We start from the raw sequence: 72,089 nt of genomic DNA on the forward strand, positions 1-72,089 counted from the left end.
TAACTTTGCCTTTACATGTTTAAACAGCATAAGCATAAGTCTAATATATTTAGCTGCAATATTCTTATGAGAACAGTTTTATAACTCAATAATCCTAAAATATGTATCTCAGTGAGAACCACTTTATAGTGGCAAGTTTGGATCACATTAGCATGTACTTTGAGAGGAAAAAAGAGTGTACTTTATTGACAATTAAATTTAGCTAACCAAGAAGACTCATTAGGGCTGAACCCAAATCTCACAAGAGTGTACCAACGTGAATAATATGACAAGCGTAAAGAACTGACAATAAGCAAAAACTGGTATTATGAATAACATTCCATGATGGTACTGAGAAATATCTAAAATGTTGTTGAATCACATTGATGGATTTTTCAAACTCATTAATCTCTTTAGTCATCTAATAATTCTCTACTCAAGAATGCTTCAGGTCTCCTGTCTTGGAAGAATGCTAGAGGATTTAAGTAGGGCAAAGAAACTCTAGCTTCAGGTTCAAGGTGCATGACCGAGCCAGTATTAAAGAATGGGAACCCTTTTGCAATGTGGAATTCATAAACACACATCTCCAGCTCTGTTTGGCTGTTGAGATAGAGGTGCTTCCTTCACAGGCATACCATTGTCTACCTTCTGAGTAAGTCCGTGAATTTGGACCCATCCCCTCACCATCATGTGATTCTCATCATGCTTACAAAACTCAGCCCAGAGCTCTAATGTGTTCCCACCAATACTGTAGTCCTCAGTTGCTTCAGCCATAATGGCCCAGAACATGTGTTTTTTGCCTAAAGTCCAGCTGAGATTCAAGATCGGCCCATTTAGCAGGAGCCCTGACAACTTCTAGTCTTTTCTAACCTTTCTTCCCAGGGGCAAGAAGATGCTCCCAGGTACTACCAACCCCAATTCTTATGTGCCTGCCTCATGCTGTGGTGTCTCGCCCACTAAATTCAATCCCTTCAAGACCAACATCAACATAAATTAAAGTTTAATTGACTGTATCTCTTTGGACATTATTATATTTCTGACTAGTTACCTCAGGACTAACCCTACAATCTGAAAGAAATAGCCTTTCTCAGTATCAAATCTTTGTACAGATATGTACACACATATATAGACAAATGAGTGAAGCATGCCATCTTCTGGTGATGTATGTTATTAATTTTTAGAGAATGTTGTTTTAATGCTCTTGAAGATTTAAAGCATTCAATAACAGTGCACCATTTAACACAATTATATTATGGATACCCAAATACAATCAAGCATGTAAAGCAGCAGATAAGAGTATTTTTTTAAGAAAGAGTAGGGAATGTGAAGAAAGTGAAAAAGTTGAAAATTTCATTATACTTATTTCTCTGTATAATCCAAAGAAAGCCAATAATTAATTTACCCTAGCTTTTTTTTAAAAAAAAAATGCATTCTGAAGAAAAATTGAGAAACATCCATACTGATAATTCACATGTATATATTTTGTATATTTTGTGATACAGATGAAGGTCCACAGGTGTGCTTCTCATAGCATTGGAATACTAGAGATTTGAGTTATGTGTTACTAATAAATGGTCAAGAGATGATATCAGCAAGATGGCAGAGTAGAAAGTTTTGGACCATCTTTCTCCCACAAACTCATGAACACAACAAAAATTCATGGGCAAGTTCCCTTTATTAGAAATCCAGGAACTAAGAGCTCCTACACTATAGGTGACCAGAGTGAAACCAGACTCACTGAAGCTGTCAAGGAGATACGGAACACTCTCTGACTAGAGTCTCTGCTTCCAGTGCAACACTGTATAATCATAAAGAGACTCCCTAACTCTTGGCTCCTCCCAGGAGAGTAAAGGGGTTGGTTCACAGGTCCAGTGACTAACTTTTCCAAGAGATCTCAGAGGACTAATCACTGTCTTGTCAGTCTTAGAGTTGGATTGATCCACCACAGCTTAACAGCCTGAAGGAGAACAGAGATGGCAGCTTGGGAAACACCATAGCATCCCTGTTTGCCCAGTAAAGAGAAAACAGGTGAAAAAGCAGAGATTTTGAGAAAGGTCCCACATCCCATACAGCAGCAGGGCCATATAGGGTCTAGCTGTAAAAAACTATCTAGCCTCTGCATGAGGGACACAATGTGGAGACCCACTTGTTCTAGGCAAATGGTCAGGTGGGCAGGCATAGGCCCTGGCCACACTGGCCTGAGGGACATGAGTACCTAAGACTAAGTACAGGGTTGCAAACTGCACATACACATATTCTGCAACTCTCAGGATCTCGGGAGCCCATGTTCCCATCCTTGTTTTGGGGCTGTATAGGCAGAGACTGGGTCGTGTGTGCATGTATCTGGGGTCTACAGCACTTTACCAGGGTCCAGAGCACTCCAAAATGAAGGAGCCTATTTCCTTGAAGTCAGATCTTGTGGAATCCCAGAAGCTACGCCATGTCCAGCTGTACTGGGGAGTCTGTAAATGAAAGACTTGGGACTCCTGATTACAAGAGAGAGTCTGCATCCCATATGGACAGCAGGACCATATTAAAAGAAAAAGTCCAGGTCTCAGCTTTCCCTTGGAAATGAAAAGAGTAGAGCTGCTTGTATAGCACCCCAACTTCTCCAACAAGACTCTACAGATAACTGATATTGGTCTTGCAAATCTTGGAACTTTGATGGGTCTACCACATACTAGCAGCCTGGGGAAGAATAGAGACTGCAGATTGGGCTGGCACTCATGGTAGCTACACCTCCTGGCTCACCACAGAGTAAACTGACAAAAAACAAAAACAAAAACAAAACAGCTGACTACTACTCCCTGAGAAAGTAAAAAGTTGGTAGAGGTCCTTAAATCTGTGGCAAAGCTGATTTGTGGGCAGTCATGTCCTGTATAAGGCCAGTCTGTTTAGACCAGGAGAGGTGTCTGATTTATCTAAAGCACAGACATAACACAGGGAGTCAAGGAAAATTAAGAATTAGATAAAGATGTTCCAAACAAAGAAACAAGATGAAATTTCTAGAAACTGATCCTAATTAAATGGAGTTATAAGATTTACCTTATTGTGAATTCATAATAGCTGTCAAAAAGATGCTCATTGAGGTCAAGAGAACAATGCATGAATGAAGTGAGAATTTCAAGAGATAGAAAATATTTAAAAATATCAAACAGATATTAAGGAGCTGAATAATGCAGGAATTAAACTATACAATACACAAGAGGAGTTCAACAACAGCTATTCCAAGCAGAAGAACATATCAGCAAACTTTAAAACAGGTCTTTGGAAATTAGTCAGAGGAACAAAAAGAAAAAAAAAAAGAAGAGTGAGGGACTTATGGGATACCATCAAGTAAACTCTCTGCTCCCTTCTCCTTACCCCCTCCCCCCAAAAAAAACACTATAGGAGTCCCGGAGAGAAGAAAGAATGAGAGTGAGAGGGAGCAAGAGAGAGTTAGAAAGCTAGAGAGTGAGAGTGAGAGAGAGAGTACCAGAAAGCTAATTAGAAGAAACAATGGGGGTTTCCAGTCAAGATATCTGAGTAGGAAAAAGCTTTGCTTGCCTCTTCTCACTACCACATCAGAATTACAATTAAATGACAGAAAACCAACACTGAAAAATCACCTAAAGTTATAAGACTAAAGATATACAGAAAAAACCATACTGAGACTAGAAGGAGAGGTAGAGACACAGGGGCTAGTCCCACACCCTCGTATCGTTGTTAAAAATTAAGAAGGGTATTTCAGCTGCGGAAATTCACTATGAGAAGTGAGGGGTCATAGTCCCATACCAGGCTCCCCAGCCCCCGGTTCCAGTGCTGGGAAGAGAAGTCCTCATGACAGCGGGCTGTGAAAGATATCAGAGATTGTGGTTGAGTGAGATAGAGGGCAGCTGGAAACCCAGGCACTCTTCTTAAAGGGACCATGCACGAACTTGCTCACTGATGAACTTACTTGCTCTGAGCTCCAGTGCTGGGGCTGTAGCTTAAAAGGTGCCAGGAACATAAGGAGAGGAACTGAATTGTCTGACTTCAAGGTGAGGGCTAGAGGGCAAGCTCTCTCCCAGATAGAAGTACTGGCAGAAGCCATTATTCCTTTGTCGAGCCTTCCCCTCACCCAGTGTGCAGACCCTGGCTGATTTTCCATCAATCTAACAGTATTCACCCTGCCCTGGTGGTTTCCTGAGACCCTGTCCCACCTAACTTGCGGGTCCACCCAAGCCACTTCCAGTGGCTTTTCCATACAAATGGCCTGCCATGATTCATGGTGTGGACTTTCCTAAAATCTCTCAAAGTTTCACAAAACCCAAACAAACAGCATCTGGCCTCAGCATGCCATGTATCTCTTGCTAAGAAGCCCCAAGCCTGGCATTAGCGACAGCCAGCTTCAGTTCACAGCTTAGCCTCTCCCAGGCACCTCCAAGCCCAGCACAAGTGGCAACCATCTACAGACCACTTTGTAGCTCATACAACGTGGCTTCAGGCAGGGCACAGGCAGCAGCTGACCTTGGCCTGCAATAGAGCCCTATCTAAAGGCTCCAGAACCAACACACCTGGTGGTCAGCTTCAGACATCAGAGCTCCACTCAACCACCACCAGAAAAGACACAGCCAAAAGATAGAATGGGCAGGCACCAGAGCCCTGCTAAAGTGAATCTTGTTTCATAGGGACAGTCCCTGCACAGCAGCTCCTTCACTGTAGTCACGCACAGTCCTCACAACCAAATCAGCCTGAAGATCAATCTCTCCCACTAATGTTCAAACAGCAATCAAGGCTCAACTCCAGCAGGAGGGCACACACCACCCACACAAAAGATAGACCTGGAGTACCTGGCTCTGGTGACCAGGGAGACTGTGACACTGGGCCCCTAGGACACCTACTACATAAGGTCACTCTATTAAGACAAATCGGCTCTACATAATACATAGAACAAATAAAGAAAGACAGCCAAAATGAAGAGTCAAAGAAACATGTCCAAAATGACAGAACAGAGCAAAGCTCCAGAAAAGAACTAAACAACATAGAGACAAACAATCTACCAGATGCAGAGTTCAAAACACTATAATAAGGATGCTCAATGATCTCAGTGAGAATATCAACAAAGAGATAAGTTAACATTAAAAAGAACAAGTCATAAATGAAGAATACAATAACTGAAATGAAAAATACAACAGATGGAATAAAAATTAATTAGATAAAGCAAAAGACTGAATCAGTGATTTGGAAAATTAGGTAGCAGAAAACACCCAATCACAACAGCAACAATAAAAAAAGAATCCCCCAAAATGAACATAGTTTAGGAACCTCTAGGACAACATCAAGTGTACCAATATTCACATCATAGGGATTTCAGAAGGAGAAGACAGAGAGCTAGAAATTGAAAACCTATTTGAAAAAGAATGACTGAAAATTTCCTTAACCTGGTGAAGGAAATAAGACATGCGAGCAGGGAGTCCCAAATAAGATGAACGCAAACAGGCCCATACCAAGACTCATCATAATTAAAGTTACAAAGGTTAAAGACAAAGAGAGAATTTTAAAAGCAGCAAGAGAAAAAAAGTTAGTTACCCACAAAGGAGCTCCCATAAGACTATCAGCTGATTTCTCGACAGAAACTTTGCAGGCCAGAAAGGATTGGAAGGAAATATTCAAAGTGATGAAAAACAAAGCCCTACAACCAAGATTACTTTACCCAGCAATGCTATCATTTAGACTTGAAGGACAGATAAAAAGCTTCCCAGACAAGAAAAAGCTAAAGGAGTTTATCAACACCAAGCCAGTATTATAAGAAATGTTAAAGGAGAAGAAGAAAAAAAAATAAGATAAAACATATAAATAATAAAATGGCAATAACTGCAAACCTATCAATAATTTACTTTAAATGTATTCAAATATTCCAATCAAAGACATAGGGTGGTCGAATAGATATGAAAACAAAACTCATACATATGTTGCCTATAGGAGACCCACTTTAGATTGAAAGACAGACTAAAGTAAAGGGACAGAAAAAGATATTTCATGCAAATAGAAACAAACAAACAAAAAAGCTGGGGTAGCAATATTTATATCAGACAAAATGAACTTTAAAACAAAGGTTATAACAAGAGACAATGAAGGACCCAGCAATTCCATTTCTGGACATTTTTGGAAAGAAACTCAAAAAACGAATTCAAAAAGACATATATATATCCTTTGTTCATTCTATACTGTTTACAACAGCCATAATATGGAAGCAACCTAAGTGTCCATCAATAAATGAATGGACACAGAAGAAGTGGTACATATGTACAATGGAATATTACTCAACCATAAAAAAGGATGAAAGAATGAAATCTTACCATTTGCAACAATGTAGGTGGACCCAGAGGGTATTATGCTGAGTGAAATAAGTCAGACAGAGAAAGACAAATACCATATGGTTTTGCTTATACGTGGAGTCTAAAAAAACAAAATAAATGGAACAAAACAGAAACAAACTATAGATACAGGGAACATTTTGATGGCTTTTAGATGGGAGGGCATTTGGGAGAAGGATATAAAAGGGCATAGATTAAGGTATGTAAATTGCCAGTTACAAAAACAGTCATGGGAGTGTAAAGTACAGCAAAGGGAATATAGTTAATAATATTGTAATAATTATGTATAGAGTCAGATAGATACTAGACTTATTGGGGTGATCCCTAAGTTCTATTAATGTCTAATTGCCATGTTGTACACTTGAAATTAATATATTGTATGTATGTCAACTGTATTTGAAAAAAATTTTTAAATTATTTAAAAAAAGATATGCAAATGTTAACCAATAAAGGGCAGAAATGGCTATATTTTTATCCACCACGAAGATATAACCATTATAAATATATATGAAGCCCACATCAGAGCACTAAAATATAAAGCATACATTGACAGAATCGAAAGGAGAAATAAATAACAATAAAATAATAGATTACAATACTTTATTTTCAATATTGGATAGAACATAATGTATATTATTCAGGTATCCCGCTCTGGTCATATATCCAAAAGAATTAAAATCAGGATCTTGAAGAGATATTAACATTCCTATGTTCATTGCAAAACTAATCACAAAGCTAAAATGTGGAAACAACTTAAACGTCTATTGACAGATGAATGGATAAAGAAAATGTAGTATATACATGTAATAGAATACCATCCATCCTTAAAAAGAAGGAAATTATGCAATATGTGACAACATGGATGGACCTTGATGATACTATGTTAATTGAAATAATCCCAACACAAAACAAGTAGTGCAAGATTCCACTTATATAAGGTATTTAAAAATAGTCAAATTCATAAAATCAAAGACTGGAATGGTGGTTACCAGGGGTTAGAAAGAGGGGTCAATGGGGAATATTAATCACATAAAAACAAAGTTTCAGTTAAATGAGATAAATAAGCCCTTGAGATCTGCTATACATTGTACCTATAGTCAACAATAATGTATTGTACACTTAAGAGGATCTCATGGTCAGTGTTCTTAACACAATAAAATAAAAATATACTAAATGATCTAAATTTGTGAATATCTTTATGAACATTTGAGTTTAGAAATTAAGTTAATCATACCAGCACATCACTCTCATTCATTTGCATTCCAATATGTTCTCTTGAGTGGAACAAGAAGAAGGGATGTCACAGCCAATATGCTGGAAGTCACATATAACCTTGGCTAAAATCTTGAGTGTATTACTGTATTAAACATCATTTAAATTGCATTCTGAGAAGGGGGAAACTCTAAAAGCAGTAAAAACTTTGACTTATTACCATTTCTAGAGAGATTTGCATGGCATATGGCTTGCACTGTCCCATAGTTAGATTGCAAATTATGTAAATTGATATGTCACCTTTTCAGAGTTTTCTGCTGGAGTGCTTAGAGTCAAATTTTTGGCCAAGCTCTAAATACACATTAGGGCCTTGCAGTATGCTTTTTATATATAGCTCCACTCCTGCCTTCATTGGATCTATCCTACACTCTTATCCTTTGTATTCCATGTTCCTCTTCAATTATTTTGTTGAATCTTGTATGCATTTATATAAGCCACCTTATATCCTCTTTGAAACATAGGATAAAAATAAAAATTCAGATTTGAGGATTTTATTTTTATTGTTATTATGCATAGCCACGTTTTTTGTTTGTTTTTTCTTAATTTAGGTGAGTTTTTGACTTGAAGTAACATTGAGTTTCCCTCCAAAGAATATCTTTCATATTATTTCTCCCAGGAAGCTGTGTCATGAGGTTATATGTGAACTTATATGCATTACATTATCAAAGTTCTAGGAAAAGAAAGAATACACTTAAGATGCATAACAAAGCTATATGCTAACTTTAAAGCAGTTATGAGTTTCCATCTTGCACACAAATCCCTTGTGTATGGTATAACTACAAAACTTGGAAGATCGTTTCTTTTCTTTATTTAAATATTGCCTAATTCAGCAAATAAGCAATCAACAATGATTTACAACCCAATAATTTAATGAACAAACTCTTCTGACAGGGTTAAAAAATATTAACTTGTAACCACAGTTTTCTATCTAATCCTTTCAAGGATTCAGAATTACTGGGTAAGCCAAAAGTGAGAAAGAGAACTGAAAGTTGCTGAGAAAGACAACAAGACTGACTGTACAGCTATGTGCTGAATGATGGAGAGGCTAAAGCAGGTAGGAGAGGGGAATGGAGTGGGGAAGCAGCTGCAGGGCCCAGGGGGACTCTGAGGACAGAGATGTCCAATGAAGGAATTTGTTGTTACATTTTTGTTTGAAAAAAAAAAATTCCTTTATTTGCTATTTGTTCAAGAAGCTATTAAAGGCTTACTTTTGAGGATTTTGATATCAGGATGACATTTTCTTTTAATTGTCTCTAAGACAGGATTAATTTTGTATCATTTCAAGAGGAATTTTGGAGAACTCTGTTATGACGGATTTTTGTACTTCCCTGAGAAAATTTCTTCCTTATATGATTTTTTTAAAAATTAAGTTTATTGGGGTAACATTTGTTAATATAATTACATAATTTTCAGGTGTACATTATAATTCGACATCTGTATATTCTATTGTGTTTACCACCGAAAGTCCAGTTTCCTTCAGCTACCATATATTTGATCCCCTTTACCCACTTCACCCTCCCCCATCTCCCTTTATTTGACTTCTTTTACCTCGTCTACCTTCCCCCACATCCTCAACCATGTTTATGAGTCTCTGTTTGTTTGTCTTGTTCATTCGTTGCTTTTAGGTTTATATCCCACGTATAAGTGATATTATGTGATTTTCAACTTTTTCTGTCTGGCTAATTTTGCTTAGCATGATTATCTCGAAGTCTATCCTTATATGATTTTTTTTTACTATGTTTATTATGGAAAAAATATAAATGGTAATAATAATATATAATAAAATATATAAAAATATAAGTTAAAATTTTCAACATTTTAAGTGTATAAATAAGTGATATTAATTACATTCACATTGTTTGCAACCATCGACACAATCTATGTCCATAACTTTTCATCACCCTAAACAGAAACTCTGTACCCATTAAGCAATAACTCCCAACTTCTCCCTCCCCCAACCCTATTAACCTCTACAACTTTCTATTACTATGAAATTGCCTATTATAGGTACCTCTCATCAATGGAACCATATTTTGTTCTTTTTCATCTGACTTATTTCATTTAACATAATGTCGTCAAAGTTCATTTTGCAGCATGTATCAATACTTCATTCTTTCTCATGGTTAAATAATATTTCATTGTATGTTTATACCATATTTGTTCATATTCTTCTGTTGATGGTCACTTGAGTGTCTCTATAAGTATATGTTTGCATACTTGTTTTCAATTATCTTGGGTACTTACATAGGAGTGAAATTGCTGGATTAAATGTTATTCTATATTAAAAATTTTGAGAAACTGCCACACTATTTTCCATAGCAGGTGCCCCATTTTATATTCCCACAAGCAGCATACAAATGTACTATTTCTCCACATTCTTACCAACATTTATTATATTCCTTTTTTTGTTATAGCCATCCTTGTTATGTGTGAAGTGGCCTCTCGGCGTGATTTAGATTTGCATTTTTCTAATGACGAATTGTACTGAGGATTTTTTCTGTGCTTGCTAGCCATTTGTCCTCTTTGGAGATAAGTCTATTCATGTCCTTGCCTATTTCTGATATTAAATCCTTATTGGATACGTGATTTGAAAATATTTCTCCATTATCTTTTCATTCTCTTAACAGTTTCCTTTGCTGCACCAACTTTTTAATTTTGATTAAATCCAATTTATTTTTCTTTTGTTGCCTATGCTTTTGGTGTCATGTTTAAGAAATCACTGCCTAATCCAAGGTCCTGTAGATTTTCCCCTGTTATCTTCTAAGAGTTTCATTGTTTTGGCTCTTCAATTTAGGTCTTTGATCCATTTTAATTACTTTTTTAATTTAGTGTAAGGTAATGGTCTAACTTCACTATTTTAAATGTGGATAACAAGTTTTTATAGTACTATTGAAGAGACTATTCTATTCTCATTGAACAATCTTAGCACCCTTGTCAAATATTAACTGATAATGGATGTAAAGGTTAATTTATAGGCTCTCAATTCTATTCAATTAGTCCATAAGTCTATCTTTATGCCACTACCTCACTGTTTTGACTATTGTCACTTTGTAATTTATTTTGAAATCAAGAAATGGAAGTAACTCCATCTTTGTTCTTTTTCAACAATGTTTTAGCTATCCTGAGTCCCTTGAAATTTCATATGAATTTTAAGATCAATTTTTACATTTCTGCAAAAAATACCATTTAGATTTTTATAGGGATTGCATTGAATCTGAAGATCACTTTGGGTAGCACTGTCATCTTAACAATATTAAGTTTCATGAATACAGGATGCCTATTTACCTATTTGGGTCTTCTTTAGGATTTTTTTAGCATTATTTTATATTTTTCAGAATAAAAGTCTTACCCTTGCATACTGACTGAATTTATTCTTAAGTATGCTACTCTTTTTGACGCTATGGTAAATTGAATTATTTATTTAATTTATTTTTTGGATTTTTCACTGCTAGTGTATAAAAACATAAATAATTTTTGTGTGCTGATTTTGTATCCTACATCTTTGTTGAATTAGATCTAACATTTTTGTGTGTGTGATTCTTTAGAGTTTACTAGATATAAGATCATGTTATCTGCTAATGAAGATAGTTTATTTTCTTTCCAATTTTGGTGTTTTTATTTCTTTTGTTTAACATTTTATTTTATTGTATTATTAATTTCAAGTGCACAGTACATTGATTAGACATTTATATAGTTTATGAAATGATCCTCCCAATTAATCTATTACCTCTCTGACTCTACACATAGCCATTACATGCTGACTGCAATCCCTATGCCGTGATCCCCATACCCTTGATCATCTATCAACTGCTAATTTGTACTTCTTTAACCCTTCACCCCTTCCTCCTAAACCTGCAACCACCCTCCCCTCTGGCCATCTCAAGATTGTCCTCTACATTTGCGAGTCTATTTTTAATTAGTTTGTTCTATTTGTTCTGCATATAAGTAAAACCATATGGTGTTCATCTTTCTCTGTCTGACTTATTTCGCTCAGCATAATAAACTCTAGTTCCATCCGTGTTGTTGTAAATGGTAAGATTTCATTATTTTTATGGCTGAGCAATACTCCATTGTATATATGAACTATAACATCCTTATCCAATCATCTGTTGGTGGGCATTTAGGTTTCTCCCATATTTTGTTTATTGTGAATAGTACTGTCATGAACATAGGATGTATAGATATTTATGAATTATTGTTTTCATTTTATTTGGAATAATACCCAGAAGTGAAATAGCTGGGTCAAAAAGCAGATCAATTTTTAACTTTTTGAGGAATCTCCAGACTGTTTTCCATAGTGGCTGTACCAATTTGCAATCTCACAAACACTTGTGAGGGTTCTCTTTTATCCATATCCTCCTCAACACTTGTTTTTTAATTTATTGATGATAGCCATTCTGACATGTGTGAGGTGATATCTCATGGTGGTTTTAATTACCATTTCTCTGATGATTAGTGACCTTGAGTGTCTTTTTAGATGTCTATTGGCCAACTGTATTTCCTCTTTGGAGAAGTATCTATTCAGGTCTTCTGCCGATTTTTAAATTGGATTGTTTGTTTTAGGAGTGTTGAGTTGTATGAGTTCTTTGAATATTTTGGATATTAACCCCGTATCAGATGTGTCATAAGCGAGTACTTCTCCCATTTAGTAAGTTGTCTTTTCATTTTGTTGATGTTTTTCTTTGCTGTGAAAAAACTTTTAGTTTGATGTAGTCTCATTTGTTTGTCTTTTTCCCTTGCCTGAGAAAATATATCTGAAAAGAAATTACGAGTAGCAATGTCAGAGGGTTTACTGCCTATGTTTTCTTCTAGAAGTTTTATGGTTTTGGGTCTTACATTTAAGTCTTTAATCCATTTTGAGTCTATTCTTATATATGATGTAAGAAGGGCAGCCATCCAGTTACTAGCTGCTCTGGGAAACCTGTGGGTTTAGTAGGGTGGGCAAACTCCCTGGGCTAATGCAGCTTCAGAATTGGCCATGCAGCAGGAAGTTCAGCAGACTTATAGTCTACTTGGTCTGTAGACTTCCCCTTAGGGGGTGCCGACTAAGGCACAATGGCAGCTGCCTCTCCAGCCCTTGCTCCAGCGTCACATAATGCAGTTTTTCCTCATGTGACTCTTTCCTGAGCCTCTGTCCTTCTGCCAGCACCCAGGGTATCTGTCTGCAGGCAAGAGAGCCTGTGTGTGAGCCCTTCTCAGAGGCTTCTGAGATTTCAGTCTCCTTCCATCTCACCCAGATAGCCAGAATTCCAACTGATTTTTACAGTCAGATATTTTGGGGAACTCATTTTCCCTGGGCTGGGGAACCTCCATATGGGGCTAAGCTCTCTTGGGCTCTCTCTCCTGGTCCTCCACCACCACCTGCCGGTGCAGGTCCAACCTGATTCGTGTCTTTGTCCCTCCTACAGGCTTCGATATGGCTCCTTCTTTATATCATCAGATGTATGTGTTATGATCAGCTGGACTTTAGATGATTCTCCATGTTGATTATTTTATAATTTGGTTGTAATTTTAATGCAGTCCTAAGAGAAGGTGAACACCACTTTTACCTAGTCTGCTGTCTTGACTGGAATCCCTTTGCTTCTTTATATTGCCTAATTGTTCTGGCTAGAATTTCCAAAACTATGTTAAACACAAGTGGCAAAAGTGAGGATCCTTGTCTTTATCCTAATATTAGAAGAAAAGCTTACCGTCTTTCACCACTGAATATGATAGTATCTGTGGTTTTCTCATATATGGTCTTTATCATGTTGAGGAAGTTCTTTCTATTCCTAGTGTATTGAGTGTTTATTTTTTTTATCATGAAATGGTGTTAGATTTTGTCAAATCTTTTTCTGTATTGAGATTATATCTGTTTTTCTTTCATTCTACTAATGTGATTTATTACATTCATTGATTTTTATATGTTGCTATGCTTGTATTTCTGGGATAAATCACATAACCATGGTGTAGAATCCTTTTAAGATGCTTGCTGCTAAATTCAGCTTGCTAGTATTTAAGATGCTTGCTGCTAAATTCAGTTTGCTAGCATTGATATTCATAAGGCATATCGTTCTGTAGTTAGTCTTTTCTTGTAGCCCTATTTTGTCTGGCTCTTGTATTAGGGTAATGCTGGCATTATAGAAATGAGTTAAGAAGTGTTTCCTCCTTTTCAATTATTTTGAGGAGCTTAAGAATTGGTTTTTAATTCTTAATTAAATATTTGATAGAATGCTCCAAGGAAGCCATCTGATCCTGGAATTTTCTTTGTTGGGAGGTTTTTAATTACTGATTCAATCTCTTTACTTGTTATAAATATGAACCTATTCAGATTTTCTATTTCATTTCGATTTAGTTTTGGTAGTTTGTGTCTTCTCAGAAATTTGTGCATTTCATCTAACTTATCTAATTTATTGGCATACAGTTTATAATATTGTCTTATAATCCTTTTTATTTCTGTAAATGGGGTAATAATGTCCCTTCTTTCACTTCTAATTTTAGTATTTGCATCTTCTCTCCCTCTCTCTTTCTTTCTCAAGTTTTTGTTTTGGTTTGGTTTGCTTTTTGTTTTGTTTTGTTTCTGTTTTGTCAATCTAGCTAAAGGTTTGTCAAGTTTTTTGATCTTTTTAAAGAACAATTTCCGGTTTTGCTCACTTTCATTACTGATTTTATCTGTTCTATTTCATTTACCCTCACTCTAATCTTTTTTATTTACTTATTTCTGCTAAATTTGGATTGAATTTTTCTTATCCTAGTTTCTTATGGCACAAATTTAGTTTATTGATTTGAGATTGTTCTTTTTAACGTAATAATTACAGCACTAAATTTCCCTCCTGGCACTGTTTCTGCTGCATCCCATAAGTTTTGGTATGATGTGTTTTTGTTTTCATTCATTTTGAGGTATTTTCTTCTATGGCTCATTGGTTCTATAATCGTACTGTTTAATTTCCACATATTTATGATCTTTCCAGTTTTCCTTCTGTTATTGATTTCTGGTATAATTCTATTGTAGTCAGAAAATATTCTTCACAGAATTTCATTCTTTTTAAAAAAATATGTCAGACTTTTTAGTGGCCTAAGATATGGTTTATTTTAGAGAACATGTCATGTGCACTTGGGAAGAATGTGTATTCTACTGTTGATTGGTAGAATATTCTGTATATATCTTCTAGATTTAATTGGACTATATATTGTTCAAGTCTCCAATTTCTTTATTGATCTTTTGTCTTGTTCTATCTATTATTGAAAGAAGGCTATTGAAGTCTCCAATATTATTGTAGAACTGTTTATTTCTCTTTAATTCTGTTAAAGTTTTCCTTATATATTTGGGGGCTCTGTTGTTATGTGTGTATATGTTCACAATTTTTATATTTTGTAGATGAATTAAATATTTTTCAATATATAACGTTCTTTTCTTATCTCAGAAGATTTTTAAATATAAATATATATTTTCCTGATAATAATATAGCCCTTCTTGTTATTATTTGCATGAAATATATTTTTCCATCTTTTTACTTTTAAGCTCTTTGTGTCTTTGGATCTTAAGTGAATCTCTTGTAGACAGCATATACAGGCCTACTTTGGAGATATTGCAGATTTGGTTCCAGACCAACACAAACAGTAAATATCACTATAAGTAAATAATACAAACTTTTTGGTTTCACAGTGCATATAAAAGTTACATTTACACTATACTATATTCTATTGAGTGTAATAGCATGTTGTCTAAAAAAAGAACCACATATATATCAATTTAAAAAACTTTATTGCTAAAAAAAATTCTAACCATTATCTGAAGCTTCAGCAAGTTGTAATCTCTTTTGCTGGTGGAGGGTCTTGCCTTCATATTGTAAAAAACACAGTATGTGCAAAGCACAATGAAACTAGGTATGTCTGTGTGGATCACATGTTTTAACCCATCCTGCCAATCTCTGCCCTTAAATAAGAAAATTTACTCCATTTAAAGTAATTAATGACTAGGAAAGACTTACTCATGCCATTTAGCTATTTGTTTTCTGTATGTCATATATGTTTTTGTTCCTCAGTTCTTCCATTACTGGCTTTTTGTTTTTGGTTTATTTTTGTGTGTGTGTGTAGTGTACCACTTGATTCTTTTTTTTCTGTAATTAAAAAATTATATGTAGTTGTTACCTTGGGAGTTACAATTAACATCTTAAACTTATAACAACCCAATTAAATAATACGAATGTAGTTTTAATAGTATACAAACTTCTATAAATCTGTCTCTTTCTCTTTTATATTATTATTGTCACAGACTCCATATTTATACATTGTGTGCCAATTAACATGTGTCTATAATCATTTTTAATTATTTGCATTTTTTATAGCATAGGAAAAAAAGAAGATAAACCAAAAGTACAATAATACTGGCTTTAATATTTACCTATATACTCTACCAGTGTTCTTTGTTTTTTTATATGGCTTTGAGTTATGGTCCAGTATCCTTTAATTTCAGTTTGAAATACTTCCTTTAGCATTTCTTATAGAGCAGGCCTATTAGTAGCAAACTCCTTTATTTTTGTTAACTTGGGATTCTTGATGGATACTTTTGCTAGATATAGAATTCTTGGTTGAGGTTTTTTCTTTCATAACTTTAAATGTGTTATCTCACTGCTTTCTTGCCTCTCTGGTGTCTGATAAGAAGTCAGCTGTTATTGAGATTCCATGTATATAATAAATTGCTTTTCATGTACTGCCCTTAAGATTCTCTTTGTCTTTAGCTTTTGACAAATTGACTATAATGTGTCTCACTGTAAATCTCTTTGAGTTTATCCTGCTTAGAGTTTATTTAGCTCCTTGGATGTGTGAATTTAGGCATTCCATTATATTTGAAAAGTTTTCAGTCATTATTTCTTCAAATATTCTTTCTGCTCCTTTCTCCCACTCCTTTTCTTCTAGGAATCCCATAATGTATATGCTGGTCTGCTTGATAGTCTCCTATAGATCCTTTAGGCTATGTCCACTTTTCTTCTTCTTCTTTTTTGTTTTTATTTCTGCTCCTCAGACTGGATAATTCCCACTGTCCTATCTTACAGTTCACTGATTCTTTCTTCTGCCTACTCAAATTTGTTTTGAACACTCTAGTGAATTTTTTAATTCAGTTACTGCACTTTCTTCAGCTCCAGAATTCCTGTTTGGTTTACTTTTAAAATTTCTCTTTTGATATTCTCATTTTGTTCCTACATCATTTTCTCTATTTCTTTTATCCATGGATTCCTGAACTCCATGATTACATTAAGACAATTGATTTAAACTCTTCACTTAGAAAGTCCAATCACTGGGCTTCATCAGAAATGGTTTCTGTCAATTTTTTTTTCCTGTGAATAGGCCATAATTTCTTATTTCTTTGTATGTTCTGTGATTTTTTTAAGTGAAAACTGGACGTTCAACTATTATAATGTGGTAACTCTGGAAATCAGATTTTACCTGTTCCCAGGCTCTGCTCTTCTTGATTGGTGAAGACTTAGTTTGTGTTCAGCCAGCCGTTTTGAATAAAATTTCCCTGACATCCAGGAGTTCAAAAATAATAGCAGCAGCAGCAGCAGCAGCAGCAGCTATAACAATAAACAACCTAATCGAATCTTTCTGGATTGGCTCTATGCTACAGAAATTCTTTAAAGCTTAACCATGCCATTTACAATTCTGCTCACTTTTTATTTTCTGCTTGCACTGAGCCTACAGATCACCAATGGTGAAAACTTCAGGTTTCTCAGCTCTTTTCTGAACATGTATCTTGTTCAACATGCATTGCCTTTTACATTCCCCAGTATGTGCCAGTGTTTCTGAATGCCCTAATTTCCCAAAGAAACTCTCCCCTCAGCTATTCCTCCCTGGCTTTAGGTAATCCGTTGTATATCTCATCTATAATCTTTAGCCTCAGGAAGCTATGAGGGAGTTTTTCTCAATATGCAATGTTTTCAAGTAATGCCCATTACTTTTCCTCCCTGAGTGCTGTCTGGGTAAAACAGAGATGAATGTCTCGTGTCATCCTTCAGGTAATGTCCAGACAGGGTAGAACAGAAAACAAACAAACAAACAATAATTTGTTAATAATATTTGTGTTATTCTCTCTGGAACCAGAGACTGAAGTTATATGGTGAGAACACAGGCTGCAGTCTTCAAAGCTGTCACCATGCTGGGAAGTGATAGGGAAAGGGCAAATTAAAATGTCACAAAGCTTTCATATCATTTTTAAGTTGGTTACTGTAAACTTTTGATTATTTTCCAGAGCTCTGACAAAATTTGTCTGATAATTTCTGCTTGTTTTTTCAATGTTCCTATGGAGGGATGGGAGCTTATAGCTGCCTACTCTATCATTTTGCTGAAGTCATTCCAATGGGGCCTTCTTGACTCTACTACACTGAGGGCCTGACTTACTTTCAACATGACTGAAACAGAACTCATAGTATTTCCTTCTAACATATTTCTCTTTTCTGTGCTTCCTATCTAGGAATGGTTAGATCATTTCTTCAGTTACTCAAGCCAGGAATCTTTATATTTTCCCATTTATTTGGTAGACTGGTAGTTAGTCATCAAGTTCTGTGGATGCAGTGTAGCCTTCTAAGAATTCTCTGATTATTCCACTTATCACCAATTCATCATTTCTACATTAGTTCAGGTTGCTATCATCTTCCACTTTGATTGTTTAAATTCCTCCTGTCCAGATGGCTTACATCTCATTTTCCTTCTCCATTTCCTATATGCATCTGCTCAAAACACTCTGTGCTTACCCCTAAGAACCTTAGGACATATGTTAATATTTTATCTCTTGCTTTTAGAGTCCTAATCTCCTTTAAGATGAGGACTGTGTGTATTCAGCCCTGCAACAGTGTCCAGTATACAGCAAGATCAAATCACATATTCTTGAATATCTGAAACAGATTCACAATACTAACCCTCAGAATAATATGATATAGTACATAGTAGGCATAGTAACAGGAACCAGCAAAATGTTTTTATATATAAGCATACATGTACACACTCACGCACACACACACACACACACATAGTTTAGAAATTTTTAAAACTGAATTTTCTTTCTTGCTTCCTTACCTCTGATTTTGAAAATCCTACTGTTCATTCAATATATTTTAATCCTTACCTTCTCTAGCTCCTACTTATCAAATACACACCTGTCAATTCAGCACTAAATTATATACTAATTAAAAATCCTTGATATAATTCATAATGCTCCTTTCATCAAAAAAGAGAGGGATATGCAAATGTTGGGGTTAATATATACCATGTTGCTAATAGATGCTATAAACAGAATGTAGCTCCACTTACCACCCCAGCCCCAGTTATTCGCCACTGACATGCTTAATAATGTACTGTCTTATAGTGATTATAATTAGATATAATTTCTGTGAGTTTTGTCTACCCATTAGATCTGCATTTCCCTGAAGGTAACAACCTTCATTTAACTAGTTTTCTATTAACCAAGAACTCAGAGTTCAAGCAGATATACAATACATATTTTCCCAACATAAATGTTTATGAATCGTAATTGAGTAAGACTTATGGGATGAGCTGTACTATGCCAGAATTTACTTTTATTTTTGCATCTAACGTTTTGATACAACTGTCTTATACCTGGATAAATCATAGCCTAAATGACAATATTAGGGCACAATATACTCTTCTCCCCCTGAAGAAACTGGATGGGTGTGGAGAGGTTTTTCCATTTCATATTGCTTTCTCATTATGCCCAGGAGACAGATTATCTATTTTTCTCATCCAGCTGGGGACAACAGTCCACATGTGAAGAGTCTCTATGGTCATATTCAAGTCAGCATCCAGAGCCATGCATATATGTACATTTGTGAACCTGCTCTTTGAAAATAAAGAAGGAAAGTTGGTGTGGTGGGAAAAGTCATCTATCTTACACTCTATCTCCCACATTGCCCAAGATAGAAAAATTTTCAAGTTTTAGATCAACAACTAAGTAGACTTAATCCACATACATATTACATGGCTACCTTTCCCCCAATAAGAATCTCTTTGCCAAGGAATAGAAATGATTGCCTTTTGCTCTGTAATTTCTAATATTCTATTATATTATCATATATCACGCATAGATAGTCAGTAGGTTCCAAGTTTCTAAATACTTAGTGGATAGAGTTGAGGTTGATGAATGAGACCTTGGCATTTCAAAGTGGAGACATGGAGGATGGTCAAGAAGAGACTTCATGAGACTGTCATGGCAGATAGCATAAACAGCTTGAGACCAAGGTTTGCAAACCCAAGGGTATCTTGCTTGCCCCACTCTCTCCTAGGTCCCTGGCACATACAAGGCTTGGCTTTGAGGCTTCAGGGCTGCTATGGAAGAGCATAGTGTGTCTGGCAGGAAAAAAAGTTTAATTCAGGGATATGAATAAAGTTCTGGTCTTTCCAGAACAACTTTGTCCTAGACCCAGCCACTTTAACAACAGAAGAAAGAGAAATAATAATTAAATAGGTATGGTACTTTAGTTTTGCTCAGGATTCTCAGGAACAGCCTCTTCAAACATTTTATTAATGGTCTCCATTGCCTCATGGACAGTAGATGATCCATGAACAGCATTTCTCAAAACACTTTTTCCATATTTGGCCCGGATAGAGTCTGGGGACAATAGTTTTCCTTCATCTGGGTCTACAGGACCTATCAGTCGTCTCCAGTCTGCAATAGCATTCCACTTGGTCAGAACCATGACCAAAGATGGACCCCTGCAAATAACAAAGGTTTCAGAAGATTTGGGCTATTTACAACTGTACAGGAAGGAAGGAAGGAAGGAAAGAAGGAAGGAAAGAAGGAAGGAAGGAAGAAGGAAGGGATAAGTGAAGAAGGAAGGAAGCGAAGGGAAGGAAGGAAGGAAGGAAGGAAGGAAGGAAAGAAGGAGAGAAGGAAGGAAGGAAGGAAGGAAGGAAGGAAGGAAGGAAGGAAGGAAGGAAGGAAGGAAGGAAGGAAAGAGGGATGGAAGAAGGGAGTGAGGGAGGAAGGAGAGAAAGCTAGAGAAGAAAGAAAGGAAATAAAAATGAACTCCAAATATTAACAGGGTGCCTTTTTATAAATGAGATTATATGAAATGTTTCGATTAATTTTTATCTTTTCCGAAGTTTCTATAATGAACATTTACTACTTCATAATGCAAAGAAATATATATCAGAAACTTACTCAGATAATATTTCTAATACATCTTTATAAAAGTCTTTTTTTTTAATTTTAAAATAAATTTTATCTGCTTGGTCTTCAGTTAGCAGCATTTCCTTCATCTGTGTTATCTCAAATCCAGCTTCTTTAATAAGGTCAAAGATCTCCTCTAGAGAAAACAAACAGTTGCTAATCATACAGATTGCCTTTACTTTTGCTCCTTATCCAAGTAGATTGAAATAAGTAAAGGGAGTAATAGTTTTACTTGCATACTGTGGTTTAAAAACCAAAACTATGCTAAACTAAATTGAACTTAAAAAGCACCAGATTGACATTCAGAAGAACTTTAAGTGTTAATGTAGATGTTCAATATCTGTGATCCATCTTTCCAGAAAATACCCGAAACATCTAGTGGACTATAAAAGTGGGAGAGGAGGTGATCTTCTCTTTTGCTAAAAGTGAAGACATGTTTTCATCTCCATACTACAGATGCCAAGGAACTTCTTGCTAGATGTTGATTGAAGAGGAGTGCCAATCTGAGCTCTTCTCCCTGAAGCAGCAAGGCACCATTGAGGAAATCAAAGTAAATTTTGTCATAATCTCATCAAAGTCTAAACTTTGAGGGCTACTTTCTGGAGATGAAGGTATTCACTGCATTATTCTTTCAACTTTTCTGTAGTTTGAAAATTTTCACTAATTTAGGGAAAATGTATATGCTGGCTTTTATTTTTAAATATTTACCTCTTTGTTCTTGTGTCACATGAGGTTTAATCAGTCCTAAAGTGTTTTGAGGAGGAAAGAAATACTGTATTTCCCTTTCAGCAGCTTCTAAGGAAACACTTCCATACAACTGGTTGATAGGTAAACTTTCCATTGCAAATTGTACACATAAACTTTGGGAAAGAAATCAAGTGAAAAACTGTTATAATGTAACATAATATAATATAACACAATACAATGTAACACTATTTATATAAATTATTCAAAAGTTAAAAAAGCAATAGCAACTCACTTCTGATCTAGGCATTGTGCAAAAGGAAGTAATTACAGAATGGCTTAGGGCATGCTACTTCCTTAGATGGAGGTAATAGCCCTTAGGAAGATAGGGCATGAACATTTAAATAATTGGTAATGGATGTTGACAGATAACCGTGAATGAAGCAATGGATGTCCTGGTGCAGTGACAAAGCAGACTATAGAATCCTGACTGCACCACTTGCTAGCTATATGATATTTAGCAATTACTTAACTTCTCTGTGCTTTAGTTGTCTAGAATATAAATATGATAATAAAACCTGTTTTGGAAGGTGATTGTGAGGATGTAATTAGATGATGTATTTGAAATATATGGTGCATATTAAGCTCTCATAAATATTCTTTTCCCTTCTTTTACTACTAAATATCATTAAGCACTAGAGATAGCATTTGACTCTACACCAAAGATACCAAACTATAAACATTAAATCCAGGAGACACTATAGTAGAACCCTTCCAGTAAGCAAGAGCAGCAACAAAAGAGGAGCCTAAGGGATAGCCCACAGACAGTAAAGAGGCAGAAATGATGTTGATGGTCCTAGATAATCCATGCCAGGTTACACAATTTGTTCTGGTTCTGTTTCTACATGATATATGAATATATATTTCCTAAATCAATTGTTCCTTGCTAATTTTTTCATTTCTTTTTTTCTGTCTATCTATGTATATTTTAATAGAGGAAATTATTACTGCTCATTGCATTTTCTACCTTTTACACATAATCTTGAGCAGCCAAACCCCCAAATCCAGCCATGGTAAATAATGCCCCTTCATGTTAATAGAGTGACATCACTGGAAACTTGATTTTCTGTCTTGAGCTTCAGGAGCTTCTTGCCTCTCAGGTTTCAGTGACCTATTTATATTTCCTTTTTGCTTTATCCTACTTGACCTTCCTACTCGGGCCTTGGCTGTTCTCCCACCTCTGATTTGGAGATACCTGTAGCCTAAGATCCTTGGAAACTGTGATTGCCAGAGATGGGGATTTGTACAATGAATGATGAAAATAGCCTAAACCACCACTAGCACTTACTTTATTCATTGCAGAGAACTACATCTAGCCCCTTGGTTATGCTGTTAAACATGATTATTAGGAGAAAAGTGTGTGTGTGTGTGCAGTATTGATGATGATATTATTGATATTGATGATATTATTGATGATGTGTGTAAGGATAAAATAGAGGGGCTGCTATATTTATCTTTTGTGCAAGTGCCCATATTTCAGATTAAGCAATGCAGAGTGCAGAATTTAATACCAAAGTTCAGAAAAAGGACAGAGCTCCATTGAAAGAGTTATTTCTAAAACAATCTGAAGGACCTGAGTTGAGCCAAGGAAATTGGAAAAGTGGGGACCAATAAAAAATAAGGGTCAGGATTAGTTGTAAACTTGTAGCAACAGAGAGATCTTAAGGGCTCGGGATGGGAATCCTCATTACAATAGTGGGATGGAGAAGGGTAGCCACTCAGTGCCTTCACCTGGAGAAAATGTCTCTGTGTAGGTACACTACCTCTATTCTTGGAATCACAATTTCTAGAAGAGTGTGTCTACAGGTATCGGCCTTGTGTTGGTAGGAGTTCTTCTCTCTGATGCTATGCTTTGCATTCTATGCTACATTTCATTAAGAGGTTCTATGGCACTCTGCTCACAAACCATTTATGGAGTGTCCACACCACATTATCCTTGACAGTTATTTTCTGACACAAGAGCAAAGACATAAGAGAGTAGGGCTAAAAAAGAGAAATAATATATCCATTTGGAACAAGTCAGATTCAAGATATCCTGCCCAAAAGAAACCAATTAACTTTTATATGTGATGTTTCGTAAGTACTGCTATTTATTGTGTAAACATATGTCAAATTTACTTGTGCCTGATAGAGCATCTCTATTCTTGTTCACATGAAGGAAAGGCCTTTCTTCCCCTGAATTAATCCTACCCTGCAATCGGCACAAAGAATTCGAGTGAATTACAATTCAGTTAGTTTCCATTAGCTATATCACGAGAATGATGCATGAGATTCTATCCCCATCCTCCAGATGATAACAAGCCTGACAGCTAAGATCAAAAGATATTTACAGAGTGCCCCTTATGTGCCAGGTAACATGCCATGTTTTGAATTGATTACAAAGTTTAAATGTTATCTAAGATTCATCAGTAAACTAACTTAGAAATGGTTCTCCTCAAATTATAGACAACATATTAAGTTATCATTGTCTTAAAATGCTTATGGCAAACTAAAGAATCTACAGCTGCCATTATACCCTTCTCAAAAGAATTTCTCCTAAATAATAAGTGGGGTAGGTAGATGGAGTTTTTTTGCTGGGTATCCATCACTTACTTTCTAGCTCCAAACCAAGCAATCCACAACCTTCTTTTGCAAATCTTTGGCCATATTCAGGCTGGCACTGAGCAGTCTACTCCTGACCAAGGAGAACCATCTATCCTGAGAACTTCCCTTGGACTAGAGCTGTATTTCCTGTGCCTCATATCCAAAAAGAAATTATAATGGCTCCCAAGAAAACAGTTTGGGACCCATGATATGAATCTGACCTCTCTGGAAGATATTCTTTTGCTTCTTCAACAGTGTTTGGGCCAATTAACTTTTTCCAGTGTTGTAAACCATTGTCTCTTAATAAAACAAGGGCTAAAGATGTACCACTGTTAGAAAAGAAAAAAAAAAAACAAAGTTAATAGAAGTATGGCTCAGTAGCTAATTATACATAGGTAATACAAGTGTATATGTTAAATAGACTACAAAAAGTCAAAATAATCCTTTTATCAAGAGTCTGAAATTAAGATTCTTAAGAACATATTTATAAAAATACGGAAGCAGCGATTTGAAGTAAAAAAGAAGGGCCTTAATTCTGATAGAGTGGTTCCTATATTGTTCCCATGATCCTGCAGATTTATATTCCCTTGCTGGATTTCTTCCCAAGTTGCTATTTTACTTACTCTTCTAGAAATCTGATAGATTTCTAGCATTTCATTCCTCTCTTAGAACTAGTAATCCTTAGGATTATCAAAGCCTTTGAGAGTCAGTCAATCCTCTGCTTGGACTTGTTGCACACTCTGATGTCTGCCACTCAACTGAACTGGACTCTAGTAACTTCACCTGAACCTTTCCATTTTTCTAATAATATTCCAAGAGTACTAGAGAAGACCGATATTTGAGCAGAGACGACATAGGAGGAAGACTGGAAAAGAAGCAGACTCAGCACATGTTTACAGAATTGAGAGAACTGGCAACTTGACAGAAATAAAAGTTAAGAGAAGATTTAAATGATTCAAAAGTAAATCAAACTGTGCTTTCTACACCTAAATTCTACCTTACCTGGTCATGTTTTCTATAAGATTTTCAAAATAATCTTCATTTTTATATTCCTTGCACAGTGTTTGTGCTTCTTCTTCTGATAATACTATTTGTCTTTGCATCAGTATTTTAAAGCCTTCATCTTGAATAATATTCAAAACATCCTCTAAATAAAAGTCACATGAGTTTTAAACTGCTAGATTATTGCTTATACACATAATATAGAATATATTTATCATAAGGGCATATAATGCATTTTATTCTAATATGAAATTTTAAAATTTGCAAAACAAATAGCCCATTAGATTTTAATTTAAGGGGAGCAATACTCTTATATCAGATTATGGTTCTATTTCCAATTTTTCATGACATGGGAATCATACAGATATATGTACACACACACTCATGGAAGTATCTCATTAGCAAACATTTTCTAAACTATATGCTTTGTCTCTAAGACTGGAATCAATGCAAGGCTATCCTCTCTCACTATTTCTATTCAATATCATACTAGAAAACCTAGGTAGTGAAATAACACAAGAAAAGGAAAGACAGGATATACAGATTGGGAAGGAAGGAATAAAATGGTCTTTGTTCACAGATGAAATGATTGTCTATATAGAAAATCCCCTCAAAACAACGAAACTCCTGGAACTAATAAGAGACTATTATAGCAAGTTTGCAGGTTACAATTAATATGCAGAAGTCAATAACTTTCCTATATACCAACAATGAATATTGGAATTTGAAATTTAAAATAATATCATTTACATTAGCATACAGAAAATGAAATTCATGAATAGAAATCTCACAAAATATGTACAAAACCTAAATGAGGAATACTGCAAAACTCTGATGAAAGGAATCAAAGATCTAAATAAATGGGGGCATATTCATTGTTCATAAATAGTAAGACTCAAAATTGTTAAGATGTCAATTCTTCCTAACTTGATTTCTAGGTTTTACACAATCCTAATCAAAAGCCCAGCAAGTTATTTTGTGGATGTGGATATTGACAACTCATTCTAAAGTTTATATGGAAAGGCAAAACCCCAGAATAGCCAACTCAATACTGAAAGAGAAAAACAATGTTGGAGGACTGAAACTACCTACTTTAAAACTTATTATAAAATTATAGTAATCAAGACAGTGTGGGATAGGCAAAAAAATAGACACATAGAACAATGGAACAGAATAGAGAACCCAGAAATAGACCCACATGAATGCAGTCACCTGATCTGTGACAAATAAGCAAAGGTAGTACTGTGGAGCAATGATAGACTTTTCTACAAATGGTGCCCGAAAAACTGAATATGCACATGAAAAAAATAATCTAGACACAGACTTTATATTTTTCACAAAAACTAACTCAAATGGATTATAGATCTAATTGTAAAATACCTAACTATAAATTTTCTAGAAGATAAAGGAGGAGAAAATCTAGGTGACCTTGGATTTGGCAATAATTTTTTAGTATAAACATTAAAAGAACAAAAAGAAAAAAAAAACCCGATAAGTTGGACTATATTAAAGATAAAAACTTTTTTGGAAAGGACACTGTTTAAAAACCACAGAGCCAAAAATCTGGAAAAATATTTGAAAATCACATATATATAAAGGACTTGTGTTCACAATATACGAAGAACTCTTATAACACAACAATAAGTAAAAATGGGCAAAAAAATCTGAAGAGACACTTCACCAAAGAAGATATAGAGATGGAGGTTAGTGTATAAAAAGATACTCAGCATCATATATCATTAATAAATTGTAAATTAAGATAACATGAGATATCATTACATACTTATTAGAATAGTATTAGAATAGGGGGAAAAAATCTGAATAACCACCTGTTGGCAAGGATGTAGAGTAACAGGAACTCTCATTAATTGCTGTTTGTAATGGAAAATGGTACAGCCACTTTGGAAGGCATTTTGACAGTTTCTTACAAAGCTAAACATAGTTTAATCATAGATCATATGATATAGTATGAATGCTCTTAGGTATTTACACAACTGAGTTGAAAACTTTTGTTTACACATGCAAAAAAATGCACATGAATGCCTATGGTAGCTTTATTCATAATAGCCCTAAACTGAGAACAACAAAGATGTCCTTCATTAGGTAACTGGAAAAACTTTGATACATCCATACAATAGAATATTATTCAGCAATAAAATAAATGAGCCATCAAGCCACAGAAAGACACTGAGGAACCTGAAATGCATACTGTTAAGTAAAAGAAATCAGTCGGAAAAGGTTATATACTGTATGATTCCAACTGTATAACATTTTGAAAAAGGCAAAACTATAGAGACAGAAAAAAGATCAATGGTTGCCTGGATTTAGGAGGGAGAAAGAGGGGAATAAAAAGATGAAGCACAAGAGATTTTTAGGGCAGTGATTCTATTCTGTATGAAACTATAAAGGAGGTACATGACATTATACATTTATCAAAAACCATAAAATGTACAAAACAAAGAGTAAACCTTAATGTAAACTAAATTGTAAAAACATATCACAATAACATACGATGTTAATTGGAGAAACTGTTAGGCAAGCATATGGGAACTCTGTACTATCCCTCTTAATATTTTTGTAAATCTATAACTGTTCTAAATTATGAAGTCTATTCACTTAAAATATGTACATATTAAAAAAAAGATTTTAAAAGGTAAATAAAACATTACAAAGAAGAAAACTCTAAGCCCAGATAGTTTTACCAGTAAATTACACTAAACACTTAAGAAAAATATAAAATCAATTAATCCTATCTCTTACAGAAAATAAGAGGAATGACTAATTCTCATCTCATTTTATAAGGCCCTCATTATGCTGACATCAAAACCAGATAAAGACATTACAAGAAAAGAAAACAAATAACCCTATTGAATATAACCACAAAAGTCCTCAACAAAATATTAAAAAATCAAATCCAGAAATATGTAAAAAGGACAATATACAATTATCAAGTGTGGTATATCTAGAGAATGCAAGGCTGATACAACATTCATAAATCAAAGTAATTGTCATAGCATCAAATTCAGGAAAATAAAAAAACAATCATATCAGTAGAAACAGAAAAAAATATTTGAGAAAATACAACATCCATTTGTGATAAAGAAAGAAAAGAAAGAAAGAAAGAAAGAAAGAAAGAAAGAAAGAAAGAAAGAAAGAAAGAAAGAAAGAAGAAAAGAAAAAGAAAAGAAAAAGAAAGAAAGAAAGAAAAGAAAGAAAGAAAGAAAAAAAAGAAAAAGAAAGAAAAAAAAAAAGAAAGAAAAAAAGAAAGAAAGAAAAAGAAATCTCCTCAAACTAAGAGTAGGTGGAAGTTTTCTTAATTTGATAAAGTATAGATAGAACTAACATTATATTTAATGTTAAAGGACTGAATGCTTTCTCTATAAAGTCAGGAACAAGGCAAATGTGTCTACTTTCATCTCTTCTATTCAACATCATATAGAAAGGTCTAGCTAGTCAGCCCAATGAGGTAAGCAAAAGAAATAAAAGGCATACAGATTAGAAAGGAAGAGGTAAAACAGTCTTGATTTGCAGATGATATTGTCTACATCAATGATTCTCAGCCAGATATTTTGTGACCCAGGGGTGCCTTTGACAATGTCTGGAGACATTTTTGGTTGTCACAACTGAGAATAGAGGAATGCTATTGGCATGTAGTGAGTAGAGGCCAAGGGTGTTATAAACATTTTACAATGCATATGACAGAGTCTTCCTCGACAAAAAAATTATCTAGCCCCAACTTGAAGTAGGTCTGAGGTTAAGAAATCCTAGTCTACATAAAAATTCTCAAGGAGACTACATCAAAACTTCTAGAACTAGGTGAGTTCAGCAAGTCAGAGAATACAAGATCAATATACAAATAACATTATATTTTCATACACTAGGTTTGAGAAAGAATTAATAGTGTGAATTTATGGTTTATGTTCTTACTCTGCAATGTTCACTCTGCTTTGTGAATATGGGATGAGGTTAAAAATAACTTTGTAAGTGCCAAGCACTTTGTTTCTCATTTTAATCTTCTGAATTTTACACAAAAAGAAATAGACTTGGTAAAGTATTTTTTCAAATCACACTATTAATAAGGTGTTGATCCAAGTTTTGAATCAAAGCATTTCAGACATGAAAGCATATAGTCTTTATTATGTAATAATTCCTGCCGTGTTAAAATCTACTCTAACAAATTCATAGCTTAGACAATACTTTGAAAACTCTTCAACTACAGAAATGTTTTATTCTTTATTATTGAGAAATTAGTAAATTAATATTTTACTTTAGATATTTTTTCTTCAAAGTTAAAATTTAAAACTATTTTAATATAATTATACTACAGTTTATTTGAATCCCATGTATGAAATAGTTAAACGATTTATACTTTATTTCTTACCTTTCTTTTTTTTAAAGAGATCTGGTCGAAGTAATGCCAATATTCTTTCTAATTTTATGCTTGTTATACTTTTAAAATCAGGGAAGAAGATATCAATAAACTTATTAACATTAGCTATATTCTCTTCAATATCACAAAACTGAGATAGATGTTGTCTTTCTATATAGTCTTGTAAACTGTTGAAATCCAAAATATAATTTAAGATATTATAAAGTGAAGTTTAATAACCCCATGCCAGAAAATTAAAACTGGTAATATATTCACAAATAATTTAGGGTATAGAAAAACAAATACAAATTTAATTTCACATAAAGATAAATCATATCTCAAAATCTGAATCTGCATTGCCTGGTGAACTCTGCTCGCTTCACCTTAGTGACTCCCTGGTACCCCGCCCCATGCAACCTGAGCACCGCCTGAAGGTCTTTTGCAGTGGGAAGCCAGGGTAGGCCTATGCTGTAGTCTTTCCTGGACAACTCTTAGGGGTCCATGGGCCCCAGGTAAGAGTCAGATGGCTTCAGTGTGCTCTGTGTCTTTTGCTAAGTGGCCCCAGGCTCAGCACTGGTACAAAATTTGAATCTGCATTAACCTGGTGAATACCATTAACCCCACCCTGGTGATTCTGTGAGACCTTGCCTCATCCAACTTGCATCTGAGGCTCTTTAGCAGGTGAGCCTTAGGGAGAGCAAGGAGGCAAGATCAAGTCTTAAGGTGCCCTGGGCCTTTTGCTAAGCTATGCCAGGCAGTACTAGTGGCAATAGGTCTCAGTTTTCAGTGTGGTCTCTCCCATGTGCCTCCAGGTCCAGCAAAGGCAGCAATCAAATGCAGACTGCTTTGTAGCTCCTACCAGGAATCCCCAGGCAGGTCACAGGCAGCAGTTGATCTAGGCCTGTAAAGGAGTGCTTCCCAAAAGCCCGAGAAATGACATACTTGGTAGCCAGCTTCTGACCACAACAGAGCACCACCTGATTAACCCTGCAAGTGGCACACCCAGCGGGTGGTCTCAGTAGGCACCAGTGCCCATTAGGACGAATCTCACTCCATGGGATCAGCGACGAACAACAGCCCATATCCTATGGTTATAGCCAATCTGCACAACCAGTCAGCCTAAGGGTCAATTCCACCCACTGATGTGTCAACAGCAATCAAGGCTCAACTACACCAGAAAGACACACACAGCCCACACAAGGGACAATCTTAGAGCAACTGGCTCAAGTGACCATAGATACTGTGCCATTTGGCCCCTAGGGCCACCTACAACATAAGTGACACCTATTACTCTGCCAAGACTGTGAGACATAGCAGGTCAACCTAATACACAGAAACAAACACAAGGAGACAGTCAAAAAGGAAAGGAAAGACAAAGAAACATGTTCCAAATGAAAGAACAAGACAAAACTTAAAAAAAAATTAAAATAAAATAAAATAAATAAAATGACGGCAGGCAATCTACCAGAGACAGAGTTCAAAACACTGGTTATAAGAATGATCAAGGAACTTAATGAGAACTTCAACAAAGAGACAGTAAGCATAAAAAAGGACATAAAAATGATTTTTTAAATGTCAGAAATAAAAATACAATAACCAAAATGAAGAATATACTAGAGAGAATCAAGAACACATTAGATGAAGCAGAGGATCAAATCAGCCACTTGGAAGACAAAGTAGCAGAAAACACCCAATTGGAAGAGTAAAAAGAAAAAAGAATCAAAGAAATGAGGATAGTTTTAATGGACCTCTGGGACAACATCAAGCATAACAGCATTTACATCATAGGAATGTCATAAGGAGAAGACAGAGAGGAAGGGACTGATTTGAAGAAAAAAATGACAGAAAACTTTTCTAATCTAATGAAAGAAATAAATAGACATTCAAGTCCAGGAAGCACATAAGAGAGTCTCAAACACGATGAATCCAAACAGGTGCACACCAAGACACGTCATAATTAAAATGTCAAAGATTACAGACATCTACAAGAATAAACTCAAAATGGATTAAAGACTTAAATGTAAGACCTGAAACCATAAAAACTCTAGAAGAAAACATAGGCAGTAGACTCTCTGACACTGCTCTTAGTAATATTTTTTCCTGACATATCTCCTCCAGCAACAGAAACAAACAAACAAAAAAGTTTTTGCACAGCAAAGAAAATCATACCCAAAATGAAAAGACAGCCTACTGAATGGGAAAAGATATTTACCAATGATACAACTAATAAGGGGTTAATATCCAAAATAAAGAACTCATACAACTCAACACCAAGAAAACAAATAATTCAATTTAAAAATGAGCACATGACCTGAATAGACATTTCTCCAAAGAGGACATACAGATGAAAAGATGCTCAATGTCACTTCATGATTAATCAGAGAAATGCAAATTAAAACTACAATGGGATGTCACTTCACACTTGTTGGAACAGCCATCATCGATAAATCAAAAAATAACAAGTGTTGGTGAGGATATAGAGTAAAAAGAATACTCCTGTACCATTGTGGGATTGCAAATTGATACAGCCACTATGAAAAACAGTTTGGAGTTTCCTCAAAAAATTAAAAAATAGAAATAGCTTAAGGCTCAGCAACTCAATTTCCTGGTTATTTATCAAATAAAATCAAAACACTAATTCAAAAAGATATATGCATTCCTATGTTCACTGCAGTGCTAGTCAGGATATAGAAGCAACCTAAGTGCCCATGAATAGATGAATGGATAAAGAAGAAGTGGTCCACATATACAATGGAATATAAAGAAAGAAATCTTACCATTTGGGACAACATGGATGGATTTAGAGGGTATTATGCTAAGTGAAATAAATCAGAGAGATTAAGAAAAATATCATATGATTTCACTTACATTTGGAATTCAAATAACAAAAAATACTAAAAAACAAAACAGAAACAGACTCATAGATACAGAGAACAAACTGGCAAATGCTAGATATGAGGAGGTTTGGGGGGCTGGGTGAAAAGGTGAAAGGATTAAGTACAAATTGGTAGTTACGAAATAGTCACAGGGATATGAAGTACAACATAGGGAATATAGTCAATAATATTGTTATGACTATGTATGGTGACAGGTGGGTACTAGACTAATTGAGAGAATCACTTTGTAAATTATATAAATGTCTAACCACTATACTGTGCACCTGTTGTTCTGGAGGCAGCTGTGAAAACTGATACCCAGACAAACATGCTCCCCATCACTCCATGCTGCCTGCTTGTGGCCACTGCTTTGGATAAACATGGGCCAAAGGCAAAAGGAATCTCTAAGTTTAGAAAAAAAAATGCTACAGACTTTGCCAAAACAAAGTTAACACATCTCACTTCACCTCCACCCTGACAGTTGCCTAAATTGTTCATCTTGTTATATGGGTATTGAACAATTGGAGACAACTGCGTCTCAAAGTTGGTCATAATGGAGATTTACCTGAACAACAGCACCATGCAATATTGACTTCTTTTACGTCACTTGGTATTAATGACTGTTTCACAGAACACTTTTTGTATGGCTGAAAAATTCTGGTATAAAATCTAATATCTTTTTGAGCTAAACTCTGCCTACCCAAATCTTCCTTCTGACCACTGATCATTATTTTCTCTTAAAACTCTGAAAGTAAGTAACACTATTTACAAAGACTATGTCAGCAGTTGATTTACCTTATGAGTCCCTCTATCCCACTTAAAGCTTGGATTTATATTAATTAGGGTTTCCCTGCTACCTGAAAACTAGCAGGAACAAGCAGATGTAGCTACTTAAGAAAAGCCACAATGATTCAGTAATAAGACAACAAGGAAAGTTCTGGAGATTCCCAGGCAGAAGGTACAATGGAGATGGGCTTCCCAGCATGGTAAGACACACATCATGAAGCCTCAAGACAGCTGCTCTCATTATATTCCTGCTCACTCACTTTTCTTTTAGGCACAGCTCAGATAGCCTTTGTGTCAAACTGGATTTTCTGAGTCTTCAGATAAATAAAATGCACAGATAGCAGTGCATAAAACCAAGATTCTATAAATTATTTACATATTTAAAAACCCATTAACAAAAACATACAACTACTTAATTCCTAGCAATGTATAACCACTAATGGCTTTAAGTAAAAGGGAAGAGTACATTTGATGTCTGTAGGACACAGGGAAGGTGGAAGTGAAATGTAGGGAGATGAGAAGACATGGAGTTGGGAGGGATTGTTCATGGCCATGATATACCCCTAGAACCCCAGCCCATGAGGCCAGACTGGTATGCCAAGCTGTAGAAAGACAAATGGAAAGTTCTTCCCTTGCTAATCCTTTTGATATAAACATTCAGGACAATCCCAGCTTTGCTAAATATAACGTATTTTAGATTGACTGGAAGAAATAATTACAAATTTTTCGACATAAAATATTTGTCTTCAGATTTTGAGATATTTGGACATTACCTACTAAGACATTGTAAATGATAAATTACTGGTCTCAAGCTACCTGTCCCACTTCTTCTCCATCACTGTAGGTGTGGTCATTTCATGTTGACCCTCAGATGGTTCAAGTTCAGACTCGGGATTAGCTACAGTTTCTTCCCAGGGAGGCTCTTGTTTATTTCCTTGAGATATAACTAGAATATAGCTTAGGCCATTTGTCATTAAAGGGACAAAATCTTCAAAGTCAGGCTACAAAATAAAATGACAAACTGTTCAGATTCTTGAAATGTATAGACTAACATGACAGCCACTACCTAAGTCAAGTGGCATCTTCCCTTTCATGATTACTGGGCAAGGGGATGTTATCTTTATAAAGCTCTTATTAACAAATACATTTTTGAAGAAGTTCACGGTTAGCAGGGATTGATTTTAGACAAGCTATAACTATTTCACACTTTAAAATCTTCCAAATATTCTGGAGGGCTTATTAAAACACAGGTTTCTGGAGTCCAATCCCAGAGTTTATGATTCAGTGGATTTAGGGCGGGGCCCAGGAATTGGATTGTCTCAAAAGTTCCTAGGTGATATTGATGGAGCTGTTCCAACTCCTTTCTGGGGCCGAAAAAGATGGTTTGACTGGTTTAGCTAATTTATAAAGTGCTGTTCAGCAGAACTTTCTGTGACAACAAACATGTCCTGTGCTCTCCAACATATGTAGTCATATGCAGCTATGGATCATTTAAAATGTAAGTAGTACAACTGAGATTCTGAATTTTTATTTAATTTTATTTAATTTAAATTCAAAAGGCCACATGTATCTAATGCTACCATATTGGACAGTGCATTTGTACAAACTCTGTCTCCTGACCCCCAAGCCAGTGCACTTTTCAATATACAGTGCTGCCTTTGTCATATTTCTTCAGGCTAGAGAGAACTTAAAAAAATAGATTGAGAGAAAGTCCTTTGGGTACAGAAAAAAATTACAACTTTCCTGTGAAGTGTATGACAAGGATTCTTCAAAATGGTATAAAAATGTATAGAGATGGCCTGAATGAATATTCACTTCCAGAGGTGATGCAGGGAGTTTTCAAGTAAGTAACATAAAGAGATCATCACTCCAAAAGAACACAATCGGATCATTCACTTTTGCTTGGCTGCCACTATTTCTACTGAAGATTTCTCCAGAGCCATCATCTTTGACATTACCACGATATGGACACCAATAGAACACCAAGAGCTTATTTTGTTGGTCACACTTATTCATTTGATTTTCTATAATGAGGATCTAAAATTATAAGAATCCACTGCATTTGAAAACACAGTGGCTTTTTTTTTTTTAACTTTCTTACCTGGTCTGCTATTCGACTATAGAAGTCTCTTACTTGTTCTTCAGTGAGCACTCTCTTAGCCTCTGCTTCTATGACAAATCCTGCATTGATAATCTTCAATTAGAGAGTAGGGTCAAATCCAGACGTGTTGTGGGACCACATGTAAAACAAGTCAAGGACCTTTGTTTTCTAGGCTTAACAAACCACCCCGATATCACATAAAGACCTCATCACAATCCACACAGAGTACTAGGTTTAAAGAGGCACAAAAATATATAAACAAAGAAGGCCATTGTCATGCCCCATAGCATTTAAGTTTTCAAGGCTTAAACCAGAGACTTCACAATTTTCTATTATTTATATGAATTGCCTCAAAATATGAAAACAAGTTCTTGAAATTCGAGGAAAGATATCATAGCTTCTGAATCACCCACAAAGACATAACTTTACAAGTACTGGGGTGATGTCAGAAGCATGGCGGAGTGAGAGATGTCCCCATATCTCTCCCTTTGAAATAACAATAAGCTGAACATCTAAAACTCAACAGCAACAAAAAACCACCCAAACTGCAACTAGCATGTCTGAGCGAGCAATCTACGAATAAGAGCTACCACAGGTCAGAACCGTCTCAGCAGGGAGGTAGACCAGGAGAAACAAAGAAGTTGCCTCTCACAGCTGGAGCTCCTGCAGGAGGAAGGGGAGAAGAGAAGGTGCAGGAGGTATCCTGAATAGTCCTGCCTGAGAGCTGTGAGCTCCATGCAGTGGCAAAGCCCGGGGATCAGGGCAGAAAGCAGAGAAGTGGGAATGGCAGAGAAGCAACAACTGATTATTACCAGCCATGGTTGCAAAATGCAAGGCTGAGCTACAACTCCCATCCTCCAACCCAAAAAGCACCTTCCCCCATATCATCCGATCCCCAAAACTGCAGAGCCCCAGGGGAATCTGAGCAAACACTATCGAAACTATCGCTAACACTGACAGGGACTGAGACTGAGAGTAGTGATCGTGATTGAATATTTATAAGGAAAAAAAAAGGCATTATTAAGGCTTTATATAAAGCAGGGATCTGAGAGGCTTAGATGCCACCTACTGGAAACCAAAAGAAAAATGCCTTCTTAGCAACAGGCTAAAGAGTAACCTTTATATAATGAATCTTCTTTCTGGAAAAAAAGCAGAGTACATTTCCATTAATGCCCAGGTGGAGAAATAGTCCTTTAAACACTATGAACAACCAAGGTGACAAGTCATCTCAGAAAGAAAGAAAAAAATCTCCAGAAAATAAGCTTACAGACATAGAAATATGCAACTTAAATAACAGAGAATTCAGGATGGTACTTCTAAAAAACTCAATGAGATCCAAAATAATTCATACCAACACTTCTAGGAATGAAAAAAACAACTAGATCAGCAGAATGTTTTTTTTGTTGTTGTTGTTGTTGTTTTGTTTGTTTTGTTTTGTTTTTAGTAAGGCCTTAAAAAGAACCAAGCAGAACTTCTGGAGATGAAGACCATACTAAAAGACATGATGCATAAAATAGCAAGCTTGGGAAATAGAGTCAACCAAATGGAAGAAAAGATCAAAGACAGAAATCTAGAAATAAATCAGAAGAAAGAAGAGAGAAATCAAAGAATAAAAAATAATAAAAGAGAAATAAAAGAACTAACTGATACCATCAGGAGAGGAAACATAAGACTGATGGGATTCTCAAAGGGGAAGAAAAGGAACAGGGATTAGAAAGCATTTTTAGACAAATAGCTGATGAGAATTTCCCAAATCTAAGGAATGAATTAGAGCTTGGAATTCAAGAAGTCAACAGAACACTCAATTATCTCAACCCAAAAAGTCCTTCTCCAAGACACATTATTAAAATTATCAAAAATTAATGACAAGAAAGAATTCTCAGGGCAGCCAGGGAAAAGAAGACGGTAACTTATAAAGGAAAACCCATGAGATTATTGTCAGACTTCTCAGCACAAACCTTACAAGCAAGAAAGGAGTGGAATCAAATGTTCAAACTAGTGAATGAAAAGAACTACCAGCCAAGAATAATGCATTCAGCAAAGATCTCCCTTAGATATGAAGAAGAAATAAACTCCTTTCCAGACATACATAAATTGAGGGAAATTTCCACTACGAGGCCCGCATTACAGGAAATACTAAAAAGGATCAGCTCACCTAAAACAAAATGACAAAGAAATACATAACTATGAGTAAGGTGACTAGCAGACAGATAGAAGCAGAGGAGTGCAACCCTTACTAAGAACAGGGCAATATAAGCTTAAACAATAAGAAGAGATTTGCTATAGCAAGATAGTAATAAACATTCGGCATACACAGGAACAAATTAAGACAACAATAAAAGAAAATGGGAGGATTTGAAAATCCAAATTCATGAAAGGAAATGGAGATGAAGCACACACAGAAGAAAATGGACTACTAGATGTATATAACTATCTTTTACATATTTGTAATGGTAACCACACGCCAAAGATTCAGAAGCAAAGTATATAGCATAAAACAAGAAAGATCAGAATAAAAATCAACATAACCAGACAAAATAAAAACAAACAAACAAACAGAAACACAAGGACAAGGAAGCAATGGAAACACAGAGCTACCAGAAAGCAAAAGATAAAATGGCTATAGGAAAACCTCATATTTCAATAACCGCTCTAAATGTAAATGGACTGAACTCACCAATAAAAAGAAACAGAGTTGTAGATTGGCTCAAAAAACAAAACTCAACCATATGCTGCCTCCAGGAGACACATCTCAATTCAAAAGACAAATATAGACTCAAAGTGAAAGAGTGGAAAATGACATTCAGAGAAAAGAGGGAGCAACGGTACTAATATCGAATGAAATAGACTCCAAAATAAAAAAGATAAAGAAAGATACTGAGGTATACTTCATAATGATAAAGGGAATCATGTACCAAGAAGATATAACACTTATTAATATCTTTGTTCCCAATCAAGGAACTCCGAAATATATAAAGTAATTACTAACATAACTAAAGGGAAAAACAAACCAAAACACAATCACAGTGAGAGACCTAAATACCCCATTGTCAGATATGGACAGATCTTCCACACAGAAAATCAATAAGGAAATAATATCCTTAAATTACACATTAGACAGACTGGACATAATTGACATTTACAGAGCCTTTGATCCCAAAACAGTTGTTTATACACTATTCTCTAATGCACATGAAACATTCTCAAGGTTTGACCACATACTGGGACACAGAGATAGCCTCAACAAATATAAGAGGTTTGATATCATACCAACCATATTCTCTGATCGTAATGATTTGAAGCTGGAGATCAACAGTAAAAAGAAAGCGAGAAGAACCACAAATACATGGAAATTAAACAACATTGCTACTGAAGAATGACTGGGTCAGTGAATAAATAAAGAGACCAAGGGACACATAGAAAAAAATGATAATGATAGTACAACATATTAAAAACTTTTGAGACATGGAAAAAGCGGTAATAAGAGAAAAATTCATATCATTACAGACCTAATTCAACAAAAACAAGCCCAAATAAACAACCTAACATATCATCTTAAAAGCTAGAAAAGAAAGAACAAATGAAGTCTAAAATCAGCAGAAGGAAAGAAATATTCAAAATTAGAGCAGAATTAAGTGAAATTGAAAACAAACAAACAAACAAAACAATAGAAAAATAAATGCACAAAAAGAGCTGGTTCTCTGAGAAGTTTAATAAAATTGACAAACTCCTTGGCTAGATTCACTAAAGAAAAAAGAGAAAAGACACAAATAAACAAAATCAGGGATGAACAAGGAGAAATTACTACAGACACCACAGAAATACAAAGGAACATACAAAAATACTATGAAAAAGTACTGCACCAAATTTAATAACCTAGAAGTAATGGATAAGTACTTAAAAGATATAACCTTCCTAGACTGAATCAAGAAAAACTAGAAAATCTAAATAGACTGATCAGCAGTATGGAAATTGAAACATACGTTAAAATCTTCCAAGAATTAAAGTCCAGGACCAGATGGCTTCATCGGTGACTTCTACCTAACATTCAAAGAAAATTTAATACCTATTCTCCTCAAACACTTCCAAAAAATTGAAGAGGAGGCAATACTTCCTAACTCATTTTATGAAACCAATATTACTCTGATACCAAAACCAGTTAAAGATAACAAAGAAAAAAGAAAACTACAGACCAATATCTCTCATGAACACTGATGCAAAACTCCTAAATAAGATACTAGCGAACTGAATACAGCAACATATTAAAACAATTTTACACCATGATCAAGTGGGCTTCATCCAGGGGCACAGGAATGGTTCGACATACACGAATTGATTAATGAAATATCCCACATGAACAAATTAAAAAATAAGAATCATATAATCCTATCAATAGATGCAGAAAAAGCTTTTGACAAGATACAGTATCCATTTATGAACAAAACACCTACCAAAATTGGTATAGAAGAAAAGTACCTTGACATAATAAAAGCCATATATGACAAACCCTCAGTCAACATTATACTTAATGGTGAAAAACTAAAAACCTTTCCTCTAAGATCATGAACAAGGCTAGGCTGTCCACTATCACCACTGTTATTCAGTATAACATTGGAGGTGCTAGTAAGTGCAATCAGGCAAGGGAAAGATATAAAAGACATCCAAATAGGAAATGAAGAAGTCAAACTGTCACTATTTACAGATGACATAATTCTCTACATGGAAAACTCTAAAGACTCCACAAGAACACTACTAGAAACAATAAACAAATACAGTAAAGTTTCTGGATCAAAAATCAATGTTCAAAAATCCATAGCATTCCTATACGCTAATAATGAAGTGTCAGAAAAAGAAGTGGAAAAAATAATCCCTTTTGAAATTTCAACAAAAAGAATAAAACATGTGAAAGACCTATATAATAAAAACTATAGGACCCTATTATAAGAAGTTAAAGAAGGTATAAAGAAATAGAAAGATATTCCATGTTCTTGGATTGAAAGAAACGACATAGTTAAAATGACCTTATTACCTAAAGCATTATACAAATTTAATGCAATCTCCATCAAAATTCCATCAGCATGTTTTAAAGAAATAGAACAAAAAACATCAGTTTTGTATGGAAGCACAAAAGACCACGAATTGTCAAAGCCATCCTGAGTAAAAGAGAACAAGGCTGGAGGCATCACTTTGCCCAACTTCAAGTTATACTACAAAGCGATAATAATCAAAATGTCACAGTAGTGGCAGAAAAACAGATACATGGACCAGTGGACAGAATCGAGAGTCCAGAAGTAAAGCCATGTATATATGAGCAAATAATTTTCAACAAAAGAGTCAAAAACATACAGTGGAGAAAGGAAAACCTCTTCAATAAATGGTGCTGAGAAAACTGGAAAGCCACCTGCAAAAGAATGAAACTAGACTGTTGTCTATGACCACACAACAAAATTAACTTAAAATGGATTAAGGACCTAAATACAAGATCTGAAATGATAAAATGCATAGAAGAAAACAGAGAAACTAAACTCAAGGACCTTGGACTTCAAAGAGGATTTTATGAATTTGATCTCAAAGGCAAGGGAAGTAAAAGCAAAAATAAATGAATGGGACTACATCAAACTAAAAAGCTTCTGCACAGCAAAAGAAACTGTCAGCAAGGTAAAGAGAACCAATTGAGGGAAAATATATTTGCAAGCAACACCACCGATGAGGGCCTAATGTCCAAAATATACAAAGAACTCATACAACTCAATAAAACAACAACAACAAAAACAAACAATCCAATTAAAAAATGGGCAGAGGTCCTGAACGGAAACTTCTCCCAAGAAGGGATACAAATGGCCAACAAACATATGGAAGGATGTTCAACATTGCTAGCTATCAGGGAAATCCAAATCAAAACCACAATGAGATACCATCTTACACATGTTAGAATACCTATTATCAACAGGACAAGTAATAACAAGTGTTGGAGAGGATACTGGTAGGACTGGAAAACAGTACAGAGGTTTCTCAAAAAACTAAGAATTGATCTACCATATAATCCAGCAATCCTTCTATTGGGTATTTACCCCAAAGAACTGAAAACATATATCTGAAAAGATATTTGCACGCCAATGTTCATAGCAGCATTATTCATGGTGGCCAGGATATTGAAGCAACTGAGTGTCCTAAAATAGATGATTAGCTAAAGAAGCTGTGGTACATATATACAATGGAATATTAATCAGCCATAAGAAAAGATGAAATACTGCCATTTGCGACAACATGGATGGACCTTGAGATAATCATACTAAGCAAAATAAGCCAGACAGAAAAGGTTTAAAACCACATGATATCACTTACATGTGGGACATAAACTAAAAGCAACAAACAAACAGGACAAGCAAATAGAGACTCATGGACATGGACAATAGACTAGTGGTTATCGGGGGTGGGGGCAGGGAGTAGGGAGGTAGACGTGGTAAAAGGTCAAATATGTCATGACAGAAAAATCTAACTATGGATGGTAGACATGCAATGCAATATATATATATATATATATATATATATATATATATATATATATATATATATATATATATATATATTATATATGTATAATATATATAAACATTATATATATATTTTACTGTTGAATTGTACACTTGAAACTTACTAGATTTTGTTAACCAATGTCACCCTAATAAAAAAAAAAGATTACAAGTACTTCTTAACCATCTATTTTCAAAATTGTTTTAACTTTAAAAGCTTTACTGTGTTAAGGCTATAACTCATAGTCTATTATATTTTACTGTTTTAGCAATAAAAATATCCAAGTTATGGCGAAGGACAAAATTTAAGAGTTAGCTATGATTTACTTGTCTTAAAGAAAATTTAATTTAATAATAAATTCAGTTTGCCTGTCACTCAAATATAATAAAATGTAACAAATAGAAATTTGAGGCAAAAATGACAAGTCCAATGAAGTACTAAACAATTAAATATAAGTGTACTGGTCCAAAGCAAGTCAGTAATTACATTACACAATACCGATAATTTGAGCTCAATTTGATTTTGGACTACCCAGCACCACATACCTCTGCTTCTATTATGAAAGCTAGCAATGTCCTGGTTCTGTGGGCTTGGTTGATATTGCAGAGCTGTATTTACAGCTTAATGACTCCTATCCTAACACTCCAATTTAATAATTTTTAAATACTCATATCGTGTCTGTTAAGTTACTGACTGTCTGACAAAAATAAATAAAATAAAATTCAAGCAACATTTAAACTTAACTTGTTCTTTACTATAGTTGAAAAATGCAGTGTGTTCATCTTTTTATTCAAAACATTTTCAATTTTTCTGTCTTGTTAGTTATGTATCCTTTTACTGTATATTCCATAGAAGTGAGGTATTTAGTAGATATTCATAATTTACATTTCTGAAATGTTGTTTACTACGTCAAAACAAAAATTCAGATAAACTAATGATTAATAGTATTGCCTCAACTAAAGAACTACATAATTTTGAAAATCTTCACTATTGTAGCTATTAAAACATACTCAAATAAGGAACAGTAAACCATGTATATGTGAAATTATTTTTGAAAACTTTATAAAGTATAAGCAATAGTCTGGTTAAGATAGTGGAGTAGCTAAACACTATGCTTGCCTCCTCCCATGACAACATTAAAATTGCAACTAAATTATAGAACAATCACCCTGGAAAACCATCTGAAGATAGCTAGACAGAACTCCTGTAACTAAGAACATAAAAAGAGGCCACATGGAGACTGGTAGGAGGTGTGGAGATGTGAAACAGGCTGGACCCACCCCCACATGTGGTGTTTGAGTATCAGAAGGGACATTTTTGTGGCAAAGGTCCCATTTGAGGAGTGAAGGGCCCCAGGCCCACACCAGGATACCAAGCCCAGGGTTTCAGTGCCAGAAAGAGGAGTCCCTACAATATTTGAAAGTGAAAACCAGCAGGGATTCTGCCCTTCTAGGTGAGAAGAAGGCTGCTGGAAAATGATAAATACTCTTAAAGGACCAATATATAGACTTACTTGCTTGCAAGAACTCATCCCAGGCTCTGGTAGAGGGAAGCTGACTTGGGAGGCACCAGAGACACATAAGGAAAGGCTGAGGTTCATGGCTGCAGGGCGAGGACTAGTGAAATAGCCAACGTTATCCATTGTTGAGCTCTCTTCCTGCATCGCGGGTGGGCCAACAGCATATTGCCTATGTTGTACCCTCCCCAACACGGCCAAATCTGAAACTGCACTGGCCTGGTGAACTTTACTCACTCCACCCTGGTGACTTTTTGATAGCCTATCCCACCCAATTCCTGCACCACTGAAGGCGCTTTCAGTGGCTGGGCAACTAGCCCCGCTCAGTGCTCCACAGGGGGCTCTTTCAGCAGCAAACAGCAGGCCTTAGCTCACGTGCCTGAGGTATTTTCGGTGGTGGGAAACCAGCCCCACCCATGCTACGGTCTTTCTTGGACAACTCTCAAGGATCTGCATGCACAAGGTGGATGGCAGCTGGACTTGGTGTGCTCTGAGACTTTTGGGAGGGCCCCCAGCTTAGAGCTGGCACCACAACTGAACCTGCATTAAGCTGGTAAAAACCACTCACCCTATCCTGGAAACTACCCGGGACCCCGGAGCACCCAATTCAAGTATTGCCCAAGCTTTTCAGTTGCTGAGCCTTACAATAGCCTTTTGCAGAGCTACCCCAGGCTCAGTACTGGTGGATGCTGGCCTTAGTTCTCAGCATGGCCTCTCACACATGCCTCCAGGTCCAGCACAAGAAGTGAACAATCACCAATAACTTTGTAGCTATGACCAGTTAGCCCTGGGCCAGTCACAGGTAGCAGCTAACCTTGGCCTGCATGGGAGCCTCTCTTAAGAGGCTCAGAACAAACATACAAGAGGTAGGCTGCAGGCAATAACACAGCATTACCCAATTAGCCCTGTAAGCAGCACACTCAAAGTGTGATCTCAACAGGCACAGGAACCTGCAGGGGCAAATCCCACTCTGTGGAGTCAGCCCCTTGATAGCAGCTCATATGTGAGTATGGCCAATCTTCACAGCCAGTCGGCCTGAGAGTCAATCCCACTCATTGATGTGCCAAGAAAAATCAAGGCTCAACAACAAGAGGGCACATATACCCACAAAAGGGACACTCCTAGAGCACATGGTACAGGTGATCAGGGAGACTATGCCACTAGGCCATACAGGACATCTATTACATAAGGCTACCAGTGAAGACAGAGTGACATAGGAGATCTATGAAACAGAGGCAGCCAAAATGAAGAAACAAAGAAACATGTCCCAAATGAAAAAACAAACAAACAACAACGACAACAAAAACAAAACAAAACAAACAAACAAAAAACAGGAGAAAACTCCAGAAAAAGAACTAAATGAAATGGAGGCAAACAACCTTCCAGAGACAGAGTTCAAATAACTGGTTATAGGTATGCTTAAGAAATTTACTGGGAACTTCAACAAAGAATAGTAAGCATGAGAAAAGACACAGAAACCATAAAAAAGAACCAGTTGGAAATAAAAAATACAATAACAGGAATTTAAAAAAATACCCTAGAATGAATAAATAGAAGATTAGATGAAGCAGAGGGTTGAATCAACGATTTAAAAGATAAGGTAGCAGAAAATACCCAATCAGAACATCAACAACAACAAAACAATTTTTAAAAAATGAGGATAATTTAAGGAATCTCTGCGACAGTATCAAGCACAACAACATTCACATAATGGGAGTACCAGAAGGAAAAGACAGAGAGCAAGGGATTGAGAATCTATTTGAAGAAATAATGACTGAAAAGTCCTCTGACCTGTTGAAAGAAATGGACATACAAGCCCAAAAAGCCCAGAGAGTCCCAAACAAGATGAACCCAAACAGGTGCACACCAAGACACGTCATAATTAAAATGCCAAAGATTATAAACAAAGAGAATCCTAAAAGCACCAAGAGAAAAGCAATTATTTACCTACAAGGAAGCTCCCATACAACTGTCAGCTGATTTTTCAACAGAAACTTTGCAAGCCAGAAGGAACTGTCACAAAATACTAAAAGTGATGAAAAACAAGAACCTACAACTAAGATTACGCAGAAAAAATTATCATTTAAAATTGAAGGAGAGAAAAAGAGGTTCCCAGATAAGAAAAAGTGGAAGAAGTTCATCACCACCAAACCAGTATTACAAAAAAATGCTAAAAGGACTTCTTTATAAAGAAAAAGAAGGAAAAAGAGAACATGAATACTAATAATAAAATGTCAATAACTGCATACCTATCAATAATCGCTTTAATATAAATGCATTAAATGCTCCAATCAAAAGACATAGGATAGCCAAATGGATAAGAAAGCAAGACCCAAACATATGCTGTCTATAAGAGACCCGCTTCAGATTGAAAGACACACAGAGACTAAAAGTAAAGGGATAAAAAAGGACATTTCATTCAAATAGAAACAAAAAAGCTGGGGTAGCAATACTTATATCAGACAAAATACTTTAAAACAATGACCATAATAAGAGACAAAGAAGGACAATACAAAAGATCAATAAAACCAAGAACCAGTTCTATGAAAAGATAAACAAAACTGACAAACCTTTAACCAGACTCATGAAGAAAAAAGAACCAAATAAATAAAATCAGAAATGAAACAGTAGAAGTGACAACTGACTTTACAGAAATACAAAAGATTATAAGAAAAAAAAAATACTACCAGCAATTACATACCAACAAATTGAACAATCTGGAAGAAATTGATACATTCCTACAAACATACAAAATTCCAAGACTGAATCAATAAGAAACAGAAAATCTGAACAGACCAATTACTACTAATGAAGTCGAATCAATAAACAAAAAACTCCCAACCAACAAAAGTCCTGGACCAGATGGGTTCACAGGTGTATTTTAACAAACATGCAAAGAATTAACTCCTTTTCTCAAACTATTCCAAAAATTTAATTTCCATTTCCTGATATTTATCCAAAGAAAATCAAAACACCAATTCAAAAAGATATGTACACCTCTATGTTCACTGCAGCGCTATTTACAATAGCCAAGATATGGAAGCAACCTAAGTGCTCATCAATAGATGACTGGATAAAGAAGTAATACATATATTCAATGGAATATTACTCAGTCATAAAAAAAATCTTACATTTGGGACAACAAAGATGGACCTAAATGGTATATGCTAAGTGAAGTAAGTCAGATAGAGAGAGAAAAATATCACACGATCTCACTTATATGAGGAATCTAAAGAACAAAACAAACAAAAAAGCAAAACAGAAGAAAAATAAAATAAAGTAGTAACAATATATGGGGTACTGGGGAACAGTCTAGTGTCCCCTCTCCTGCATACACACCAAAATCTGGGGGAGAAAAGGGGATATACTTTGAGAGTGATATTAATTAAATCAACTCATAATTGGAAGATGACCCATGGACCATTTACTTCATTGTAGTTTAATCAATGATAATGATGATATAGCTAAAGAAAGAATGCACAACAGAAAGTTCATCCAGAGATGCCCAACCGCCACTGACAGCTCCCCTTTACTGCACGTGCAACATTCTTTCAAATTATAATATAATTTTATTTTTCAACACAAAGTCATCCTTCAGAAGTCAGTAAACTATAGCTTTCAGTTAAAATCTGTCCTATAACTTGTTTTTGGAAATAACATTTATTGTAACACAGCCACACCCATTTGTTTACATAGTGTCTGCTGCTGCTTTCTCCATAAAATGACAGAATCAAGCAGTTGTGACAGAGATTATATGTTCCACAAACCTGAAAATAGTTACCATTCCATCTGGCCCTTAATAGAAAATGTCTGCTTACCTTTGAATTACAATGCAATTTTCTTCTAAAAGAATTTATTTGGTCTCTAAAGCAAAACATTAAATGCTTCCTTAAATTATCATGTATCTAAAAAGGACCATACATTTGTGACAACATATAGCTAATAAAGCAAGCTAATGTGAGCTTACAACAAGTTTGCATTATTAATAACTCAACTCAAAAAACATTCACTAAAATTCAATATAAGAACTATAATTTTATCATTTTTATGGAATGCTGGTAGAACAGAATTATTTAAATAAGTTTGCTTGAGTAGGTTTAGTCTTTGTAAAGATGAAACACTCAAAGCCTTTAGAAACATCAGAAATCCATCATATTCTATTTTACTCTAAAAGATAAGTTTGTCTCCAAATTGACAATTAAGGTTTTTTGGTAATTAATTTAAACTATTATTGCAAAATATTACTTACTTTTTGTTTAATTTCCACTGTTTTTCCAGTAATCACAGCCTCGGGTTTGATAATAGCAATACTGTATAGTTGCTCTAGGAAAAAATAATAGAAGAATTTCATTTTCTTGGCACAAAGTCTAGATAATAAAGGATTTGGCAATTAAAAATATAAACTACTAATGTCCAGTGAATTTTTATCCAATGACAGTTTTGTTCATATTTTGGCATTTCAACTATCAAAGAGTTTCTACTTAGACTCAAAGTGCAATTCCTACACTTACATGCAATAGAAACGTTCACAAGAGTGTGTGGTTAATAGGCAAAAGTATGTGGGCACTAGTTCTTTTGCTACAATTCACATACATTAGTATCACACCCATGATCCATCTAGCTCACTATCACTGGTGAGTGGAGTTTCAAAGGCAAGCAAACATTACACACTAATGGATTTAACATTATAAGTTTATCTACATTTATCTACCCATTATTAGATGTGTTTGCCTCTACTCCCTCTGGAGTATGAACACATACTCGTATGCCCACATAGACAATCCATTGAAGGCAGGAAATTATTAATTATAAAGTAAACTTGGAGTGTGAGTCATCAAGAAAGATTATTTTCACAAGTTTTTGGAAGATGATGAACCTCTGAATGGCTAACCAGGCACAGAGACCAAATAGAAGGGAGGGAGAGCAAAAGAGGTTGCTTTTCAATAGCTGAATCTCATATTGCACAAGTTATTTATCCTTCTGGTTCCATATCAGCTAACACTGATGTCATTACCAGCTCTTTGATACTTCAAGTAGTGCTCTAATGAGCATTAATGTACACAAATTCCTTGCCATTACTTTAAATTTACTTACCAAAATTTTCAGAGGATGCTTCCCCAGTATCTTCTGTATCTGAGTCTGCAAGTAAAATTTCATTATACTATGGAAGAGAAATGCAAATAAAATAGTTATATTTTAATATTACAGTGAAGAGTTCTTGGAATTTTTTTCTAATAAATATTTATAATTCAGGGGACAGAAGAGAAAGTAGATATGTGCCTGCACTTATCTAACACTACTTTTCCCAAGCTTTCCACTAAAATAAAATAGGAATGTTTAAAATAGTTGGAGTAGGGGGATTATCAGAAATAATTTATATATGCTATATGGAAATGATTAAAAACCAAAAAGCCTTAAAACTTAAGAGCACAAGGAATAAAATAAGAAATAGAGATTAAGAAAACAATAAATAAATATGTTAAAGATCAAAAGTGCATTCGATACGTTTCAAGATCCATTCCTGACTATTACAATTAGTAAATTAAAAACAGAAAGATACCACCTTAACTTATTTTTTTTTAGTCTTGTTCAAAACAATAGCCAATTTCCTACTATAGAGCAGAACACTAGGAAGAATGGGAGGTGAAGTCCTTATTAATTGCTTAAGAAGCCCTGAAAGTACTGCTGTGATTCTGTGAACTCCCTGCAAGGTCTGTATATTTACATATACACACTTTTTTTTTTTTGGCAAGATAATTCGGAACTTCAGATTTTCAATGGAATAAAGACTCAAAAATATTTGTAAATAACTATACTGGAAGCATTCACTCTTATTATAATCAGGAATAAGATAATTATGAAAGCTCTAACTTCAAATTGATCTGACTTCGTATTTACTGGACCTGTGTTGGCCAATAGAGTAGCCACTAACCACTTAAGCCTATGTGAGCACTTGAAATGAGGTTAGTTCACATTAAGATGAGCTGTAAGTGAAAAATACACAGCTATTTTTTTATCTTAAGTATATCTTTAAATGAGAATCTTTTGAATATACCAGATTGATTAATTTTATCTGTTTAATTTTTCTTATATCTAATGTGATGTGTAAAATATTTTATATTATGTATGTGGCTCACATCATGGTTTATATTTTATTACTATAGGATAGAGTTATTCTCTACAAGGCAATTAGATAAGAAAGCTAAATAACAGACATGTCCAACAAAATGGAATAATATAAAATAAACATGATATCATAAATTTCTTATATACCCACTGTTATTAATTAAAACAAGATGTCATTCTGTAAGAACAGCAAGAACAACAAGAACAACAATATAACCATAAAACAGTACACATAGAGAAAACTAGATAAAATACAGCAAAAGGAGAATATGTTTAGGAGTCATTCTGTCTGACTTCAAATTCTCATATCACCACCTACTAATTGCCTGTTTCTGCGGAAATTAGTTAATGTTTTTAAGCATTGTCTTATCATTTATAAGTATAAGATTTCTTGAAGTTCCAGTTCATGATGGCAACATAAGAGGCTCCTGAACTCACCTCCTCCCATCCTGCCATAGACACACCAAATCTCATCTACATGTTGCACAATTCCCTCTGAAAGAAATCCAGAAACTAGCTAAGTGACTCCTACACATCAAGCAAATGAGGAAACACACACACACACACACACACACACACACACACACACACACATTGAAATGAGTAGGAAAGGTTAAGACACAATCTCACCATAAACTCCACTCCTGACACGACATACAATTGGGAGAAATTCACATCTCACAGTATTTCCCCGAGGAGTGAAGGGTTTAGACTCAACATCTAGGACTCAAATTTTAAGACTTCCAACAGGGATTGGCCCCCAAAAGCCTACCTCTGAAAGCCAACTAGGGCTTGCATCTACAAGATCCACAAGACTGGAGTAAATGAACAATTCTTAACAGGCTCTTGAAGACTCACTGTGGCTATCATCCCAAGGCTCAATACAGAGGCAGCAGATTGAAATGCCTAGTTTTTCCCTGAAAGATGCCTGTTTGGAAATCTTATGAACTATAGTCCAAGGGTCAGTATCCTAATTTAACAAGTGCCTAAGGGCTGACCGGAATCCTCTCCAGAGACCGAGGAGACCAGTAGAAGCCATCAAGTGCTCTCCCTCTGCTCTACTGCAGGTTACTGGTGTCTCCCTGGAAGGAGCTTGTGCACATGTCTGGTTCCCTGGCTTTCACAGCTGCTACCCAAGGGACAAATCCCTTGGTCACTTGGCTCTTATGGCCAGAAGAGCTTGAGTTCACAGGTCCCACAAGACTGCCGCAAACAAAAAATAGTTCTTGACTGGCTATCCATCAGGGCACAGCAGGAAGGCAGCAGTCAGAGGCACCCAACTCCTAATGTTTCCCCGAGGGATCCTATTTGCATGTCTTGGGGGCTGCAGCCTGGGTAAGGCTTCTAGTTTGATACACATCTAGGGGCTAACTGCAATCCTCTCCAGAAACCATGGACTCTGGCAGTTCTCATCTTTGCTTTCTCCTTCTGCCCTGTTCCAGGTCACTGTTGTCTACATGAAGAGAGCTTGAGTGCATAGCTGGTACTCGGCTTTTGTGGCTGCTTCCCAGAGAATACATCCTTTGATAGCCTGGCTCTGCCACAGCTGGTGTTTGTTGGTTCAGTAGAACTAGCAATGATAGATAAACCACCCAGAAAGAAAATCAATAAGGAAATATTGGACTTAAACTTCATGTTAGACCAAATGAACTTAATAGACATTTATAGAACATTCCATCCATTAGCAGCAGAAAACACATTCTTCTCAAGTGCACATGGAACATTCCATAGGATAGATCATATACTAGGCCACAAAACAAGTCTCACTAAATTTTAGTAGATTGAAATTACATCAAGTATCTTTTCCAACCACAATGGTATGAAACCAGAAATCAACTACAAGATGAAATTAAAAAATTCACAAATATATGGTGATTAAACAATGTGTTTCTGAACAACCACGGGTCAAAGAAGAAATCAAAATAAAAGACAAATCAAAACATACCTTGAGACAAATAAAAATGGAAATACAACATATCAAAACTTAAGGGATGCAAAATAAGGGTTCTAAGAGGGAAGTTCATTGCAATAAATGCCTACATTAAGGAAAAAGAAAGGTCTCTAATAAATAACCTAATTTTACACTTCAAAAAACTAGAAAAAGAAGACTAAATGAAGCCAAAGTTAGTTGAGTTGATAACAAAGATCAGAGCAGAAATAAATAGAGGCTAAAAAGACAATAGAAAAAAATCAATGAAACTAAGAGCTGGCTTTGTGAAAAAACAAAGAAAACAGAAAAAAACCTTTAACTAGATTTTAAAGAAAGAGAAAGGACTCAAATAAAATTAGAAATGAAAGAAAAGACATTATAACTGATACCACAGAAATATAAAGAATCTTAAGAGACTACTATGACCATCTGTAAAAATCACTATCTCAAAAAGTTATTTGTAATCCCATGCTCACTGCAGCATTACAGCTAACCCTTGAACAACACTGGTTTGAACTGCATAAGTCCACTTATACACAGATTTTTTTCAATAAATATACAGATCTTTCTCCATATCCCTGGGTTTCACATCCCACCAAAACTCAAAACAGTAATTTTGATCCACATCAAAGTTTTAAATAATCAAATCTATCAGTTTTCTCTTTTTTGATATCTCTGTTTGGTGTTATGCTTACAAGGTCTTCCTCAACCTATGACAACATAAATGTCTGCCAATATTTTCTTCTAATATTTTTATACTTTGTTTCTTCATATTCAGCTCTTTAATTCATTCATCTGTAATCTACTTATTTATAGCATATGAGGAACTTTCTTATGCAAATAGCAACTTTCTTATGCAAATAGTTAACCTAATATTCCTAAGCCTGTTTATTGAGTCATAAATCCTTTCTTGATTTAAACTGACACTTTTTACAACAAATACTTAGACAAGTTTGGGCTTATACCTTCTCATTATTTCAATTTTTTAATATTTCTTGGCTAGTCTCCACTTTTTGTTTTTTAAATTCATACTTTCCCTTGTTTGTTGTTGTTTGGGGAGTGTGTGTGTGTGTGTGTGTGTGTGTGTGTGTGTGTGTTGTATGTATGTGTATTTCAATAACACCAGTCACTCTTATTTATCTGCCTTTATTTATGATCACTTTTTTATATGGATTACTTTTTTATGCTATTATGTTCATACCTCAACATGCTTTATGGTTCATTTCTTGATTTTAAAATATTTTATTTCAGTCTACAGCCATGCTACCCTGAACAAGCCGGATCTTGTCTCATCTCGAAAGCTAAGCAGGGTCAGGCCTGGTTAGTACTTGGATGGGAGACCACCTAGGAAGACCAGGTACTCTAAGCATAAAAAATAAAAAATAAAAAAATAAGGGATTGTAAGCTGACAAGGTCATTGTAATCTGTGAGGTCAACCAAGGATTGCCTTGCCTAAAAAATAAAAAAATAAATAAAATATTTTATTTTTTATTATACAAGTAATACACTTCACACCAAAAAGATCTTATTCTAAATATCCTATTAATATGTACTCTTTTTTTCATTCATCAATTTATCTTGTCTCTCTTTCCATATCAGTAATACAGAGCTAGAACATACTAAATATCTTACTCTTAAGTTTGTATAATTTATGACATAAATTATAGACATTTTATGTAATCTGCACTGTCGCTAGCTTTTGAGTTGATTCCAAATTTTTAATAACATAACATTACAATAAACATCCTTGTCTATATGTCTTATTATCTTCTTAGGGAAAATTATTAGAAGTGTACTTGCTAAGTCAAAAGATACATGTGTTTTTAAGGCCTTTGATTCATATTGCCAAAATACTTCCTAGAAACTTCGCATTATTTATTTATTTATTTATTTATTTATTTATTTATTTATTTATTTTAACTTTTCATCATTTAGATACCTAGATAGTTATAAAATTAAAAAAAAATGCTTTATAAAAACAACAAAAAAGATGTAATACATTTAAAAAAAATAAAATAGTAATCCAAAATACTACCTGAGGGCGAACCATTTCACCTGCTGCAATTTTCCTCTCCTCATTGACCAAGTCAACAATTTTTTTATTAACGAGTGGTGCATTTGCACCATTAATCTTTGCAACAATTTTGCCATTCTATAAGAGAAAAGAAAGCATAAAGAAAACTTTTATTTTCAGTATAAGTCAAGAATTAACACTTCAAATGGACTACATCACTCCACCTACATCCACATCCACACCAATCTTTTTTTAGCAATTGTAATTAGCCATTTCAAAATAAGGTATCAGTGATGTGAAAGTATGTTTTGATTTACTAAATCCAGCTCTTTGAGTTCTACCTTCAATTTATCTGTCTCCTTATAACTAAAGATGGGCTATTCTTGCATTACATTTCAATGGTTCTGTTTAGGCCTCTCAACATGACCCCTTTAATTATTTTTTACATTATGTCCCTTTTGCCTGTATTTCAACACATATTTACTAAACACCTGTTTATTAGCACTGTACTGAGCATGATAGTATGTAATATTAATACTTGACCTAATGAAATTACAAAATAAAACAAACAAACACGTGAAATAATAACCATGACAGGTACCATCAAAAGAGGAACAAAGAACTGGGAACATCTATAAGAATTTGTCCTGATCAAGGAGATAAGCACAGGTACTTATCAATATCAGGAAGTAGTTTTTGGTTTTGGTTTAAAATATGAAGGATGGGTAAGAAATAACTAGGCAAAAAGGAGAACAAAGAGCATTCTAGGAAAAACGAGTAAAGATGCAAGGGACCTAAGGCTGGAAGGGAATATGGCAAATGAGAAAACCAGCTAAGAAAGTGAAGGGTGCCTGGTCTGAGACGAAGCCCATGGCCTGAGGCCTCCAGGGAGTGCAAATGCTCATGGAAGTGTGCAGCCTTTATTCTAAGTGCAGTGGAAGCCTTTGGAATGTTAAAACAGAGGCAATGACTATGATTAGAATTGTTGTTTGTAACGATCATTTCACCTACCATGTGTAAAAGAGTTAGAGGGGGAGTAGGGAAAGATATCCACATACAAATTGGAAGCTATTCTAGAGGTAAAGATGAGAGAGATGGTTGCTCTGTCTATGGTAGTAGTTAGAAAGAAACAGATGAGTGTGAGAATGACTTAGGTGGTAAAATCGACAGGTCCAAAGTCTGGTCGCTAAGATGACTTTTCTGTTCTGACTTGAGAAAATGGATAAAGTAAGGTGTTATTCACCAAATGAGGCAACACTAGAAAACCACGTTTCCTAGGAAGGGCGGGAAAGTCTGTTGCTGGGCTGGTTCATTGTGAGATAGCCTTCAGAAAACCAGGAGGAACTGTCAAGGCACCAGTTGAATGCACAAGTCTGGAGCTCAAAGTATAGAATTTAGCTGAAGATGTAAACTTGAGTTATGATATATAAGAGGTGATGATTGAATCTGTATGTGGAGGAAATTTTCTAAGGAAAGTATATGGCATGATAAAGTAAATATTCAGCGGCTAAAAAAAGGATGAGCCTGCAAAAGAAAGGAAGGTGGGGGTAGCATCTAGGATGGCAAGAGGAAAACCAAGTTACAAAAGCCAAAAGAAGCAAATGTTTCAAAAAGAAAGACATAGTCACTGTATTCAATACATTTGAGGGGTACAGCATGATGAAGACCTACAAGTATCTGCTATATTTAGCAACAGGCTGGTAATTTGATATATTGGCAATAGCAAATTTAGTAGAATAATGAGACAGAAGTTAGACTGAATGGGTGTGAAGTAAAGGAGAGAGATGGGTGATAGCTGGAGAGGGATATAATATCAAAAAGGAGTATTATTTTTTTTAATTAAAAGACTTAATCATATTCAGACTGAGAAGAATCCAATCGAGAAAGGTTTAAATAAAATCTGACACTCTATTACCATTTTTGACTAAAAAGAACTTTCCAACAGTTCTGTGAGCTTTCTAATGCCCCTTGAAAAAAGCCCTTCCTGCCAAAACTTGCTGGAATGAATTTATTGTCAGATAAGAATGCTGACCAATACAAAGGGCTATTGTGGGAATATTTGAAAAAACAAGCAATGGGCATGACAGTGATTTTGTGGTTATAGACTGAGATTCTTAAATTAATGATAATGAATATGGAGCAATAACAAAGTCTGAAGCATAACTGCAGGAGTAATTGGATGAAGTGCATGGGAAGAAAAGTCCATTGAAAGTTTAAAGGTCAAGAATTGAGGGGCTAGGATAGTGGATGAGTTACCAATGTCAATCCTGAAGGCCCCGGGGTGATGGCAGGACTTGGGTTTGAAAGGAAGACTTTGAGCCAGATGCCAAAGTCTTCAGTCAGCTACAGCCACAGTCCCCAACCTTTTTGGTACAAGGGATTGGTGTTCCTATAAGAATCTAATCTGAGGTAGAGCTGAAGTGGTGGTGCTAGCTCTGGGGAGCAGTTGCAAATACAGATGAAGCTTTGCTCACTTGCTTGCTGCTCACCTCTTGCTGTGCGGCCTGTACAGGTCCGCAGCCTGGGAGTTGGGGACCCCTGATCTACAGAACTGATTGGAAGGCCGGTAAATTACAGGAGTAAGGTGGGAGAGAGGAGGTTTTGTTAAATAGAGTGGAACTCCAATATGGAAGGAAAAGAAAGTTATTGTAGCAAGAAGAGGTAAAGGGAACATCAATTCTACTCCTGGTCTCAAGAAACAATCCAAGAAAATAGTCACCCTTTCTGGGCAGCAGAGAAAATGACCTAAGTAAGGAGCCAGATTTAAGGAAAGTCCAAGAAGTGGAACAAAAACTCACGGCCATGGGTAAAGATATTACAAAGTTTGCCAATTGCTTACATCAATTCCAGATTTTACACAGTGAAATGGTTTGAGAGATGGGGGAGAACTAGAGAACTATGTCAGGAAAAGAAAATTCTGAGTGTTAGAAGGATGGAGCACGCATAGCTGGGATGAAGAATGGACTTATACTTTGGGCATTGATTGCAGACATGAGAACACAGACTGGATGGTTTATTTAAGGAGGGTGGGCAGGGGTCTACTGATCAGACCTGACAAAGTTGGCAAGATAATGGCCAGAGCTCCAGACTCTAGGCAGTGGTCCACTTGCCTAGTCCCACGCTTCTAAATGCTACTGCTGCTAGAGTCTCCACATTGTCCCGATAGCCCAAGCCCATTTATGTCTGGTGCAGTTACTCATTCTTGTTCCCTAAACTATCTCTAGGCCAAAAATCAGCAAATAATGATCCAACACGGAGCTCGTATTTTAGCAAAGATGAAAATACCATCTGGCTCTTTATAGATAAAGCTAGATGACCCCTCAAATAAATCATCAAATTTTACATATCTAGATCTACAATGCAATTTTTAAATTCAATTTACCGAGCAATTCAGTTTGTTGAAATAGTTGCAAGAGTATTATTCAACAGAAGCAAAAAGCTATATCCAATAGGTATTTTAAATCATTATTTCTAATATCAAAATGATAATTAAAGTACCCAGTAACAGAAGAACAGTCCAAGCCCTCTCTGTAAAGCCCGTCCTTACTATCCCAGTTCTCTAGCTTTGCAGCAGCTATACTTGCATCGCACAAGTTAGCACTTAACTGTACACTCTCCTTTCAGAAAATAGCACTTACTATCTTTTTCTGATTATTAAAGTTGTGTATTCATCACAGAATATTTGGAAAATATAGAAAAGTATACAGAAGAAAACTTAAATTATGTATCCTTCATCATGGAAAACTGCTATTGACATTTGATGAATACACTTTCTGTCTTTGTTCTATGCATTTGTGAATACAAAGATAAAAGCAATATATATATTAAAAGGTAGTGATCATATGGATATTTTCTTATATTGGTATATGTGAACATTTATAACCAATTCTCTCCTACTGGGTATCTAAGAAATTTCCAATTTTCACTCCTGTAAACAATAATTCATCATAAAATCTCTAATTATTTCCTTAAGAAAGGTAAATACACCTTGTTTTTCTTTTCCCTGATCAACTCAGTGTGTGGTAGTCTAATCTCTCCATCCATATTAGCTCCTAGAGGTAAAGTTATAAAATATATTAATAGATAAGCAAAGATAAGGTAAAAAAATCTATAAATACAATCATCAGAAGAGAGTTCCATGGTAATTTTACAATGCAACTTGTTCTTTAACTGTAAATTGGAATCTAATAATACATTTGAGACAATAAATATAATACTTACAACACTAAAAAGAAAAATAGGTTCACATTTATCTCTAAATGGCTGCAAAGTCACAATGCTGTCAGCTTCTGCCTGAAAAAAAAATATTTCACGTAACAATAAAGGAAACTATATCCAAGTCATTAGATAGACTATGAACAAAAAACACAGAGATACATGTACTTTTTACTTTTATGTTTACTACATCATTTTCTTAGTATGTTATCATTGTTTTAAGGATTAAATTGCATACACTGGCATGTCAGGCCCTGTATCATTTGGCCTCAACCTGACTTCTGACTGTTCACCTTTATGGTACCTAATCTGCAGCTAAACTCATCTCCTTATAGTTTGCTAGACACTACCTGCACTTTCCTGGCTCCTTACCTGGTCCTTTTCCAACCCAGATAAAATGTCCAATCCAGCTGAGAAGTGATCTTTCTCCCTCCTGTTGCAAATCATCTCCTGTCCATTTCAATATTGTAATACTGTTATATGGGCCTATCTTATCTCCTTTGTTAGAAGGAGATCTATGTACACAGATTGACGATGCTTCATATTCAACTTTACATGTAAACCCTCCCCCTGGATGTTATAGGGCCATACATATAAAGGAGCTTGCTAAATGCTTCCAAACAAATAGGTTGTTCAAAATTCAAAATCTTTAATTTTTATGTTTGTAATTTTCTTAAAAATTTCTCACAAATTTCAAGTTGACTTAACTAGATTATAAACAATTATGTATTAAGTAATAATGTGTTCCTCCATATTTACAGAGCCAGCTGTCTGAAGGAGGTCATTTGGTAGGGTCTTCTATAAGAGTAGCTTTTTGCAACCTAAGGCAATTGTTTTCAAACTGGGATTTCCGGAGGTTCCCCAATCACTACCAAGGATGGTGAGGGGGAAGCCAAGAGAGGGCCCCTTAGCTTTGTGTTGTAATTTTTTTTTTAGTGTATTGGATGTTACATCATTTTCTTTTCCTTTTTTTTTCTTTTTCTCTTTCTTTCCTTGTTTCTTTCTTTCTCTTTCTCTCTCTCCCTTTCTTTCTTTCTTTATAATATTAAAGGACAGAAGTCAAAGATTATATTTAAAAGTAACCTAGGCATCATTACAATGTTTATATCATAACAAAATACTAACAAGTAAAGCATTTAATAATATTATAAAAGAGCTGCAATAAATATTTACTGAATTTTTATAAGGATAGGTGGTTAGTACAAGTTAGTACAAGTCTTCAAGTCTTTCAAAAGGGTACATAACAGGAAAAAGTTTATACTAACCATTCAGCTGAGAGTGATTTCAAATGGTAATCAACCTTACAGATTTTAATTTTGGATTTAAGTCTACAAGTTGTGAAAGGGCGCCTTTCCTTGGCTAATTGCAGAAAGCAAAATATCCAGCAGAGGGCACAACGGAGGTTTGGAAACTATACCTATTAATTTCTTTTCACCCTTTATGAGCAGGTCATATCATAAAAACAAGGTCAGTCAATTCGAATGTACTATTGTTGAAGGAATTCAAACATAACAAAAGAGAAACCATTCAGGGACAATGCACAAATATTTTAAATTTACACTGGGGTGGCAAGTAAGTAAGGGAAATTATTGGAAAACTAGAAACTGGGTAAATGCCCAGAGTCCTTCCTAATGCTATCCTGTAAACAGCACTTGCAGCCCTTACTCTAAGAGACACACACTGAACATATGGTCAGTGGAAAAGAAACATGTCAATAGACAGATTCCATTTTTATACTTTTCTAACATTCACAATCATGACCAATAACCTCAACATTATCGGAATGGGATAAAAATCATGTTTGTTTTCAGATCTGGTAGAATTAAACATGAAGTAAAACTACCAAATGAGCACTGTCCATTTTGAAAAGTTAACAGGTTGTTTAAATTAAGACAATCCTTAAAGGGAATACTTAAACACTTAATGTAACAAGAAAACAATAGTTTAAATATAAATGAAATCCTTACTACAACAAAATGCAGAATTTCATCTTCGTTCAGTTCATTTTTCAATTTTCTGAATAAAGTCTGCATTGCTTTGCATGGTCCACACCAGGCTTGGTAAACATCAATCACTAGAAGATGATGACATTTATGAAAGAACAGAGTCAAAGATTTTAAAATAGCAGCTTATCTCAGTGCTGGGGCAGGGGCGAGGGCAAAGGCATAGAGTTTTACATTGGAAGTAGGGAGCCATGCTCTGTGTTGGGGTACCATGAGGTGCCCTGGGCCAAACTCCAGATGGCTAGACAACGGGGGAGCTCTAGTACCTGTTAGACCTTTGTTCTGCAACATCTCATCCCACAGGCTTTGATTATTGATGACTGCCTGCAATAAGGAAGGCATTGTAAAAGGTATTCAAGTGCCAGTGCACCAAGTAAAAATTTGTTATGTCATGCCCACCTGTAACTGGATTTCTCGCTTTTTGCCCGCCATTTATCCGCTATCACATGGAAAAGGGAAGAAAAATAGAAAATATTTCAGAGGAAATTTAAATAATGTTTTTTCTGTTTATGCATTCATACAGTATCTTAATGTACCGCAGATTTTTTTTTTTTTTTTGTATTAGATTATGCACTGTCTTCATTTCTAGAGAGAAAAAAGTCATTGAAGGGACTTTTCACGCTGGGCTCTCTGTTAAGTGCTTACAGCAGCCAAATGTCTTATTCTCTGAATAGTCCTGAAGCAAGGTGAGAATGTTAGGAGTTACAGTTTCTTAAAAATTGTTTTCCTAAGGTAGTATCGTTTTCATTCGCATATGTTAACTGTCTATCAACATGCCCATGGATCTTTCTTGGGTCCCTTTCCAAAGATATTTAATATTTAGAACAAGGCCACTAGTGTATTCGAGAGCACAACATAAAACTTTCCGCAGATATTAAATCAGTGAGGACCAAATGTTCTATTCGGCGGTATCAAGGATGTTAAGAGTGTAGTCTGATTACGTGTGTGACAGCACACTAGTGAAAAACAAAGGAGTGACCACGAACAACCAAGCTACACACCCGCAAAGCATGTTGGATTCCCCAACAAGCTCTCACAAAGCAGAGCTTCCTCTAACCTACGTTAAAACCTTTAAAGGCAAGGAAGAAACAACTCCCCAGGATCTAAATCGGCCCTTTCGCCGAGGCACATGACCTTTGTGGGATGAGCTCACCAAGTTCGAGACCTGGCCACCTGGCAGGGGATGGTCGGTCTCCTGCTGTGCTTTCAACCTGTGCTAGACAAGCGGAGGACTAGGAAGACAGGCTAGAAAGAAGGGCGAAGGGGTTAGACACCAACGTTTCCTGCCAGGCCTCTGGCGGCTCGCGAGCATGGCCTCTCACACCTAAAGGGGCACGGCTCCAGCCTCCCTACCCCCAGCATGCAAACCTAGGAGCCGTTACAGGAGCAGTTGGTTGGAAAATCGACCCCCTTCTTGACACTAAAGGGATTACGCAGGCCTGTTCCCCTTCCTTCAGCTGCCTCCTCCCTTTCTTAATCCCTGCCAGTTCCCCTCGCCTCCAGGTGTGTGTGTCGCAGGGCGGGGGACGGGGCGGGGCGGAGGGCGGCGGGTGGTGGCAGCTTGCCTAAGTGCAGGTTTTATCAGCTCTTTCCTGGGCGGGATTTCTTCCAGGGATTGCCAGGACTTACTACATGAAATGTATACTCAGATAGGAGACAAAGGCTCTCAGAAATCTCTTCAACTTCTGCACCTTCCTTCTTTCTTTCTTTGCGTCTTTCTTTTCTTCTTTCCTTATTTTTTTATTTAGAAATAATTTTAGACTTACAAAAAAGTTTTTGAAAATAATGCACAGAACACCCATACACTCTCCCCTTATCTTTCCCCAAGGTTAGCATATTTCATAACCACATTACAGTTATCATTGCAAGCAGAACGCCAACACTGGTACAAAACTACTCTGTAGACCTCATATGAATCTGTCCAGTTTTCTCACGAATATCATTTTTTTCTGGTCCAGGATCCAATCCAATGACCTGCATGACATTTAGTTGTCATGTCTCCTTAGTTTCCTCCAATCTGGATTGTTCCTCTGGACCATTTTTCTTTGTCTTTTATAACTTTGATGAGTATTTCTCTCTTTTTTTTTTAAATTTCATTATGTCATTTGTAGAATTCATACCAGGAATATTTTTAAAGTAAGTTTTTAAAAACACACTCTCCTTTTCTTATTGTATGAATTCTGTTCTTTACACTTAGAATCTTTTTCAGCTTTCTCTATTTTTCTTATTTTTAGCGTACCAGTCCACCCCGTTTATTGAGTCTGCTAACTGTCCTTGATTATTCTTTTTCTTTCGGTGTTTGTAACTTTTGAATGTGAGCTAATCTTTAGAAGGGATTGATTTTTATGTGAGCTTCTGAGATAGGACTGTGGGAATGAGGCACGATAGATACTCCAGGGACATCCCCTCCCACTCCAGGATATGATTCTTGAAATTTTTTTCCTCTCTTCAGTCCTCCCCCTGTTTTAGCCCTAGCAAGGGGAGATAAGCCAAACTGGACTTTTCCAGCTCAGAAGCCATCTTTGGCTAAGGCATGACCTTTGTCTAATTATAATATCATTATAGTCTCATCTGCAATGCAAATATTGTGTCTTCCATCCTGTGCCTGATGCTATGACACATCTGGAAACACCATATAAGGAAGAAAAAGCAGAAAACCTAGTTCCCCACCTACTGGGTGGAGACAACAATGCTACATCAGTACTACATTTCTGGGCTCTACCTCCAAGAAGAACAAAAGCCCGAAATTAAGACATCCTCTCTCTCTCTCATTCACCCACACTCTCCTCTTGAGTGTGTACTTTCCTTTTAATAAATCTTGTGCTTTCCTGCCTGATGTTTGTCTTGCCCTTGAATTCTTTCTCTAGGGATAAGACAAGAACCTAGTTACCAGAGCTCTAAGCTCTCTGGCAACAGAAACATACATGTATAATGATGTCCAACATGATGCCCCATTGATATCTAGGCTACCAGGCAAGTTGTATGTTAATTTCTCAGCTTAGTTTTTCTATTTTCAGTTGACAGCTGAAAAGCCAAATCCATTTCTATGGATAGCACCTTCTGGGATCTGAATTACTCTACACAGAATTCCAATGGATGGCAAGCATTCTTGCTCCTATCACTATATCAGTTGGGAGGGAGAAATGTTTATAGTACCATTTCTGAAATGCGACAGCCCATCTTTATTTCCAGCAGTACATAGGTAGTTGCACCAAACCGTAACATAGAAGTTAAATCCTCGACTCTCAACTCCATAGTGTGTGGACATATGGAGATGTAGATATCAGAATCCCTACCTTGTCTATTAAGGTTCATTATCCATTACAATACTCCAATGAATCCTTTCTGCTTTATTCATGCTAACTCCTAAGACTTCAGTTTCTTATCTTGTTTCTCTTTCCTGTATATTTCTTTCTCTTAGGGTTCAGCTAAATTAAAAATTGTTGAAATAAAAAAAATCTGAGTTATTTTATTCAGCATTTTTACCTGTTTAGACCTAGGCTGGGCATCTTTCTTCTCTAGCTTAGCCAACCATATTGGCTAGAAATTTATCTGCTGACTTTTCACTTTAGTCTTGCCTCCCCTATGATTATTACCATCCCTATAACTTTATGGATTTTCATTTTGCTTAAAATTATTCAAGCTTTCCTCAAGTTTCTTTTAGCTTCCAAAAATAGATAACTTTCAGAAATGATGCTTCTGAGCCGTCCTCAGCTACTATCTCTCCAGCGACCTAACTTATTTTCCTCTTAGCCCCATGATGAAGTTATTTCTCTTCGCCCTTCCTCAGAATGAGACTTATTCTGTTCTTATAGGGTGAGGGGTTGGCTTGGTTTGGGAATCGTTTTGTGTCCACTTTTCTCTAGTAACATCTATAGCTGGAGTACAGGTTGTGTGCATAACTCCCAGTTTAATTCCATTTTCAGCAAGTTTCACATGGGTCACTCTGTTCTACTGAGGTGGCTTCTTATGACCTTCTTATTTCTGATTTTCTAGAGAAAGACAAATAAGACAAATACATCTATAACTGCCAATATTCTCATTGCATGTCTGCCTTGATTCTGAGCGGCCTAGGAACACACTTCCCACCATGCACTGCCCTCCTTGCGGTTTGTCTTTTCAATATGCAAAACTCTTTCATGATATTAGTCTGTTAGTTACCTAAATTCTGAGGCCTGTTTCACAAGCATTAGTGTTTTCAGCCCAGTTCTTCTCAAAAAGCCATTAAGATAAACCTCTGGAGAAACTTAAGTTTTCTTTTGGGCTCATGTTGACAACGCAGGTGCCACAAACTTTCCTCTTTAAGGAATCTTTTTCTCTATTCCAACTATTGGGTTGAACCCAAAGGTCAATTTACTGACAGTCTAACCTTTGGGAAATAGCAATAATAGAAAATATATAACACTTCTTTCTAAACACCAGATGGCAAAGTGCTCTACATATTTATTCTTGATTGGGTAAAATCCTATTTAGAAATCCTCCTGCAGATAACCCTGTTCATCTATTTGACCCACTCTGGAAATGAGGATCCTGTCTACGAAGGTTCATTCTACTCTTTAACCCTAAAGTTGCTTCTTATATCCCAACCTATGTATAGCAGCTGGAAATCATTTTTTAACATTTTTCTTGTTAACCCCAAAAGGTATTATTCTTCAAGCACCTACAGCAAGAGTTTAGCAGGTGTTACGAATGTTCATGAACATGATTCACTCAAATTCTTCACAAAATAGTTTTGCTAATTAAGGGAAAACATGACTGGTACACAAAAAAAGTTTCAATGTATTCTCAAATGAGCACAGACATTTAATAATGATCAAGACACACAAGGCAATAGGTGAAATTAGTTTTTTAAACATCATTCCCACTGTTTGCAAAAATCTTCAATGTTGAGGTTTTGGAACAAACTTGATGAGCTTTTGATTTGGGTCTTCCTAGAATTGATTTCAAGGACAAATGCACTCTGAAAATGTTATATATAAAAAAGGTATTTATATTTTATGTAATGCTGGTATAAGCATTGCCTGTGTTATTTGTTTGTTTTTGTCCTCTCAGAGTACTATCTATAGTATTTAATTATTTTCTTGGGTCATAGATTTTTTACCACATGAACATTTCATTTGCATGTCCTCTGGATCTCTACATATATAGGAAGACACAGAGATGAGAAAGTAATTTTCTTCAAGTTTACTGAATCTATTTTTTGCCATTTCTCATGTGTTGAGTCCATCTAATGAATGTTTTACTTCAGTTATTATACATTTCAACTTTAGACTATCCATTTTTAATAGTTTGCATTTCTCTGTTGAGATTTCCTATCTGATTCATACATCGACATCATATTTTCATTAATTTAAGTACTTTTTCTTTCTTTGAACATACTTTTTAATAGCTGTTTTGAATCTTTGCTAAATATAACATTTGGGCCCTCTCAGATTCGATTTCTATTGATTGCCCCCTTTTTTTCTGAGCAAAGGTCATACTTTTCTGTTTCTTTGCAAATCCAGAAACTTTTAGTCAAAAACTGGGCATTAATGGTAATAATGTCAGCCTGTAACAACTCTGAGTTATGTTGTATTATTTTAAACATTGCTATTTAATTGCTCTAGTAGGTAATTAACTTACTTCTCTGGTCTCAAATGTAAAATTAGAATACCCCATAATGTGCAGCATCTGATAAAAAGATAAGCTTTATAATATGAAGATGCAGATAAATTGAAAGTCAACAATGGAAAACATATAATGCAAACAGTAAGCATAGAAAGTTGACATAACCATATTTAAAAAATGACTTCAATGCAAGAATATTTTCACAGATAGACATTTTCTGATGATAAAAGTTATCGAGAAGACATAAATATATTTAAATGCATATATTTAACAATAGAGCTATAACATACATGAAACAAAAGTTGCCTGAATTAAATGAAGAAATAGACAAATCCACAATCACACTTGCATATTCTAACATATCTTTCCCAATAATTGATAGAAAAAGTATACACAAATCTATAAGATTATTGAAGATCTGAACAACCCTGTCAATCATCGACGTAACTGACATTTACTGACAACTGCAGAATATGCATTCTCTTCTAATGCAATCTTTACCACAATGAATTATATCCTAGGCAATAAAAAAAAAAATCAAAATAAATTTCAAAAATTGGAATCTCTCAAATTTTTTCTCTGATCACAATAGAAATAAATTAGAAATCAATAACAATATAATATTTGGTAAATTGTAAAACACCAGAGAGTTAAGTTACACTCCACTAAATAACCTGTGAATCAAATAAGAACTCAAAAAAGAAATTAGAAAATATTTCAAATTGAATTATGATTAAAACATAATGTCAAAAAAATTTCTTAGATGTTGCTAATTCAGTGCTTAAAGAGATATTGTAAATTTAAAGACTTATTAGAATAAGAAAGGTTTCAAAATACACGATGACCTAAGTTATGACTTAAGAACTAAAACAAATAACTTATTAAAGTAAATTGAGGAAAAAAATTATAAAGGTTACAACAAAAATCAATTAAATAGAAAGCAGAAAATAAGGTGATACTGACAAAATCAAAAGTATTTTTTTGTAAAGATCAGTAAAATTAATATATCTATAGATATACTGATCAAGAAAATCAGGGTAAACACAAATTACCAGCACCATAGATGAAAGATAGAATATTTTTAGTAATCCTGAGCAACTAAAATGACAATAATAAAATATTATAAAAACTTTATGTGATAAATTTTTTAAAAATTAGATGACATAAAAATATCTTTTAAAATTCAACCTGACTTTTAAAAAGTTATTATAAAAATATTAATGTTATATGTACTTAAATATATATAAAGACATCAAAATACAGATATATCAGATAACAGCAGTTTTAAAAATGTTTTTCAATTACAGTTGACATACAATATTATGTTATTTCAGGTGTACAACGCAGTGATTAGACATTTAAATAACTTACAGAGTGATTGCCCAATAAATCCAGTATCCATCTGACATCATACATAACTATTACAATACTACTGACTATATTCCCCATACTATACTCTACCTGCCCATGACTATTTTATAACTACTAATTTGTACCTCTTAATCTCTTCTTCCCTTCATCTATCTCCTCAACAAATCCTCCAACAGCAACTATCAAAATGCTCTCAGCATCTATGAGCTTGTTTTTGTTTTGTTTGTTCATTTATCCTGTTCTCTAGATTCCACATATAAGTGAAATCACATAGCATTTGTCATTCTCTGTCTGACTTACTCCACTCAGTATAATATCCTCTAGGTCCATCCACATTATTGCAGATAGCAAAATTTCATTATTTTTTATGAATGAGTAATATTCCATTGTACCACCTCTTCCTTATCTATTTATCCATTGATGGACACCCAAGTTGCCTCCATATCTTGGCTATTGTAAATAATGCTGCAATGAACATATGGATTCACATATCCCTTTGAAGTAGTGTTTGGGTTTCTTCAAATAAATACCTAGAAGTGGGATTACTGAGTCCTTCTTTGTCTCTTACTATAGGCTTTGTTTTAAAGTCTATTTTGTCTGGTATAACTATTGCTACCTCAGCTTTTTTGTTTGTTCTCATTTTCATGAACTATCTTTTTCCATTCTTTTACTTTCAATCTGTATGTGTCTTTCTATCTGAAATCTCATGTAGGCAGTATATATAAAGGTCTTGATTTCTTATCCATTCATCCACTCTGGGCATTTTATTGAAGCATTTAATCCATTTACATTTAAAATAATTTTTGATAGATATGTAGTTATCGTCATTTTATTATTAATATTTTTATCTTTTTTTCTTTCTCATTTTAAAAGTTTCTTTAACATTTCTTTTAATACTGCTTTGAGGGTAATAAACACCTTTAGCTTTTTCTTATCTAAGAAGCTTTTTATCTGTCCTTTGATTCTAAATGATAGCTTTGCTTGGTAGAGTCTTCTTAGTTATAGGGCATGCTTTTCATCACTTTGAATATTTTATGCCAGTCTCTTCTGGCCTGCAAATGATCTGTTGAGAAATCAGTTGATAGTCTTATGGGAGTTCCCTTGTAGGTAGCTAACAGCTTTTCTCACGCTGCTTTTAAGATTCTCTCTTTGTCTTTAACCTTTAGCATTTTAATTATGATGTGTCTTGGTTTGGGCCTCTTTGAGTTCATCTTGTTTGAGTCTCTCTGAGATTCCTGGGCTTGTATATCTTTTCCTTCACCAGATTAGGGAAGTTTTCCATCATTCTTTCTTCAAATAGGTTTTCAATACCTTGCTCTCTCTCTTCTCCTTCTGATATCCCTAGGATGAGAATGTTGGTACACTTGATGTTGTCCCAGAGGCCCCTTCAACTATCCTTATTTGTTTCAGATTTTTTTCTTTTTTCTGTTTTGCTTGGGTGTTTTCTGCTACCTGAACTTCCAAATCACTGATTCGATCTTCTACTTCATTTAATTTACTATTGATTCACTCTAACGTATTCTTATTTCTGACTGGTTCTTTTTCTGTTTTTTATCTCCATTTTTATGTTTCAAAAAATTTTTTTGAAGTTCTCACTGAGATCATTGAGCCTCTATGACCAGCATTTTGAACTCTGCATCTAGTAAATTGCTTACCTCCATGTTGTTTAGTTCTTTTTCTGGAGCTTGGTTCTGTTTTTCATTTGGGATATGTTTCTTTGTCTCCTCATTTGGCTATCTCCCTGTGTTTGTTTCTATGTATTAGATCAAGCTGCTATGTCTTAGTGGAGTGGCCTTATGTAGTGGTGTCCTATGGGGCCCAGTGGCACAGTCTCCCTGGTCACCTGAGCCAGGTGCTCCAGGTATGTCACTTGTGGAGGTTATGTGTGCCCTCCAGTTTTAGTTGAGCCTTGGTTGCTGTTTGCATTTCAGTGGGAGAGATTGCCCCTCAAGCTGATTAGTTGTGAGTACTGGCTGCGACTACAGTGGAGGAGCTGTTGTGAAGGGCTGACCCTAGAGAGTAGGACGAACTTTATCAGGGCTCTTGTACCTGCTTAATCTTCCCTTTGAGTGTGTCTTTCATGGAGGTGGTTGGGAGGTGCTCTGGTATGGTCTGAAACTGGCCACTAGGTGTGTTAGTTCTTGGGCTTCTTGGGAGAGGCTCTGTTGCAGGCCAAGATCAACTGCTTTCTATTCCCTGCCCAGGGCCACTTGATATAAGCTATAAAGTGATCTGCAGATGATTGCCACTTGAGCTGAGCTTGGAGGTGCCTGGGAGAAGCGAATCTGCAAACTGAGGCTGGCTGCTGCTAGTGCCAGGCTTGGGACTGCTTAGCAAGAAACACAGGGTATGTCGAGGCCAGATGCTCTTTGTGTGGGGTATGTGAACCTTTGAAAGACTTTAGGAAAGTCTGCAGCCTGAGCCAAGATAGGCCATTTGTATGAAAAAGCCACTGGAAGTGGCTTGAGTTGGCCCACAAGTTGGGTGGGGTGGGATTTCAGAAAAATCACCAGGGCAGGGTGAATGGTGTCATCTAGGTTTATGGATACTCAAATATGGCAGCTGCTTGGGTCTGCACAATGGATGAGGGGAAGGCTCAACAAAGGGATAATGGCTTCTGCCTGGGTAAAGTTGCTCCTCCAGGCTTCACCATGATGCCAGAAAATTAAGTTCCTTCTAATATGTTCCTGATGCCTTTTGAGCTGCTGCCCCAAAGATGCAGCTCAGAGTGAGTCCATAAGCAACTAAGTCTATGCATGGGCCCTTTAAGAGGTATGCTGCCCCCCATATCATTCAGTTACAATATCTATTGGTTTTCAGAGACAGAAGTTGTAGGGCCCTTTCTCCCCAGCACTGAACCTTGTGCTGAGGAGCCTAGTGTGAGACTGGGACCACTCACTCCTCAGGGACTTCCATAGCCAAGATATCCCTCCTCATTTTTGAGCAACATTATTTAATAGAATAAAAATTGGAAGCAACATAAATAACCCAAGTAGAAAAGATGATTATATTAAAAATAATATTAAAAGGTGAATGCAATGTATGCATTCAAAAGATATTACTGCTTATTTTTAGATAGTGAAATTATTGATGATCTTTATTTTGTTTTGATACTTTTTCTATATTTTCCATATTTTATGCAATAGTATTTATTTTAGAATCAGAAAAAGCAGTAAATATTTCTAAAATTCACTTTTCTTATTATTTTTACAGTAGATTTTCTTTGATTGTTCTTGGGTCCTTTTCAAGTACTTTCAACTATTTTAACAGTGAAGATTAATTTTTATTGAATTTTATTTTCTTTGCTACTTTAAGATAACACCTCACTTATTTTCTTGAGCATTACCTTTTTGTAGAGCTAATGAGCATTTTTTTCAGAAACATTTTTCCCCATTATAATAGCCATCATTACAGAAACATCTTGATACTACTCTCTTACTTTTAGTAGATAATTCAGTGCCCTTTGAAAATTACTTTCTCCTCCCCCATTGATGTAAAAGTATGTAAACTTTGGAGTCTAAAAATTTAGGTTTAAACTCTGGTATTGACTTTACTCTTAGTCTAATCTAGAACAAGTTATATAACCTTTTCAACCTTAATTTTCCTATCTTCGAATGAAGATTATAGTAGCATGTTTGTGTGATTAATAATATAAATTACAGAAAGAGCTTAATGGAGAGTGTGTTCTGTGGCTTGCGTGTGTGTGTTTACTTTTCTCACTCTACTTTCTTTGGTATTTCCTTTTGAGACAAAACTTGATAACTTCAGAACTTTAAAAGATATTAATTGTCTCAACTAGTACAATACTGAAATTGACTTTTATCACAAGAAATTCTCGACTCTTAGTTTTAAAAGGACTAATTCCTAAATGTTAAAATTTTTAAGAGCTCTTAGAATTTTCTCTTTTGCTACTGTTATTTAATTTCTTCAGTGAACTCTAAATCATAACTCTCCATTTTAATATATTCTCCCTGAAGCCTTTATGTGAACTGTTCTTTTACACATATTTGTAAAAACAACTCATGACATTATTTATTTGAATTTTATAAGTAATAATGTATAAGAGCAACTTCTAAAAAAGTCCATAAAGCAACAGTTTATACTTCTGTGGTGGCAGTTGAGAAGGAGCTCACTATGAAATCAAACATCATTGACCACATCCTGCTACCAAGCCTCTTAAATCTTCCTGCCCTTGACTATTTGGAGGACTAATACTCACCTGGAGAAATAAAGACATGGAGATAAGAAGAGCTCTAAGCTCATATTCTGGAGCTCAGCATTGTCTTTGTTGTCCATCATCTTCTGCTTCAGTTCTAAAATGACACCCCTATTTGTAAGATGTATGAAACTCTGGACATATAACTTTCCAGAGGTCCTGCAGTTCAATCTTTCCAAGTTTTAAGAAGTCTTTGTTAAAGGGTGAAAGGACTTCCTAGAAACATAAAGATTCAGCCAGACAGCATGTTATAGGGCAAAGCTGATAAATGTGTGGCAAGTGAGCCACCTTTCACTTTCCCACTTCTATAGTAGATATCACTAATCTATCATGACAGTGTTTCCTGCTCAGTCTCAGACTCATTCTCAGAAGAACCTCAATGGCTCTAATACAGGAACTTCTGTAGCTTTAGAGTTGAAGGCCAGTCCCTAGATCCTCCTGGGAATCCAACATGAGTCCTGAGGTGCTGTTACACATCACCTACATGTAGCAGCAATAATCCCTCCGAGATTAGTCTTGGCACAAGGCAGGAGCCTCTCTCCTCTAACACAACCCCCACTAGTCCTTCTGCTGTGGCCCTCAAGGAGTCCAACTTGACATTATTTTCATTAATATCTAATAGAGTCCCCTCACACTGTAACCAACTTTCTGACTCTCTAAATTATTTTCCAGTAGCTTCTGATCTGTTATAACACAGTAGCAAAAAAAAAAAAGTTTCTCTTGTGTAACCAAAATTTAACAGTCCCTGGAAATGAATCAGAATCAAGATTTGATTCCAAAATGGAACTCTCCAAAAAAAACAGATCACAGTTCCTGCAGGATATGACATCCAGAATGGAGAATCACGCCTAGTGTAGAAGTCCTAAAAGAAGCAGGGAGAGGAGAAGAAGGAAGAAAATGTAATTGTTTATAATGATCAATTCTGCTTCCTTCAAATAAAGGCCTTTGTATTATGTTTCTGAGTCCAGAATAGTATCTGGGTCTGGAAAAACATCTCCAACTAGGGAATTCATCTCTGTACTGTGCAGAGGAGCAGGTCATTGCATGATGAAGGCTGTGGCAGTAAACACACCCCTAAGAAATGGCAGTAGCAGCTACTAGAGCTGATAGGATAGAAATGGTACCCAGTCATACAGTGAGAGGGGAAAATAGGAATCAAACTTGGAAGGACCTTAACTCCTAGAGGAATTCAGCTGTGATAAACACTGCACCAAGGAGAATTGGCTGAGGTCACAAGACATTCTGCCAAGACAATGAGCTGCCTGATGGAAGTAGCTTAAATTAATGAGCTTGACCAAGGTAATATCTGGATGGGGTAGGCTCTGTAAGGTTCCATCAATTTTGT

General features: G+C 35.5%; 1 protein-coding gene across 1 annotated transcript; it reads right to left on the bottom strand.

Moving 5' to 3' along the window:
* Nucleotides 1–19,938: 19,938 nt before the first annotated feature.
* Nucleotides 19,939–59,982, bottom strand: NME8 (NME/NM23 family member 8). The gene is made up of 15 exons (XM_039849261.1): nt 59,950–59,982; nt 59,817–59,874; nt 59,515–59,621; nt 57,554–57,625; nt 53,354–53,470; nt 48,357–48,423; nt 47,512–47,585; nt 35,213–35,305; nt 33,928–34,112; nt 29,462–29,637; nt 25,081–25,225; nt 24,300–24,407; nt 21,460–21,611; nt 20,743–20,887; nt 19,939–20,294 (listed from the first exon to the last, which is right to left on the bottom strand). The coding sequence occupies exons 1-15, from the start codon at nt 59,980–59,982 to the stop codon at nt 20,057–20,059; spliced, it is 1,770 nt and encodes a 589-aa protein (XP_039705195.1). The 3' UTR covers nt 19,939–20,056.
* Between the last annotated feature and the right edge of the window lie 12,107 nt (nt 59,983–72,089).

The sequence above is a fragment of the Pteropus medius genome, unplaced genomic scaffold (assembly GCF_902729225.1).
Source record: "Pteropus medius unplaced genomic scaffold, Ma_sr-lr_union100, whole genome shotgun sequence".
NCBI lineage: Eukaryota > Metazoa > Chordata > Mammalia > Chiroptera > Pteropodidae > Pteropus > Pteropus medius.

What these genes read in the sequence shown, in the direction of transcription:
- NME8 (XM_039849261.1), bottom strand. Translation starts at nt 59,982, where the DNA reads ATGGCGGGCAAAAAGCGAGAAATCCAGTTACAG. An exon ending in ATAGTCGAATAGCAGACCAG is followed by an intron (nt 34,113 to 35,212) that starts GTAAGAAAGTTA and finishes TTTATTTTGTAG; the next exon opens with CCTGACTTTGAAGATTTTGT. An exon ending in CTTATAGAAAACATGACCAG is followed by an intron (nt 24,408 to 25,080) that starts GTAAGGTAGAAT and finishes CTTTTCTAACAG; the next exon opens with TGGTACATCTTTAGCCCTTG.